Here is a 72,089-nt window from a genome sequence, read left to right as displayed (position 1 = left end):
ACTTTGGGCAGGTTGTGGGACCTCTTTAAAGACTCAGAATCTGCCTTCATAAAATGAAGGGGCTGATGACAGTACCCACCAGAGAGGACTGTCATGAGGTTTAAATGAGATAATACGTGGAAAGCAGAAGAATCCAAGATCATTATTATTTCCTGCCTCTGAGACACATCTTCCCTCTGCATCCAACCTTGCATGCACACCCCCCTCCACACATGTCACAGGCAGGCTTTACTTTCCAATCAACCTTGAGTTTTTTTAATGACAAAGGTAATGCACAAAGATGTATACCTATTAAAAAAAAAATTAAAGCTCAAAAAGTGAGACCGGTCTCCTTTGACCAGCATCCTGTGGGGTAGATAGCTCACTAAAAGTCCATATGGTCCCCACATTTCCCAGCATCCCTTGCCATTAGGTTGGGATCACGTGACTGCTCTGGCTAATGGGCTGTAAGCAGAAGTACTCCACTCTCTTTTCCTTGATCTCAGCAACTGCGGAGACCCCGCATGTCCAACAGCACAACGACAAGATGGGGGAGGGCTGCCCTGCCCGTTCTTTTTACCACCTTAAGGCACCGGATAGTCCAGCCCAGTGGCTCTCAAACTTGACCACGTGCCAGCGTCACCTGGAGGACTTGGTAAAGCACAGGAAGCTGGGCCCCACCCCCAGAGTTCTGATCCGCAGATCTGGGGTAGGACCCAAAAATTCGCCTTTCTCCCAAGTCCCCAGGTGATGCTGAGGCTGCTGGTCCAGGACCACACTGTCAGAGCCACTGGTCTAGTCTATGCTGTTCTAACTGATACATGCCCTCCATCCCAACTGACTCCCACAAACATCAGAGGTGAAAACTTATTAACTCGTGTCTCCTTCCAATCCTTACTTTATGCACTAACATACATATAGGTCTATACAAAAAATGTAGAGTTTCTGTTAATTTCACATACACAGTATCATATTAAACATATCGTTCTATGTCTAATCTTTTCTATTTGACAATCTATCTTAGAGACTTATCCATGTCAACCCACATAGAGCTAGCTCACTCTTTTTAGCAGCTGTATGGCACTGCTTGGTACAGATAGACTACGCTTTCTTTTTCTGTCCCTGTCAGTGGATATTTAGCTTGTTTCCAACTTCTCTTGATTCAGACAACTCTGCAATGAACTTCATACACACGTCCTTGTGTATTTTTATCAAGGGTATGCACATTTAAAATTATAATAGCTACTATCAGCCATTCTTATTTTCTAGGGCAAAACTAGAACTCGTGGAGAGGAAGTAAAGAAATCTTTCTACAGTAACCTTTGGCCTCTTTGGGCTTTGGGGGACCCTCATAGTATAGTGTGACATTTTTCAAAGTGTGTTTAATGGGGGAAAAAAGAGTCTGTGCTCAAGAGCGAGCAGTTTAGAGTTCAAGAAGGCAAAAGCTTTACTTACTGCAGGACTTCTCAGAGCCTTTAATACATGAATGTGTACCATAGACTGCTGAGAGAAGAATGCAGCCTGCAATGCTTCTCAGACTTACTAGCTACGGATACCATTCCCCTCTGGGAAATTCTGAAACTAGGGTTCTCAGCACCCACTTGGAGAAATGATGTTGTGGAAAGAGCTCGAGCTCTGGAAGCAAACTTGGGCTTGAATCTTGACTCTGCCACTTACCAGCTGTACGACCTTGGGCAAGTTACTTAGCCTCCCTGAACCTCAGGTTTTTGATCTGTAAAATAAGAGAAATAAATTCTACAGAACTGTTGTGATTAAATGAGATAATAAATGTGAAAAAGCACAGCACATAATAAATGTCACAAAATCTTTCCTCTGCGACCTAAGGCTGGGCACAGCCTAAGAGGCTGGTGTCAGTTGATTCAGCTGGAAGGATGCAAAATATTTCCCATCAGAACCTGACTTTGCCCCATTGTCTAGAACGTTCTGTTTCTGGTGTGTTGCCCACAGAAGACAGGATATTGTAAAGGTTATTTATTTGGGCTCTGGAATCAAATTAGGTACAAAACCCAGCTTACAGGCTGTGTGACACTGCACAAGTTACCTACCCTCTCTGGGCTCAGTTCCTTCATCTTTAGAAGGGGACACTATTGGCACCTACCTCACAGGATTGTGGAGACTGAAATGAGATAACCCATGCAAAGCTCGATGATAGCACAGTGCCTGGCACATGGTAACAGTAAGTGTGGTTGTTAGGATTACAGTCCTGTCTGATTCAGCTACTTGGCATGTCTGGCTCCTGACTGCTGCTGTTCCATCTCAACCTTTGACTCTGGGTCTTTCCTGCATCTGGACTCTCTACAACTATCTCCCAGCGCCCCTTCAATCCCACCCCACTCCTCTGCTCCTGGCTTCCCCCGCTGCGTCCCCAATCCTCCAGGTCCTGGCTCAGCGGGACACAATTGCCCAGAAGCCCTGCTGAGGGGGAACAGACAGAGCCCGCACAGCAGGGACAGCCCTTCCTGGATGCTTTGCCCATGATGTGACAGCACCCTGACCTGCCGAGCTGGCTAATAGGGACGACATGGCATTAAAAGGATCCCACTCAGCCTGTTCACGACCTGAGCCTGCTGCTGACTCGTGTACCATGGAAGCCCACCTCATGACAACAGTGGTTTAATGAGGGAACTAGGCGCCTGGGCAGGTGGCATTTGGCACACATCAGGTTCAAAGCCTCCACCGCGTGTGTTCAGCTGGGAAGGACAGTCCTCGAGTGGGTGGGTGGAGGCAGGGGAGACTGGGAATCTTCACTGAAATGTAAACATTCCTTCTCAACTGGAGTAAGAAAGGCACGCAGAAAGGGAGCTGGGTGGCAGCCTCTGTCAGCCTCCGTCCTTCCCCTTTCGCAGCCCTGGGAGAGCCAAGGACTTGCTGCCGATGACAGGAAGGGCTGCGGGGCGGTGCCTGTGCAGACTCCGGGCGGGCCAGACGGTGCCGAGATCCACGCAGTCCGCGGCACGGGGCAGGAACTCACTCAATTGTTTAACTGAGTGACAGATTGATCGGAGGCTCACAGAAGACCATCCCTGAGTCAGTTCACTCCATTTAGCATTTACTGTGTGCCCAACATGAGCCAAACTCCACACCAAGCCCAAAGGAGCAAACCGCAGACCTTTCACTCCAGGGCCCGGTGTTTAGGAGGAGAGACAGCATGGAAGATTTGGGCGATGCGGGCACAAGAGCTACAGTGTGAGCCATGCGACAACATGCTGGCTCCCCGCTTTGGGCCATTTGCAGCTTTGATGTATCATGGTCACTTTCCAAACCTTTGCCCAGCATGGGCCCTGGTGTCAGTTGTTGATGTTAGTGCACAGTAGCATCCCATAATATGATTGCTAATTTCCACATGTCCGTACAGTGACTCAGCTGGGAAAAGCAGTAACAACAGGGCTCCCATCCGCCGTATTTGAGCAAGCTGCTGAGGTCCAACCAGAGAAACGGGGGTCAGGATGTGCCGAAGACAGGGTGAAGTCTTTTCCGGGAACTCAAGAAAAATATGTAAAGGCTGTAAATTTGCTCCACAATACTCAAACAAGAAAAAGAAAAAGCCCATATTACTTTCTTTAAAAAAAAATTCAAATTAGTTCTGCTTGTGAGCCCCCACATGCTCAAGTGACTAGAATTTCTGTCAATCATGTTTCAAGAGAGGAGGTTTATGAGAGGCACATGTCCTCCTAGGGCGATATGTGGTGCCCAGAAAAGGTAGGTGAGGCTGTCCTTAGTGTCTGGGGGATGCCCTATTACCGTTGCTCCTTCTGCTAAGTGATGCTCCCATGGGCCAGGTCGTCAGCCCCCGAGGCCCGGGTGGACCCAGAGATGCCCCAACATCTCTCCACTGAGTGACGGCTCACTTGAGACTCTCTCTCCCTCTGTACCCCAGACCTAGGACTTAGTATTCTCTCTGCACAGCAGCCCACAGCCATCCCCACATCTGGCTGCAGCACGCCAGTGGGCCCCAGGACCACAGTATTTGTGGGCTGCACCCCCCACGCTCAAACCCATCCCCTTCCCAGTCCTGGGGGGGGCCAAGCACCTTTCTGGCCTGAGCCACCTCTGCAACCTTACTGGGCTTCCCTAAGGGCCTGGAGCCCCAAGCAAAGTCAGGACGGGTGGGGGAGTCCGCTCCCACGTGCCGGACAGGTGCCAATTTTGACTCTGAAACACCAAAGCAATTAAGGCAGGAGAGCCAGCCTGGGAAGGGCTTGGTGCCTGCTCTGAAGAGAGGAAGGAAAACACTGCTTATTCCTATGAGCCACACGAACAGCATATGAACGAGCCTCTCGGTAACCACCGGCCCCCCAGCACCCACAGAGCTGAGGTGTTTTCCATGTACATTTTACACAAACATACACGGGCGCTTCATTCCTCTGGCTCCAGGCCTGATTTTGTACCGCAATTAATAAATTTCTCAAAGACCTATTTCATCCCCAGTTCCCATGATGGCACAAAGCTGCAGAAAGGACGATGACCTTAGAAAAGTATTATTTCAAACATGAAGGGAACATAGAGAATATCTGGGTTTTCCTCTATTTTATTTGTTAATTTTTTTTTTAAGATTGGCCCTGAGCTAACATCTGTTGCCAATCTTTTCTTTTTTTTCTTCTTCTCCCCAAAGCCCCCCAGTACATGGTTGTATATTTTAGTTGTGGGTCCTTCTGGTTGTGCTGTGTGGGACGCCGCCTCAGCATGGCTTGATGAGCTGTGCTAGGGCCGCGCCCAGGATCCCAACTGGCGAAACAAAGCAGACGACTGGAACTTAACCACTCGACCACGGGGCCAGACCCTTATTTGTTAATTTTTATTTATCTTTTTCTCCTGCTTACAAAAGAAATATTTGCATATTATAAAATGTTCAAAATATTACAGAAATATTTGCTTTAAGAAGTGAACGTCCTCCGTAATCTCACTTCTCAACATTAAGTCTCAATAATGGTTTGGTGCATTTTCCTCCAGATATTTCTTGTCCACGTGCATATTTTAATCATCTTTTTAAAACTAGGATCATACTATATGTGATATGTTTTTTCAAACAGCAGATCTTGGACCTGACGAAACAAAGAGATCTGCCCGTCTCGATCTTTCTAAGAGCTGTGCAGTATTTAACCGTATGCACCACGATGTCTTCTTCGACTGACACTGTATCTACCCACCTTTATAAGTTCAATTTCATATTTATTCCAGTTCGCAAGGGCAGGAGGATGGTCTGTGCTGGAGGACTCTTGGGCCGCTCTTGTCCCAGCGATTCTAGAGACAAACTGAGGACAACTGGCTGTCACAACTAACAGAATGCCAGCCGGGTCCTTTCATTAAAGAATGAGTTAGACACGTGCCATCCTACTGAATTAGTAAGAACATAGAGACAAAGAACATAAAAGGATCTGGGGAAAAAAAAAAAAAAACCAACTGGTGTCTGGTCCTTAAATCAATTTTTGATAATGAGTGTCATATATTTAAATGTTCACATGTAATCATCACATTAGCATTAACTATACCATCAAAGACAATCTGATTGCATAATATGCTTCTTCCTGTCTCACCGCCATGAACTTGTTAATACATGTAATTATAAATGGAGAAGTAGATTGGGGGTAGATCCAGTAGAAGCCTCTGGAAGTCTCAGTGTGATTTCCTGCTGTTTCCCATCAGCTTGAATGAAACAAAGCTAAATGATTGTCCTGGCACCATGACGTCGGGCCATACTGCCCGGCCTGTCCTCCTAGGCCTGGCACCGGACCTGCTTTTGCTGCTTTTCAGGGTGCTTGTGGTCTCTGCGTGTCATCCAGGCCTCCTCTGGCTGCAAGAAGCTCCTGCCCAGCTCCACTGGGCTTCAGTGGGAGAGGGTGCGGGGAGGGGGAAGAGGAAGTCGCTGCAGTGGTGTCCAGATCCTAGGGGACTCAACAAGCCAGAATGGGGAAAGCAGAAGGAAGGTTGGTCCTGGGAACCTCCGGAGCTGGAAGCAGCTCAAATGCTGCCCCACGTGTGCACACCTCCTCCTGCCACTGGGGCTCCGACGTTCGCTGGCCTACCTCCTGCACGGACGCCCCCCTCACCCTGCTGGGGCTCCAGCATCCTACGGTGGACTGCCCTCCTCATCCTCCTCACCTTAGATCCCCAGGCTCACCAACCTTTGGGGGAGGACACACCCCTCCATACCACGTGGGCTCTCCTAGGCCAGGACAGTCTCATTAGGCCACGCCCACACAGACACCAGCACCCTCCTCTCTGCGCTGGAGCCCCACACCGGCTCCGGGCACTGCGGGTCCCCAATTACAGTGTGTGGCCGCCTCCCTGCCTGGCCCCACCTAGGGCTTCTCCACCAAATTGTTTGGGAAGGAAAGGGAGGAGAGAGGAAAAGTTAAAGGAGGGGCAGGGAGGGGAGGGGAGAGAAGGGAGGGGCGGGGAGGGGAGGGGAGAGAAGGGAGGGGCGGGGAGGGGAGGAGGGAAGGGAAGAGGGGAGGGGTGAGGAGAGGGAAGGAATGAGGAAGGGAGAGAGGAGGGGACGGGAGAGGAGGAGAAAAGACTGAAAATTTTTGAACTGAGAAAATATAATTCTATCTAAGATGAAGAAAAATGGGATCAAAACAGTGCACAGACTAGAGCAGCTCTCGGACCAGGAAAGGAGTGTTGGGGCTATTTAAAGAGTCTTGAGGTGGCCAGCCTCTGGCATAGTGGTTAAGTTAGCCTGCTCTGCTTGGGCCCCCCAGATCCCGGGCACCCCAGATGCTGGGAGTGGACCTACACACTGCTGTGGTGGTGTCCCAAATGCGAAATAGAGGAAGACTGGCACAGATGTTAGGTCAGGGACAATCTTCTTTAAGCAAAAAGAGTATGGTTAGCGATGGATGTTAGCTCAGGGCCAATCTTCCTCACAAAAACAACCAAAAAAGAGTCGGCAGTACAGCAATGGGGTGGAGTGAGAGAAAATGGATCATGTTGCTTAGTCGAGTTTTGATTCTCACCTGAAAAGGGGGAATATTATATTTAATTGTGCATCTTTTAACTCTAAAATTCTGTGTATTACTACAGAATAAATGGCGCTCCACTTTATACCCAAACAATAGTGGCACAGTCCCTCTTCAGCTTAAAATTGGACATTTATTCCCCCCAGCGCGTCCACGGGTCCTTCACGGGTCCCTAGAGGGATGGGTCCTGTGAGCCTGGGCCAGCAGTCACCATGTGGTGTTCCCCTGCACCACCCCTCCCCATCCACGCTCCACTGTCCACATCTGGGTCCTTGAAGCCTTGTGGAGAAGCCTCTCTTCATAAGCCTTGCTAGGATTTTATCAATTTTATTAGTGCATTCAAAGTTTCAACACTGGGCTTTCTTATTTTCTCTCTTGTGTATTTGCTATCTATCTCATTCATTTATGCTCTTCCCCTTATTGTTTCCTCTCTTCTCGTTTCTTTGCGTTTGATTTGCTGGTGGTTTTTTCTAGCCTCTTGAGATGAAAGCTTAGATCATTGATTTTCCGTTTTTCTCCTTTTCTAATATATGCATTTAAAGCTATAAATTTCCCTCTAGGAACTATTTTAGCTGCCATTTCATAGGTTTTGATGTGACATATTTTCATTATCATTCCAGCCAAAAATATTTTCTAATTTCCCTTGTTATTTCTTCTTTGATCCATGGGTTACTTGGGAGTATGTTGCTTAACTTCCAAGCACTCGGAGATTTTCTTTCTTTTATTGATTTCTCATTTAATCCTACTGTGGTCAGGAAAGATACTCTGTGATTTTAATCATTTTAAATGTGTTGAAATTTGCTTTATAGCCCAGCATATGGTCTATCTTGGTGAACGTTGAAAGGAACGTGTATTCTGCAGTTGTGTTTTGGTTCTATACCTGTCAATTAGTTCAAAGTGGTTAATTACATTAATCAAATCTCTGTCTTTACCTAATTTCTTTTAGTTTTTTCATTCTATAAATTACTGAGAGAGATGTTAAAATCTCCAACTATAATTGTGAATTAGTGTATTTCTTCTTTTAGTTCTATTAATTAACTTTGATATATTTTAAAGCTGTATTGTTAGTACACATATATTTTGGGGTTGTTATATTTTCCTGTTGAATTGATCCTTTTATCATTTTGAAGTTTCCTCTTTATCTCTCCTAATAATTTTTGCCTTAAATTCTATTTTATCCGCTATCAATATAGCCACACCAACTTTCTTTTCGATACTGCTTATGTGGTCTATCTTTTCCATCCCTATAATATACTTGTGTCCGTATTCTATAAGCATTTCTCTTCTAAACAGTTGGGTCTTTATTTTTATCTAGTCTGATAACTTTTGTTTTTCATTGGAGCATTCATTCTAGCATTATCCAATAGAATTTTCTGTAGTGATGGAAATATTCTATCTTTGCTATCCAATTCAGTAGCCACAAACCACCTGTGACTATTGAGTTCTTGAAATGTGACGAGTGTGAGTGAAGAACTAAATTTTTATTTTATTTAATATTAATGTATTTAAATAGCCACATATACCTACTGGCTACCACATTGGACAGTTTGGCTTACTGTAGGTTTAATCCGTTTATATTTAATGATTGACTACGTTCTTGGGCTTAGTCTACTATCTCACTCCTTGTTTTCTGTGTCTCATTTATTCTTTCTTCCTTTATTTCTTCCTTCTTACCTTCTTTTGGATTAATCAAGTATTTTACATTTTTTTTCCACTCTTAGCTTTATAGTTAGACATTTCAACTTAAAAATGCAAGTTTGACTTAATCGAATCTACCTCAAACTAGTACTCTCACCATTTCAAAAAGTCAGAACTTTACAACAATTCATCTCCATTTAGCATTCTCCTACCTTTCATGCTATTGATTTCATCCACTTTACTTCTGCACATATTTCAGATTGCACCAGATGTCGTTATTGTTGTTGTTTAAATAGTCAATAGTCCTTTACATTTACCCATCCTGGTGTTCTTCATTCTTCCCTGCACATCCATGCTTCCCTCTGGCTTCATTGTTCTGTAGATCTCCCTTTAATATTTCGTGTAGTACAAATATGCTAGCTTCAAATTCTGGAAGCTTCTATTTGTCTGCAAACATCTTTATTTTGTCTGCATTTTTAAGGAGTTTTTGCTGGGAATATAATTCTAGGTTGACATTTCCTTTCTTTCAACTCTTTGAAGATGTCTTTCCATTTTCTCCTGACTTCCATAACTTTTGTTGAAAAGTTACATAATTCTGATTGTTGTTCCCCCGAAGGTAATTTGCCTTTTTTCTCTGGCTGCTTTTAAGATTTTCTCTTTGCCTTTGGTTTTCAGAAATTTAACTATGCCGAAAGGTAATTTTTCTTTTCATTTATTCTGTTTGAGGCTCATATTCTTGAATTTAGGGTTTGATGTCTCTCATTGCTTTTTGGACATTCTCAAGCAACAGGTCTTCAAATCATGCTTCTGTTCCATCCTCTGCCTCCTCTCTTTCTTGGACTCTAAGAAACACATGTCAGACCTTTCCCACCATTTCCCTCATGTCTCTTACTCTCTTTTACAGCCCATATTCTGTGTGTGTGTGTGTGTGTGTGTGTGTGTGTGTGTGTAACAGAGGGAATCTGGATACTTTCTACTGACTTATATTCCAATTCACTGTGTTCTGCCATGTCTAATCTGCTAACGGATTCCTTATTTCAGGAATTGTATTTTTCAAATCTAGAATTTCCATTGAACTTTTCCCTATGCATTACAGATTTCTGCCTAAATTCTCTATTTTTATCTTTATTTTTTAAATATATTAATCATTTAAAATCCTTTTCTGATAACTCTATTATCTGAATCACTTGTTGGTCTGTTTCTATGGATATCATTTCTCTTCATTTTAGTTAGTCCTATCTTTAGGATTTCTCATAATTTTTTATTGAATGATGGACATTGTGAATGAAAAAAAATGGAGCTCTGGATTATACCTCCCTCCCAAAAAGGTTAAGATTTCCGGTTTTTGGCAAGCCAGCAGATCACGTTGTTTCTATCGAGGGTTAGTTTCAATACTTACTTATGGCTGGTCTGTTTCAGTTTTACTTCACCTCTCAGAGAATGACCCTTTGAAAGTTTAACAGAAAATCCAATTTACCAAGCCTCTCCCAATTTAAGAGAACTTGAGTGCCAATTTCTATCTCCTCAGCAGTAGTGGGCTTCTGGATCTCTGCACAACACTTTGGCCTCCCAAATGCTGTTCTCGGCCGGGCTCCTTGGAATCTCACTGTGTGTGTGGGAATCTCAGGAGCCAGCCAGTGACCTGAGAGGAAGTTCAGGGTTCCCCTTATTGTAGGCAACTCTTTCCCAGAATTTTGCCCCTCAATTCTCACCTGCTCTGGCAGACTCAAACTCTATCTACCATCTCCTTGGCCCCGTAAGATTACTGCTTTCTGCTTGGCTAATGCCCAGGGCTTTCCTGAACTGGAAAGTGCCCTGAAGGGGAAAGCTGAAGTAAGTACTTCAGATGGAACTCATTTCAAGTGTTTCCTCTCTTTCAAGGATTGTGTTCCCTCCAGTTCCTGCCTGCTTTGGTTGCTCTCCAGTGCCTTCAAAAAGATGTATCCATATGTTTCATATAAAACATATGTATGTATCTTGTATATAACATATTATATATAATGTATATAATTTTCCTCCAGCTTTTAAAATTGCTCTCAGTGGAAGGGCTAACCCAATACATGCTACTTTGACTGGAACTGGAACTGTACTTAGAATGATTTTTACTAGTGGAAGGCAACACATCCACAAGACTGCATCTTCAAATGAAATCTGATGTGAAAGCCTAACATATAAAGTGGGTGAAAAAAAGCTAGTCCAGTATTGGCCGAGTCAGAAGAAATCATCCAGATTGACACACACAGCAAATGGTATAGAATGCTGGTCATCTTCTCTGGGACCCCTGAAGTTTGAAAACCACCAAGAAGAGGATGGGATATGGGTTTTGGATTCTGAAAGACCTCAGTTTGAATACCAAACCTACTATCTGCTAGATATGTGTCCATAGGTAAGTGACGTAACTTCTCTCAAGCAAGGCTCCTCGTCTGCAAAATGGAGACAGGAAACCTATCTTGCTTTTCCGTGAGACATTGTTATAAGGACTATCACAAAGGACATGAGAAGCATTTAGCACTTTGCCTAGTGTACGGTGGAAGAAAAGTGAGCTTCTCAAATATAAGGATATTTTCTCCACTTTTCTAACTCACTTAGCTCCTATCAGAAGGTTGAACATTTGGTTGCTAAATAAATGCTTGTTGTTTTACTTGCCTTTTCTTTATTAAAACTATTTCTATGTAAAACTAGGCCTCCACACCCCTAAAGCCTGAGCTATCGTAATTCTGAAATAGCAGTGCGGGGTACAAGATCCTACTGAGAAGCATCAGGCTCAACAGGGCTTTAATTGCAAATGGAAGTTAAATGAAGACGGGTTCCTATATATGTGTGCGCATGAAAGTTGACAGTTCAGATGGTAAGAGGAGATTGAAACTGCTACCTGCAATGCTTGACATGAATTATAAACTCATTTTCTGTAATAGCCCAAATATCTCTAAAGATGTTTAATGTAACCATTCAGTAGCACACCCTTTTAAAAAAATAAATTTGCTTTGCTGAATGTGCAAATGGATTAATTGATAGAGGATCATGGAACCCTTGCCACTGTGTGTTGATAATCTTGTTAATAAAACATCATGAAAGTTTTCTAGGGAAAAAAAGATCGGTTTTCTGATTTCAGCCTTAAAAGAATGGGAAAATGTTTCTTGCAGCACAGCAAACCTAAGGAAAGCAGAAGAACAGCATTAATAAATATAAAATAATATGTATATTAATAAATATAAAATATATTATATATCTTATATATAATATAATATATTATAATATAATATAACATATATAATATATAATATGTAATATAATATATCATATATTTATATATAATATATAAATATATTAATAAATATAAAAATAAATATAAATATAATAAATATTAATTAATCAGAAAACAAGAAAGGAGAGGAGAACACAGTAACATAAACAAACCTCTAGATAGTGCCATTAAGAAAAAAAGAGAAAACAGATACTGAGAATTAGAAATAAGTAAAGGGATATAAACAAAGGTATGGAAGATATTTTAAGTCATGAGAAATAATACGTGTACTTCTGTGATACTAAATTTGAAAAGCTTGATAAAATGGATGGTTTTCTAAGAAAATGTAAATTGTCAAAATTACCTTCAGAAATAAATAGGGAATCTGAGCAGACTAGTAACCCTGTGAAACATTAAAAGAGTAGGTTAAGAATTGAAAAAAGTTTAGAAGGACCCTGGGCCCAAATGGTTTGACAGGATACTTCTTTTCTTTCAACTTTCAAGAGATTAGCATTTCCAATCTATGTAAATTTCCATTTTATGTAAATGTAGCCGCCCCAGCCTGGCACCAGGCAGTTGAGTGAAGAAGTCGTCTTGGCTGTGGAACAGAAAAGAGTGCCCCTCAGTGCCTTCCAAATTCCCAACCCACAAAAGCCATGAGTATTATAAAGTCATTGCTCTTTTATGCCACTTGGTTTTGGGCTGGTTTGTTACACAGCAGTAAGTAACCAGAACAAAGAGCTCACATTATACAGCACTGACGACAGGCCAGGAGGCATACTGAGGGCATCACCTGGGTTGTCTCAGGCACTCCTTTCCACAACCCTCTGTGGTAGACACTATCGTTCTTCCCATCCTACAGATGAAGAAATGGAGGCTCAAAAAGTTTTAATAACTTGCCCAAGGTCAAAGAGGATGGAAAACTAGATTTTTTCATGGAAGCACATGTTGACACCAGAGCATCCTGCTATATTTTGTCTCCACAAATGCATTCATTTCTTCAGTTCTCATTTATCCAACAAATAAACCATGTTAGGGTCTGGAGACACCATGGTGAGCAACGCAAATATGGTTCCTGCCTTCATAGTGCTTATAATCTGATGGGACGGAGAGAAATCAGACAAGTCTCTGCGTGGGCTGGCTCTGACCCCCTGGGTGCAGAGCAGATGAACACCAGAGGCTGTTTCCCCAAGAGTCTCCCCAAAGAGGGAAAAGGGACTGTAATGCAACATGGCCGTTTCCCCCTATAACTTAATCAACAGAAACAGACAGTCCTCGAGTACTATATCCCACTGCCGCCACCACCATAAAGGGTAGGGCTGAGAGGGCCCAGGGAGCTGCATTTCTCCCTGCTGCCCATGAGTTCTGAGCTCTCACGGCCAGGAGAGGTGGTCCCATCCCACCCCACCTAAGCCCGCAGCTGCAAGAATTCAGCCCCAGCCTGGGTGCCAGGACCCCACCATGTCCCCTGCCTACCTCGGTGCCCCCCCAGCTCTCCACACCAGGGGCCTGTGGGAGGTGCGCACTCCAAGCTGGGGGTGTTGTCAGCTCGCAGAGCCCAGGAGTCACTTTCGTTCCACAGCTTTGGTCTGACATCTGGTGGAGAAAGGTGAGGTGGCACATTTAGTCATTTAGGAGGGTGGCTCACGCCCTGGGCAGCCATTGCAGATTTTCCTTAGACTGAAAGGAAGGTTCCAGAGAGGCAGCCTGGAAGCACCTGCGAGTCAGGGCTTTCCCTTGGACCATAAAGGCCACCGTGTCTTGGGGTAAGAGCTTCACGGATATTAGCCCACAGGATCCTTATCATGCAGCCGCCAGGCAGGTGAGAGCTTCCCCAGATGAGGAACAGACCTGTAAGAAGGTTCTGTAATTCCTGCCGACCAGGCAGCTAGGAAATGGACAGGAGGATGGGCCCCAGGGTCGTCTGATTTCAAAACTGCGTTCTCAACGACTCCTCCACCCTGTCTCTCAGTGAGAGGGGAGTGAGGTGTGAGGGGAGGGAGTCTTCACAGCGGCCCACTAGGTCCACAGCGCTTCCGTCCATTCAGCTGACAGATACTCACCGAGCGTGGAACGTGGGTTCTGCACTGAAGGATGGGCAGCCGCTCCTAACAGGTATTACTAAACCTGCCTGGTGATGGACACCAGGGACCACGTGAAACATACATTTTCTGGGCCCTGTCTCGGGCCCCCTGAGCCCTCCTCTAGGGAAGAAGCCTGGGAATCTGCTCTCTCCCCAGCGTCCCAGGTGATTGCCACCTTCAGGTTAACTTAGGAGACGGGGGCTCTGCTGTTTCCCATGCAGGTCGGGATGATCTAGCCCCACTAGCAGAGTGGTTTGCTAACCCCTAGTCCTCAAGGGCTGTGCCCCTCACACCAAAAAGCAAAATGCAGGAAGGGGGCCTAGGATGCTCCCCCAGAGCCTCGGGGCTGAGACAGGGCTTGATGCTACTTCTCATCCTGGTCATTCTCAAAGTGCCGCCTGGTCCCCTTGAAACCTTGTGCCGGTGGTTTCTCCAGCTTAACATGGCCAAACCAGAACTCACATTGGACCTGCCATTCTCCCATCCTCCCATCTTAGTCCATGGTGCCATCATTGATCAACCGTCCAGACCAAAACCATGGGAGTCATCCTCATCCTCTCCCCCCCGATCCCCAAAATCTATCTCATCAGCAAGTCTGGCAGCTCTCCCCACGAAACATATCTCGAGATCGTCCCCCGTCAGCTCTGCCCCCACCCTCTCAAAGCCTTCCTCACAGCCCCCTGCGCCTGCGCGGAGCCCCTGACTCGCCCCTCGCCTCCTTCTCCCCCTCTTGGCCCTTACACGTCATGGTGACCCCTTGCAACTAAAATAAAATCCTAATCCCTTACTCGAATACTCTCCCCCTGAGGGAAGGAGCATTTTCATCTAGTTCACTGCGCTACCCCCCGGACCTGGAGCAGTGTCCGGCTCTGGCTCATAAACAGTCGTTTCCATAATTAATTCTCCTTTTCAATGACCCAGGCTGTTCCTGCTGTCCTTTACACAAGTGAAACAGCTGGCAAGTGTGACGCTAAGAAGATACATCACCCCAAAGTGGGAATGGCCGGGGCCACAGCAGGAGTGAGAAGGACAGGCTGTCTCTACACAAGCCGGGGAGAAGGCTGGGGGCCAGGGCTGCCCAACTTGATCGGGTCTCTCCAAGCTGAGGGAAAATGAGGCGCTGGCAGAGCTGATAAGATTGCTGGTGAGCGGGGGCCCCAGAGTGCCTGACTCCTGTCCCTTCGGTGGGCGGCTTGTCAAGAAGCTGCAGGGTCTCAGCTTTGGTGGGAAAGCAAAGACGCCCCCAGCTCTCTGGGTCTATTTGGGAGCTCTCCAGGGCTCTAGAGAACTAGCTCTGCCTGGCCCTTGGCTCCCCCTGCCTGTGTGTACAGAGGATGAGGCACCAGAAATTACTTCAGTTCCAAGAACACGGATGGGGACAGGGGGCGCCCTATTTTCAGCTGTGCGTCCTCAGACTTCGGGCTCTGCAGAGACATGGATATATAAGGATCCTTTCATTGACTGAGGGGCAGATGGCAAAGGAAGTATTGATCCTAAAATCCTGGATAGGAAGACGAACTGTATGCCAGCGGTGAGAGAAGAAATGTCTCTACTGAGAAAATTGAGAATATGCCAGAGACTAATGTTAGCCCTGGGAACACAGCCGTAAGAAAAAAGAGAGCAGATAATGAGGAATCTGGAGGAAGCGTTACCTGCTCATTCCTCAGGCGTTTATGGCGTGCCTGCGCTGGGCTGGCTTTTGGGGTGCCTGGGAAGAGATGTGTCTTCCTCTCGAGGGTCCCCCTTAGGAGACTTCTCATACTCTGAAAGAGTGCTCACCAAGTTGTGTTGTATTATCTGGGCTGGGGCGCCTCATGGTGGGGGACTGTCATTTCTGTGTCCTTAGCGTACAGCCCAGCATCGCGCAGCGCTATTGCTGGGCGGGGTGGTGCCTGACGCTGTTCCCGGGAGAGTTCACCCTAGGAAAATACCACTCTTTGTCACGAGGTGGTGCTCAAGGCTCACACAGTTTTGGACACAAACCTTGAGAGCTGAAAGTGCTTTTAAAGATCACCTAAATCCCACCACTGTCTTTTTTTTTTTTTTTTTAATATAAGGAAGGGAAGCCAGTGTTCCCAAACAGCTTTTCCCCCATCAAAATCTAATTTTCTCCAAGCCCAGACTCTCGTCTGTGTAAACAAGCCATAAGATGGAGTTCTGAGTTGCCCGGGCACAGCCGAGTTAGCATCTTAGATGGCTGTGAAATGTGGGGTTGGTTTGATGGTCGGAAAGCACGCTTCTGCATTCTGAACCAGCTTGGGCCAGGCTAGCCACTGCTGCCTTATCAGTGTTGAACAAGTGGGTCCCATCAAGCCCATTCCATGATCTTTTATTAGAATGATCGGGGTCAAGAAATTCCTTTACGGTAGGACTTGCTAGTTATAAGGCTGTAGGCCTGAGCTTCTAGAAAGCTGCCTGTGCATGAACATAACACAGAGAAAAGGAATGCTGAGCACGGCAGAGAGAGAGAGAAGCCCGGGACCCCACTTGAGCCCCTGGATCCATCATGCCTAGAGCCAGCCCTGGACTTCTCAGTGGCATCAACCAACATCATCCAATAAGTTCTTTTTCAGTTTAAAGCCAGTTTGAGCTGGGTTTCTCTCTTTCTACATTGAGAGAGTTCTTACCAATATCTTTGGAGAAAGGTCCTTGTCACCTGTTGTGGTTTGATGGACCAAAGGCAGAGGTCAGCGTTCAGTCCCTGGGGCCAGCTGCTTGTGTTTGAACCGGGGAGTCCAGGCAGCAGCTCCAGGAAGCCCAGACACAGCCTCAGAGCAACCGGCACCTGGAATCCAGACACATGCTGGGCACTGGCTGTCTCTGGGCCTGAGGAGACTGGGGGAGTGAGGCAGCCCCGGAGTGTTAGCTCTATGGTAATAACGATGATGGTGACTAACCCTTCAGATGAAAACGGATCTCGAAGAGATGTCTGCATCTTCATGTTCATTGCAGCATTGTTCACAATAGCCAAGACACAGAAACAACCTCACGGAGACAACCTAAGTGTCCATCAACGGATGAATGGACAAAGAAGATGGGTATATATGTATATAATGGAATGTTATTCAGCCATGGGAAAGAAGGAAACCCTGCCATTTGCGACAACATAGATGAACCTTGAAGGCATTATGCTAAGTGAAATAAGTCAGACAGAGAAAGGCAAATACTGCATGATCTCACTTATATGCAGAATCTAAAAAAGTTGAACTCATAGAAACAGAGACTAGAATGGTGGTTACCAGGGCCTGGGGACGGGGAAAATGGAGGGATTCTGGTCAAAGAGTACATACTTCCAACTGTAAGGTGAATAAGTTCTGCAGATCTAATGTACAACATGGTGATTATAGTTAGTAATTCTGTATTATATACTTGAAAGTTGCTAAGAGAGAGATCTTAAATGTTCTTGCTACAAAAAAGAAATGATAATTATGTGAGGTGGTGAAGGTGTCAGCTAACCTGTTGTGGTAGTCACTTTGCAGTCCATCAGTGTATCCAATCAACACAGGGTGCACCTTAAACTTACACACCATGATAGTTAATTATATCGCAATAAAGTTGGGAGGGAAATAGACTGACTCTTCATGAGTAATATGTGCCAGACTCTATTCTAAGTGCTCTGTGTGCATTGTTTCATTTAATCCTCTCAGCAATTTTGTGTAGAGGGTTGTCATCCCGACCAACAGGTGAGCAAATTGAATCTTAAGGAAACTAAGGCACCTGGCCGAGGTCACTCGCCGGTAGGAAGGAGGGCTGGATTCAATCTGGGCATTGAGGTGGGGAGCCCACGTGAACGTCTTCTCAGAGCTGGGACCCAGGGTCCAAGCTGATGAAATGTGACTGACTAGCTGCTGAGTCATCGGAACCTCCATCTCAGGCTCTCCCAACCCCACCGGCCCCAGACCAGGACTCAAGCTGGTCCTAGGCATGAGTGGAAGTGACCCTGCAGGTGTAGACACATGAGTGGAAGCTGAGCCTGCAGGTGTGGACCAGCAAGTTCTCCTGTGGGGGAGAAGTCACTGGCACAAGTAACTGAGCTTGGAAGGAAGACCTGTGTTCAAATCCTGGATGTGTCACTTACCAGCTGGACACTGAAACTCTCTGAGCATCAGTTTCCATGTCTGTAAAATTGGGCCAACAGAAATATCCACTTTACGAGATTATTTCAAGGATTCTGAGAGATCATGTGGGCAGAACACACAGCGCTGTGCCTGGTGCCCAGGGAGCTCTCATTAAATGCTCCTTATCCTGGTTACTGTGTATGAGACAGGGAGAAAGTGATTAGGAGACCACCAAAAAAAAAAAAAAATTTGAAAACTCAAGAAGCACTGGAACTTTGAAAATGAGACATAGCAGTGGAAAGGTGGCAATTCCAGAAATCAGTGGTTCTTAGCCTGGGCAGCCCTTTAGAATCACTTAGGGGAGCTTGATAAAACATCCCATGCCTGCTCTCTGCCCTGAGACCAATTACATTGGAATCCTTGGGGATGGGGCCCAGACATTGGTCTATTTCAAAAGCACCCTGGGTGACTGACGTTCAGCCAGAGGACAGAGCCGCAGCTGCGGGGGCAGGAGAGTTTGGTCTGGCAGAAACTGAGTGGTGAGGCCCTCGCCAGCTTTCTTTTTGAAGCAGAAGAGGATGGTCTCTCCAACAGTAAAATCAAAGCTCACGGCCCCACTCTGACAGCTGGAATTTACACAAGGTTTGGACAGGTCTGTTCCCCACCTTGGTGTTGCAATTAGCAGCTCCTCCCGCTTCGGGGACATGGTGACAGATGGATGAAATGAATACGCTAGGAGATTAAATAACAACGAGATGTTATGCCAACAAAATTAACTTGTCCAGCCCCGTTCCTAAGCAACTGCGCTCTTATTTCAGGTTTTCTCCCGAAGCCTCTGGTTGTTCACACCACTCCCCTTCATTAAAATGCGAGGCACAGTTATTTATAACTTTAATGAAAAGGAGAGAAAAGCAAAGAATGAGGCAAAAGAAACTTCTAAGCGCCCTTCAAATTGCATCAGGCCTGCCCCAGACAAATAGGATCAAATTGGCAACTTGTAAATTGGGGTGCATATTTCATTTTCCTGCCGACACAGCATTTCATGCCCCTCTAAGGCCTCACAAAGAAATCCTGCCTTTGATGAAAACGCGATGCATTTGCCAACCTAATCTGGGGCTGCCTGGATAGCCAACTGTGTGGGAGTGAGGCCCTGAAGGCCAGAGCTCAGAATACAATGTCCTTGGAGGAAAATCACTTTTGTGCAGCAGGAACAGGCACAGAGCGAGTAATTGGCTGGTTCTCAGAAGGGGTGGGGGACCCCTCATCTATACTCTGCCCGGTTGAATTGCCAACGACCCGCCCTCTTCTCAGATGGAGTCTCTCTCCGGCTTCGCTGAGCTTCCCCACTTGACTGATGCGATGTCCATGGCTCCAGGCAGCAGGAATCCCTGAGATCCAGTGTCTGGCCTGGAAACTTGGCTTCTTGTCATCCCCTAATCAGATCCGACTGTGCTCTTGGCTGCCCCGGCCCGATCATCTTATTTATTGACCACTGTGGGCTGCTGGTCTCAAATAATTTTTCTTTTTAGTCTCTGCCAGAAATCTCTGCCTACAGGGTTTGCTGTTGTTGTTCTGGGCTTGAGGTTACGAATATATCCAATTTTATCCTTGAAAGCAGGATTGTTCACCAGAGTTAAGAATTCACAGGTCTATGAACGGGGATCAGGAAACAACTGACCTTTATTTTTGACTCATAACTAAAATTTGGCATTTCCTTCAATTATGAATGTAGGCAAAAAAAGTATTAGAGGCGTCAGTGACTCTGTTGCCAGTAGAAACCACAGATCATTTGACATAACAACTGCATTTGACATCGCAACTGTGGCAGATTCTCAAAATACCATTTGTGCAAATATTACTTCAATATTATAGTAACCATCAGATCTACCACTAGATATTTTATTTAAATGTTTTATTTTGTTTAGATATTTTTGCTTATTTTATTTAGATATTTTATTTAAATAAAGATAGGGATATGTTAATATATCCCAAATGTGGAGTTTTTAATATTCTGATAACGTGTTTTTTTTAATTCTATTGAGGTCATAATAGTTTATAACATTGTGAAATTTTAGTTGTATATTATTATTTGTCAGTCACCAGATGAATGTGCCCCTGCACCCCTTTATCCCTTATATCACCCCTCGGGTAACCACTAATTTGTTCTCTTTTTTCTGTGTGTTTGTTTATCTGCCAAGTATGAGTGAAATCATATGGTGTTTGTCTTTCTCTGTCTGGCTTATTTTGCTTAAATTAATACCTTTGAGGTTCATCCACGCTGTTGCAAATGGGACAATTTTGTCTTTTTTATGGCTGAGTAGTATTCCGTTGTATATATATACCACATCTTCTTTATCCAATCATCAGTTGATGGGCACTTAGGTTGCTTCCACATCTTGGCTATTGTGAATAATTCTGCCGTGAACATAGGGGTGCGTAAGTCTCCTTGAATTGTTGATTTCAAGTTTTTTGGATAGATACCCAGCAACGGGATAGCTGGATCATATGGTATTTCTATTTTTAATTTTTTGAGGAATCTCCATACTGTTTCCCATAGTGGCTGCACCACTTTTCATTCCAACCAGCAGTGGATGAGGGTTCCCTTTTCTCCACATCCTCTCCAACATTTGCTATTTTTTGTCTTGGTGATTACAGCCATTCTAACAGGTGTAAAGTAATATCTTAGTGTAGTTTTGATTTGCATTTCCCTGATGATTAGTGATGTTGAACATCTTTTCATGTGCCTGTTTGCCATCTGTGTATCTTCTTTGTAAAAATGTCTGTTTAAATCCTCTGCCCATTTTTTGATCGGGTTGTTCAATTTTTTGTTGTTAAGTTGTGTGAGTTCTTTATATATTTTGGGGATTAACCCCTTGTCAGATATATGATTTGCAAATATTTTCTCCCAGTTGGTGGGTTGTCCTTTCGTTTGGTTCATGGTTCTCTTTGCCTTGCAGAAGCTTTTTAGTCTGATGAAGTACACTTGTGTATTTTTTCTTTTGTTTCCCTTGCCCAAGTAGACGTGGTATTCAAAAAGATCTTCTAAAACTGATGTCAGAGAGTGTACTCCTGCCTGTATTTCCTTCTATGAGTTTTATGATTTCATGTCTTACCTTCAAGTCTTTGATCCATTTTGAGTTAATTTTTGTGTATGGTGAAAGGTAATGGTCTACTTTCATTCTTTTGCATGTGGCTGTCTGGTTTTCCCAACACCTTTTTTTCTTTCTTTCTTTCTTTCTTTTTTTTGGTGAGGAAGATTGGCCCTGAGCTAACATCTGTTGCCAATCTTCTTCTCTTTGCCTGAGAAAGACTGTCACTGAGCTAACATCTGCACCAGTCTTCCTCCATTTTTTGTATGTGGGATGCTGCCACAGAATGGCTCAATGAGTGGTGTGTAGGTCCATGCCAAGGATCCAAACCTGCAAATCCTGGGCTTGCAAAACAGAGTGCACAAACCCAACCACTACACCACTGGGCCGGGTCCCCCCAACACCATATGTTGAAGAGAATTTCCTTTCTCCATTGTATGTTCTTGGCTCCTTTGTCAAAGATTAGCTCTCCATAGGTGTGCAGTTTTATTTCTGGGCTTTCAATCCTATTCCGTTGATCTGTGTGTCTGTTTATGTAACAGTACCATGCTCTTTTGATCACTATGGCATTGTAGTATGTTTTGAAGTCAAGGATTGTGATGCCTCCAGCTTTGTTCTTTTTTCTCAGGATTGTTTTAGCTATTTGGGGTCTTTTGTTGCCCCATATGAATTTTAAGATTCTTTGTTCTCTTTCTGTGAAGAATGTCGGTAGGATTCTGATTGGTATTGCATTGAATCTGTAGATTGCTTTAGGTAGTATGGATATTTTAATTATGTTTATTTTTCCAATCCATGTGCATGGAATATCTTTCCAATTCTTTAGGTCATCATTAATTTCTTTCAATTATGTCTTAGTTTTCATTGTATAGGCCTTTCACCTCCTTGGTTAAATTTATTCCTAGATATTTTATTCTTTTTGTTGGGGTTGTAAATGGGATTGTATTCTTGAGTTCTCTTTCTGTTAGTTAGTTATTAGACTATAGAAATTCAACTGATTTTTGTAAGCTCATTTTGTACCCTGCAACTTTGCAGTAGAGGCTGATTATTTCTAATAGTTTTCTGATGGATTCTTTAGGGTTTTCTATATATAAAATCATGTCTGCAAACAGCGAGAGTTTCACTTCTTCACTCCCTATTTGGATTCCTTTTATTCCTTTCTTTTGCCTAATTGCTCTGGCCAAAACCTCCATTACTATGTTGAATAAGAGTGATGAGAGTGGGCACCCTTGTCTTCTTCCTGTTCTCAGAGGGATAGCTTTCAGTTTTTCCCCATTGAGTATGATGTTGGCTGTGGATTTGTCATATATGGCCTTTCTTATGTTGAGGTACTTTCCTTCTATACCCATTTTATTGATAGCTTATATCATAAATGAATGTTGGATCTTGTCAAATGCTTTCTCTGTGTTCTATTGAGATGATCACTTGGGGTTTTTCCTCAGTTTGTTAATGTGGTGTATCACATTGATTGATTTGTGGATGTTGAACCATCCCTGTGTCCCTGGAATAAATCCCACTCGATGATGGTGTATGATCTTTTTAATGTATTGCTGTATTCAGTTTGCCAATATTTTGTTGAGGATTTTTGCATCTATGTTCATCAGGGATATTGGCCTGTAATTTTCCTTCTTTGTGTTGTCCTTATCTTGCTTCAGGATCAAGATGATTTTGACCTTGTAAATCGTGTTAGGAAGTGTTCCATCTTCTTCAACTTTTTGGAATAGTTTGAGAGGATAGGTATCAAATCTTCTTTGAATCTTTGGTAGAATTCTCCAGAGAAGCCATCTGGTCCAGGACATTTATTTTTTGGGAGGTTTTTGATTACTGTTTCAGTCTCTTTACTTGTGATTGGTCTATTTGGATTCTCTATTTCTTCTCGATTCAGTTTTGGGAGGTTGTACGAGTCTAGGAATTTATCCATTTCTTCTAGATTGTCTAGTTTGTTGGCACATAGTTTTTCATAGTGTTCTCTTATAATCCTTTGTATTTCTGTGGTATCCATGGTGATTTCTCCTCTCTCATTTTTTTTTTATTTATTTGTGCCTTTTCTCTTTTTTCTTAGTGAGTCTGGCTAAGGGTTTGTCAATTTTGTTTATCTTCTCAAAGAATCAGCTCTTAGTTTCATTGATCCTTTGTACTGTTATTTTGGTTTCAATTTCATTTATTTCTGCTCTAATTTTTATTATTTCCCTCCTTCTGCTGACTTTGGGCTTTGTGGTGTTTTTGTGTACAAGGTGGGCCTGTATTGCTATGAGTTTCACTCTTAGGACTGTTTTTGCTGCATCGCATATGAGTTGGTATGGTGTATTTTCATTTTCATTTTGATTTGTCTCCAGATTTTTTAAATTTCTCCTTTAATTTCTTCAATGATCCATTGGTTGCTCAGTAGCATGTTGTTTAATCTCCGCATATTTGTCACGTTCCAACTTTTTTTCTTGTAGTTGATTTCAAGTTTCGTAACATTATGGTTGGAAAAGACGATTGCTATGATTTCAGTCTCCTTCAATTTATTGAGGCTTGCCTTATTTCCCAACATATGGTCTATCCTTGAGAATGTTCCATGTGCACTTGAGAAGAATGTGTATTCTGCTGTTTTGGGATGGAGTGTTCTATATATATCTATTAAGTTCATCTGGTCTAGTTTTTCATTTAATTCCACTATTTTCTTGTTGACTCTCTGTCTTAATGATCTATCCATTGATGTAAGTGGGGTGTTAAGGTCCCCTACTATTATTGTGTTGTTGTTAATATCTCCTTTGAGGTTTGTTAATAGTTGCTTTATGTACTTTGGTGCTCCTGTGTTGGGTGCACATATAAGTGTTATATCTTCTTTGTGGAGTGTCCCTTTTATCATTATATACTGCCCCTCTTTGTCTCTCATTGCCTTTTTGATCTCAAAGTCTACTCTCTCTGACATAAGTATGGTGACACCTGCTTTCTTTTGTTTGTCATTTGCTTGGAGTATCATCTTCCATCTCTTCACTCTAAGCCTGTGTTTGTCTTTAGAGCTGAGATGTGTTTCCTGGAGGCTGCATATTGTTCGGTCTTGTTTTTTAATCCATCCCACCACTCTGTGTCTTTTGATTGGAGAATTCAATCCATTTACATTTAGAGTGATTATTGATATATGAAGGCTTAATGATGCCACTTTATCACTCGTCTTCTGGTTGTTCTTTATTCCCCTTGTTTTCGTCCTATGTATTTCCAACTGCCAATTCAGTTTGGTAGTTCTCTATGATGGTTTTCTCAGTTTTATCTTTATTTATCATTTGTGCCTCTCTTCTGATTATTTGTTTAGTGGTTACTATTAGGTTTGCATAAAAAATCTTGTAGATGAGACAGTCCATTTTCCAATAGCCTCTTATTTCCTTAGTCTAAGCAGTTTCCATCCTTTTTCTCTTCCTCATCTAATTTATTGTTGTCATGACTTACTCTGTTTTGCGTTGTGAGTTTGTGGTTAAAATGATGAGATTATAGTTATTTTTGATGTTTTCCTCCCTTTTATATTTAATGTTATAATTAAGTGTTTGCTAACCTGTTCTGATAGAGAGCTGCAGTTTTGTGATTTGGTCTGCCTATTTATCTCTTTGCTCAAGGCTTTGAAAACTTTTTTTTTTTTTTCAGGTATGAGGGCCTTCTTGATCATTTTTTGTGGAGGGGTGGTCTTGTGGCAATGAACTCCCTTAGCTTTTGTTTATCTGGGAAAGTTTTTATTTCTCCATCATATCTGAAGGATATTTTCACTGGATAGAGTATTCTTGGTTGAACATTTTTGTCTTTCAGAATTTTGAATATATCATTCCACTGTCTCCTAGCCTGTAAGTTTTCTGCTGAGAAATCTGCTGAAAGCCAGACAGGGGTTCCTTTGTAAGCTATTTTTTTCTGCCTTGCTGCCCTTAATATTTTTTCTTTGTCATTGACTTTTGCCAGTTTTACTACTATATACCTTAGAGAAGGTCTTTTTACATTGATGTAATTAGGAGTTCAATTAGCTTCTTCAACTTGTAATTCCAGCTCCTTCCAGTTTGGGAAGTTTTCAGCTATTATGTCTTTGAACAGGCTTTCTGCTCATTTCTCTCTTTCTTCTCCCTCTAGAACACCTACAATCCTTATGTTGCATTTCCTAATTGAGTCAGATATTTCTTGGAGAATTTCTTCATTTCTTTTTAGTTTTAGTTCTCTCTCCTCCTCCATCTGAAGCATTTCTATATTTCTGTCCTCCAGATTGCTAATTCTGTCCTCCATAATATCAACTCTTTTATTCAAGGACTCCAGATTTCTCTTGATCTCATTCATTGTTTTTCATCTCCAACATTTGTGACTGATTTTTCTTCATAGTTTCAATCTCTTTTGTGAAGAATTCCCTCTGTTCATTAATTTTATTCCTGATTTCATTGAACTGTCTATCTGAATTTTCTTGTAACTTGTTGAGTTTTTTTGTGACAGCTATTTTGAATTCTCTGTCATTTAGATTGTAAATTTCTGTGCCTTTTACCCCAGCCAGACCTTAATGCGCCTCTACCACACCCCCAGCCAAGACATCTACCTCCACCCATGAAAATAAGGCATCCTTCTGCCTCCTTACTGGGGTGTATCAGAGGAGGCTAATAGAGTCAGGACTTCCAGCAGTAATGAGACCCGCCCCACCCCCTCAGTGTTAACAGAGGCTAAATGGAAAATCTGAACGTCTACCTCCACATGGCCGTGACAAGGCTGTGCCTCCCCTTCCCCTACCAGAGCAGGGTCAGAGAAAGCCAGCTAAAAGAGAAGGCTTAAACAGGATTCAGAGTCTCAGATATAATACAAAAATGTCGAGTTCCCATCAAAAATCACTCCTTACACCAAGAAGAATGAAGATCTCAAATTGAATTTTTAAAAAGAGGTCAATTTTTAAATAGAGGTCAATGCCAAGATGAAAGTGATGTTAGAAATACCTGACAAAGATTTTAAAGCTTCCATGATAAAAATGCTTTAATGACCAATTATTAACACTCTTGAAACAAATTAAAGAAACAGAAAGCCTCAGGAAAGAATTAGAAGTCTCCTCGAACAAGTAGACTATGTAAAGAACCAAATGAAAATTTTAGAACTGAAACATACAATAACCAAAATTAAAAGATTTCATTTTAAAGCTCAGTGGGTGGGCTCAACAGCAGAATGGGGAGACAGCGGAAAGAATCTGTGAACTGTAAGAACAATACAAATTATCCAATCTGAAAATAAGCCAAAAGGAAAATAAAATAAAAAATAAAAAGTGAACAGTGCCTCAGGGACCTGTGAGGCTTTAACAAAAGATCTAACATTTGTCCTGTAAGGAGATGAGAAAGAGAGTGAGGCTGAAAAAGTACTCAAAGAAATAATGGATGAAAACCTCAAAAATTGAGAGAGACAAAAACCTACAGATTCATGTTACTGAGCAAACCCCAAACAGGATAAACCTAAAGAAATCCATGCCAAGACACATCATAATTAAACTTCTGAAAACAAAAAACAAAATCCTGAAAGCAGCCAGAGAAAAAAATAACACCTACCTAATGGACAAAAACAATTAGAATGACAGTGGATTTCTCATCAGAAACCATGGAGGCTAGATTGAAGTAGCATGATATTTTTCACATAGTGGAAAAAAATAACTTTCAATTCACAATTCTATACCTAGCAAAAATACCCTTCAGGAATGAAGGAGAAATCAAGACATTCTCACATAAAAGAAACCTAAGAGAACTTTTTGCCAACACACCTACCCTAAAAGAAAGGCTAAAGGAAGTTCTCTAAACAGAAAGGAAACAATAAAAGAAGTCATTTTGGAACCTTAGAAGGAAGATCAAACATGGCAAACAAAAATAGGAAACCCTAGAGTTTTCTGAATTATGTTTGACAGTTGAAGCAAAAATTATAACAGTGGCTATTGTGGTTCTAAATATATGAAGAAAAAATATTTAAGACAATTATATTATAAATGGGAGAGGATAAAAGGACATAAAGGAATGTACATTTTCTATACTTCACTCAAACTGGTAAATTAATGACACCAATAGACTGTGAAAAGTTATGTACATATAATGTAATACCTAGAGCAATCATTAAAGAAACTATACCAAGAGACACACCCAAAAACACTATGAATAAATCAAGTGGAATTCTAAAAATATTCAAGTAACTCACAGGAAAGCAGGAAAAGAAAATATAAAAACAAAAACAGAACAAACAGAAAACAAAAAATAAAATGACATCTAAGCTCTAACATATCACTAATTACATTAAATATAAATGGTCTAGTATGCAAATTGAAAGACTGAGATTGGGAGAGTGGAATAAAAAACATGACCCAACTATATGCTGTCTACACAAAGCTTGCTTCAAATATAGTGATATAGGCAGGTTGAAAGGAAAAGGACAGAAAAGATATATCGTACAAGCATCAGTCAAAGGAGAGTAGGAATGGCTAATGTATTAATATCAGGTAAAGTAAACTTCAGAGGGAAAAAAACTACAAGAGACAGAAAGGGACATTATATAATGATAAAGGGTCCATTCGCTAAGAAGACATAGCAATCTTAAATGTTTATGCACCAAACAACAGAGCTGCAAAATATGTGAAGCAAAATCTGACAGAACTAAATGGAGAAATAGACAAATCCACAGTTATAGTTACAGACTTCAATACTCCTCTCTCAACAATTGAGAGAAGAGAGAACTAGACAGAAAGTCAGCAAAGACGTAAAAGAACTCAATAACACCATCAACCAACAAGATGAAATTGACATTTATAGAACATTCTACTCAACAACAGCAGAATACACATTTTTTTCAAGTGCCCATAGACCATATACTAAAATAAGCCACATCCTGAGCCATAAAACAAACCTCAACAAATTTAAAAGAATTGACATCTTCTCTGACCACAATGGGATCAAACTAGAAATAGACAACAGAAAGATAACATGAAAATCTCTGAACACTTGGAGTTTAAACAACACGTTCTAAATAATCCATGGATCAAAAAAGAATTCTCCGTGAAAATTTAAAAAGACATGGAACTGAATGAAAATGAAACATTTGGGATACAGCTAAAGCAATGTTGAAAGGAAAATTTATAACACTAAATACATACTTTAGAAAAGAGGGGAAAGTCTTAAATCAATCATCTAAGTTCACACCTCAAAAGCCAAGAAAAAGAAGAGAAAAGCAAATTCAACAGGAGCAAAAGAAAGGAAATCATAAAGATGAGAGCAGAAATCAATGAAATTGAAAGTAGAAAAACAAAAAAGAAATCAATAAAACAAGGAGCTGGCTCTTTGAAAAGATCAATAAAATTTACAAACATCTGGAAAGACAAAGAAAAAAGATAGAAGAAACAAATCACACATTTCAGGAATAAAACTGGCTATTCAATATAGAGCCTGAAGACATCAAAAGAACAATAAGGGAATACTATAAGCAACTCTACACATATAAATCTAACAACTTAGATGAAATGGACTACTTCCTCATAACACAAAAACTACCACAATTCACCCATTATAAAAGAAATGATTTGAATAACCCTACAACTATTAAGGAAATTAAATTTGTAATTTTTTTTAAAGATTGGCACCTGAGCTAACATCTGTTGCCAATCTTCTTTTTTGTTTTTCTTTTTCCCCAAAGCCCCCCGGTACATAGTTGTATATTCTAGTTGTAGGTCTCTCTAGTTGTGCTATGTGGGACATTGCCTCAGCATGACTTGATGAGCAGTGCTAGGTCCACACCCAGAATCCCAACCAGCGAAACCCTGAGCCGCCGAAGGGGAGCATGCGAAGTTAACCACTTGGCCACGGGGCCAGCCTCTGTAATTTTTAAAAACTCTCAAAAAACAAATCTCCAGGCCCAAATGGTTTCACAGGAGAATTCTACCAAACATTTAAAGGAGAATTAACACTAACTCTACACAATCTCTTCCAGAAAACAGAATAGGAAGGAACACTTCCCCATTAATTTTATGAAGCTGGTACTACTCTCATACAAAACCAGATAAAGACAGTACAAAAATATTTTTTAAATACAGACCAACATCCTTCATGAATTATAGATGCAAAAATTCTTAACGTACTATCAGCAAAAGAATTCAGTAATATATAAAAAGAATTATGCACAGACCAAGTGGGGTTTATTCCAGGGATGCAAGACTGGTTCAATATTTGTCAGTCAATGTAATCCACTACGTTAGAAGGCAGAGGAATAAAAATCTCATGATCATATCAATTGGCACAGAGAAAGCACTGACAAAATTCAACACCGTTTATGATAATAACTCTCAGAAAAATAGGAATAGAGGAAAACTTCCTTAACTTGATAAAGAGGATCTACAAGAAAGCTATAGCTCACATTAGGGAATAAGACAAGGGTGTCCACTCTCACCACTCCTATTCAACATAGTGGTGGAAATTCTAACCAGTGCAATAAGGAAATACAAAGTAATAAAAGTCACACAGATCACAAAAGAAAAATTAAAACTGTCCCCATTTTCAGATGACGTGTTTGTCTGTCTAATCCCAAGGAATCTATACCAAACCAAAAACTCCTAGAACTAATAAGTGAGTTCAGCAAGGCTACAGCTAAAAGATAAACCAAAAAATTGTATTTCTGTATACTAGCAATGAAAACATGGATATTTAACTTAAAAATGAAATAGCATTTACAATTCCTCAAAAAATGAAATACTTAGATGTAAATCTAACAAAACATGTACTGGACTTGTATGCTGAAAACTACCCAATGCCAATGAAAGAAATCAAAGAAGATCTAAATAAATAGGTATACCATGTTCATGGTGTGAAAGACTCAACACCATAAAGATGTCAGTTCTCTGCTTCTTCTTATGCATGTTAACTGTGTAGAGGGATGGGGGAAATATGTTATTTAGAGCAAATTTTAATATACTTGCTTTCATCTTCTAAGGAGGTAGGGAGATAGAAGTGAGAGAATAAATCTCCATCTGCTTGTTTCCTTTCACTCACGTGAAGAAGGGTGGAGGGAGAAGGAAACTAAAATTTCAGTGCTTCTCCTGATTCTCCTGTGATGCCAGAGGAGTAGAGTCCCTTCACTTAGTAGAGCACAAAAAGTGTGCTGGGTGCTGTGATGTGGCTCCCACATGTGCCTTCATAGAAAGAGATGTATTCCCCAACCCAAAGGGAGTGCAGCAGAAGACAGCCCTTAGCTGGCAGCCCCGTCAAGGATCCTTTGGCTGAAAAGAAAACTGCCTTCCCTGAGGTCCTGCCCCCTCTGGGGACATCCTGTCTCCAATGACTAATTGGTGCCAGGGTATAAAGGTTTGGCCGCTTGCCCTAACTCAAGACAACTCAAGCATCATCCCAGTTTCAGAGGATCAGCTGTGGCCTCTCTTGACAGTGATGGCAAATCAACTCCTTTCTGTGCCAGTCATGCTCCCTCCCTTCCCTTCCACAGGCGTTGATCCCAAGAGTACTTTATAATAAATACCCTGTGTGCTAATCTCCAATATGCTTCCTGGTAACTCAGCATGCAACCATTGGTACCAAGAATGGTCCAAGAAAGCAGATACTGGCATGGAATCACCAAGCTGTCATGAAGACACCGTCACTGGTGGCAGGTGAAGCTCAGATGGCTCCAGGCACGAGGTAGCAGAGCGACTGTTAAAACTTTCACTGGTGTAAACTAGAATGGTAAACCAATGGAAGGGAATGCACTAGATGGTGCAATGTATAAGGTATTCAAGAAACATGGAGGAATAGTAACTATTAACACGTTGGAAGGCTTTTGGCTGTTGCTAAGCTTGTTGTTTTTAAAAATTATAACAAAGGCTGAGAGTGATTTATTGGGAATTTAAAGCTATCATATGCAAAAGCCAGACAGTCTTCTTGGTAGCATGAGAAAGCTCTTGTCTGCTACCAATGAGCAGATAAAGCTGAGGATGAAGCCCAGGATTTAATTATAAGAGTAACCAAGCTCTTAACCTAAGCATATCTAGTAGGCCAAGGTCAAGGCCCTGTTGGGAAAGAATGGAATCCTAGAACATGGTACAGGGGCATCTGATCTAATGCATCCAAAATCTTGATTTCAAAGTTGAGAACAGTCACCTCAATAAAAAGTCATGATTTGTGTCCAGTTTCTAGACCCAGAACCCACTGATTAAAGCATAGCCTGGGTCCCAGGAAGAAGGACTCAGCAGCACCAGGGCAAGTGTACATGGTAGTGATTCTCCCAGACTTTCTCTAAAGGATCCTACAGCCGTTGACTCAGATAACCGTACACTGAGGAAAAAGAAATACCCCAAAAGTTCAAGGATTGTTGGACACAGGGTCCAAGTCGACGTTGATACCTGGAAACCCAAAGCTTCATCATGCCCCCTCCTACAGTTAGGGGCATATGGGATCCAGGTAATGAATAAAGTCCTGCCCAGGTTTGACTCACAGTAAGCCCACTGGATGGAATACATGGTGGAAACACCATGAATTCACCTGGTGTTCATTTTTGTGGTCCTCAAATAATTAGAATAAACTCTTTTGACAGTTAGTATAACCTCCACATTGGTTTCATAGCCTGTTGGGTAAGAGCTATGAGAATGGGTAAGGCTATTTGCAAAACTCTGAAACAGCCTCCCTTAGGCAAAACAGTAAATCGAAAGCAGTTTCGTATCCCAGAGGGAACAGCACATATTAGTGCCACACTTAAAGACCTAAAGGATGCAGATGCTGTGATACATTATCTCCATTTTATTCACCAGTCTGGGCCCTGTAAAAACCAGATGGATCCTGGAAGGTGACATTGGAATACTGCAAACTCAACCAAGTGGTGGCTTCAATTGCAGCTGCTGTGCTGGACATGGTGCCTTTGCTAGAACAGATTAATCTGGCCTCAGGTACATGGTATACAGCCTTTGATCAGGCAAATGCATTCTTTTTTTTCCTATCAGAACAAAAAATAAGAAGCAGTTTGCATTTGCTATCCATTTTATAGTCTTGTCCCAGCACTATATTAACTCTCCTGCTCTCCAGCATAATAAAGTCTGAAGAGGTTGACCAGCTGAATCCCCTGCAAAACATTATACTGGTTCACTATCAATGACATTATGTTAATTGGACCAAATGAGCAAAATGAAAATGATATATTTGGAACTGAGCACAAGCAAGACCAGAGGACCCAAGCTTTATGAGCATGTATCCCAGACCCCCATGTCACTCACGGCGGTTACATTCAGCTCACACCTATGGTCATATGGGGAATCCCTCAAGACCAGCTAATATGCATCAATGGGTCAGTTCAGTATGTTGGTGCATGTCAAAAATAGATGGTGGTTGTATTATAGCCCGTCTCAGTGGCAGCCTTGAAAGACAATAGTGAAGTAGAAGTGGAGCTTCAGGCAGTGTACCTGATCACCCACTTCGAATGAAAAGTGAAGTTTTCTGTGGTTAGAATATCCATGTACTCATGGGCAGTGTTAAATGGCCTGGTTGGATGTCAGGAGCTATCAGCCCCTTCAGGGATTGCCTCAGTGAAGATAGCCAACCGTTCAAGGTCATGCCTCCTCCCCAGGGCAGCCCATATCCAATGACTGGGGATACCCCAAAAGTTCAAGAGTATGGCGGATTACCCATACCCTTGGAGGATAGTCCCATGCTTCTTGTTCCGGACACAAGGCATCCTAGCTTCAGATATTCCCTTAGGGTTGGCTGAGGTCTCCAATGACACTGCCTCGCCGCTCAACTTCTCCCTCTGACCAATTATCCCCTTCCTTTCCCTTTCTTTCCACAAGTCATTGATGCTCAAAGCACTCCTTAATAAGCATCCTGCATGCTAATCTCTGTCTCAGAGTGTGTTTCTCAGGGAACTCAACCTGTGACACTCATCTTTATGTTCGGATGAGCTCCAAGGTGAGTAGGAGTTGGGGAGCGTTTTGGACTGAATTGTGTCCTCCCTAAATTCAGATGGTGATGCCCGAATCCCCAATGTGGCTGTATTCAGTGATAATGCCTTCAGAGGTAATTAAATTAAGGCATAAGGATAGGACCCTAATCTAATATGACTGGTGTCCTTATAAGAAGAGGAAGAGACACTAAGAATGTGCACACACAGAGGAAAGGCCATGTGAGAATGCAGTAAGAAGACAGCCACCTGCAAGTCAAGGAGAGAGGCCTCAGGAGAAACCAAATCTACTGACACCTTGATCTTGGACTTCCAACATCTAGAAACATGAGAAATCAATTTATGCTGGCTAAGCCACCCAGTCTGTGGTATTTTGTTTTGGAAGCCTGCTTCGGACCGAATTGTATTCCCCCAAGATTCGTATGTTGAAGCCCTAACCCGCAATGTGTCAGTACTCGGAGATGGGGCCTTGGGACGTAATTAGGTTTAGATGAGATCATGAAGATGGGGCCTTCATGAAAGGGATTAGTGTCGTTTTAAAAGAGGCCCCAAGAGAGTTTGCTTCCTCTCTCTCTGCCATGTGAAAGCACAGAGAAAAGACAGCCAACTGCAAGACAGGAAGAGAGCACTCACCAGGGAACTGGATCAGCTGGCACCTTGATCTTGGGCTTCCAGCCTCCAAAACTGTGAGAAACAAATTCCTGTTCTTTAAGCGGCCCAGTCTATGGAATTTTGTTATGAGAGCTTGAGCTGACTGATACCCAGCCCTAGCAAATTGATACAGAGAGCTAAAGGACTAAGTGGAGGAGGTTCCCCAAAAGAGAGAAATCATTAGATGTGAGGGTATCTTGGAGGAAAGAAGCCGACCGATAGTTTGGCGACTGAAGCCCAGGAGGAAAAATGAGGTCAATGGGATGGGAAATTTTCACTTGGGGATTGCTGACGGACTTTTATGATGTTTTAGGTCCTTTACAATACGGGGATGTAAGGCCTCCTTGGGTGAGAGGCTTGGGAGTAAATCAAGGAAAGTGGGCTGAGGTCCACCTTTGGGTTGACCCTAAGCAGAGAGAATAACACATCCACAGGAGATGAGGCTTAAGGGAAACCAGGAGTTCACTTGGGGTAGGAACTCCGAGCCAGATATAACCAAGTGCTCGTTAGAACATATGCCCTAGAAATTCTCAGAAATCTTAGAGGTCCCACTGGTCAGAATATGGAATAGATGCCTATGCCAATTTTATTTAAATCTCAAAGGAGGTTGTCTTCTCTTGGAATCAGGATTACATCTCGAGTTTTAGGGCCTGTACCCCATCATCTATGGTTTTACCGTGGTATTCATGACTGTCTTCTGACCTTAGGGTGATTGTAAGTTCCCAGAGACAGAGACCATGTTTCGTCTCTTAAACCACACAGAGAAGCTAGCTAGTGTCAAAAAACATAACTGACCACGTGACATGTGAATGAATGAGTGGGGGAAGCATCTGAGAGAGGAAGACACTCTTTGTAGTGAGAAGATTATTCTAGGGACATTCGTGTTTGGGGCTGCCCAGCCTCCATTGCCCCTTCCTGATGGCACCCCCACTTCCTTTGGTGGAATTAGATCTTTCTCCATGGTTCCAGACTGATGGAACCACAATCAGCTTCCTTGCTCTCCCCGTCCAAGGGAACAAAACCGAGTCCATCAGACGTCCCCTCCCTGTCATTTTAAGCTTGAATGAAGGAACACAGAGCTTGAAAGAAGGTAGCATTCTCTTACCCCACACCGCTCCCAACCAGACCATTCCTGCTCTTGTTTGTACATTTTGTTTGCATTGTTGTTGTAGTTCTTGGACAAGTTAAATTCCCTTCTTGGCACCTAAGTTTCTTCATATTAAACACTGTCTTAGTCTGTTCATGCTGTTATCACAAAATATCATACGCTAGGCGGCTTCTAAACGATAGAATTTATTTCTCATAGTTCTGGAAGCTGGGAAGTCCAAGATCAGGATGCTGGCAGTATCTGGTCAGAGCCAGTTTCCTGGTTCATAGACGGCTGTCTTCTTGCTATGTCATCACAGGGTGGAAAGGGCAAAGCTCTCTGGGGTCTCTTTTATAAGGATATTAACCCCATTCCTGAGGGCCCCACCCTCATGACCTAATCACCTCCCAAAGGCCCCACCTCCAAATGCCATCCCACTGGGGGCTAGTTTTCAACATAGGAATTTAGCGGGGGACACAAACATTCAGTCTATGGCAAACTCATACAGTAATACCCACCTCTTGAAGGTTATTGTGAAGATAAACACCTAACAGGAACCCTTACATAATGGGAACTCAGTATATGAGAGTCCCACCATGCCTTCCTTTCCCTACGCTTCCCAGAATCCTACAGTCCAGCACAGTGCTCCATCATGGCCCAAATAGTGCCACAGGATATAAATCAACATCTTTGCCCTAAATAAGCTTCACTGCAACTGTATCCCACTGACCAGCTGTCCTTGTAAAAGCTGGGTGGGCAGGCGTGTGTTTTCAATAAATTGTTTTGAAAGAAAATCCATCAATCAGTGGATATTTGCTATTCAATTGCCTGCTAGTTGTTTTTTTTCTTTTTTAAAGATTTTATTTTTTCCTTTTTCTCCCCAAAGCGCCCCCCCGCCCCCCGGTACTTAGTTGTGTATTCTTCGTTGTGGGTTCTTCTAGTTGTGGCATGTGGGACGCTGCCTCAGCGTGGTTTGATGAGCAGTGCCATGTCCGCGCCCAGGATTCGAACTAACGAAACACTGGGCCGCCTGCAGCGGAGCGCGCAAACTTAACCACTCGGCCACGGGGCCAGCCCTCCTGCTAGTTGTTTTATTCCCAAGGGCTACTTTGTTCTTAATGGGTCTGAAATGAGCCCAATCCTGTATAAACTCAGCAACATGTCTGCAGAGCTGAGAAATCGCCCATATTTTTCCATTTCTTCCTCATACTTTTATGTATTATTTGTTTTAACAATAAGATTAATTATTTATTTAAAAAAATAAAACAGGATTGAAACAAAATCACAGAAGTGGGTCCTTGCTGTGCCACTGACACAAGCTGCACGGCTAGGATGAGCCCCACCCCCACTCTGGACCTCACTCACCTAAGCTGTGAAATGCAGGGACTGGCGCCTCAGGGCTCCTTCTGAGGGTCGTGAGCCCTACATGTGTTTTGGAGTCTCTCACCCACTGGAATACTGTGTTTTATTTTGCAATGCGACCAGCCAGTGGGAAGCCCTCAACCTTCTCCAAGTCACAGCTGGCACAGCTGTACTAGAGTTCCATAATGTGGACGTTCGTGGGCATCCCAGAGTGACAGGCTGCAAGCAGATACAGAGACCAGCTTTGTTGCTGTGATGTGCAAGGCTGTGTTTGCCCCTTTGAGGGTCTCTTCCATCGGCCGCGGGGATCAGGGAAGAGGGCCTGTTCACTGAGTCTGGTTTGCAGTTGACAAAGAGCCTCATGAGCTGCTGTTCTCTGAGCAGGTATGCTGACCATGGGGAAGGGGTGATGAGCATTCTTTGACGAGTATTAAATGAACTCAAAACCAAATCACCCTTAATGAATGGAGTCATTAAGATGCACATCTGAACTACCTCGACAGTGAGCAGGAGAAATTGACATACACATCCTTCCCGTGACCTTTCCTCTCTTAAACCAGGCAGGCTGATTTCTATTCAGGCTTTAGCTGTGGTCCTGGAATGTCACTACCTCTTGATTATCATAATGAGCACCCGAGTGGTAATGTCCTGACAAATTACTCATGCACTTGTGTATTCAGTAGAGCATTCATTCAAGCAGCCAAAGATCCTCCATCCTTCCATCCAAGTGGAAAATGACCAGTAGCAAAGGAAGGAAGATGTGGCAATAAATGTTGGCAGGCAGGAAGGAGGGAAGGAGGAAAGGAAGGAGTTGAGGAAGGGAACAAGGAAGGAATGGACTACATCTGATAGAATTGCACACCTCCTTTGGTCAGCATCCACAGAGGGCATGAGTTTGCTTGGGAGACCCACCGTGGCCTTGGGCTTTGTCTCAAAGCCAGCCTTTTTGTGCAACGTGTGCCAGGAGACCAGCTGTCTGAGCATCAAAGGAGACTGGCAAACACAAAGCAACAGGGACAGATAGAGCGTGGTTCAGGACAACCCAACAGCACGCTGGGAAACATGCTTCTGGAGAGGCGGCACACCTTAGTGGGGCAGGAATATGCGCTTCAGAGCAGTCTGCCTGAGTCTGATTCTCAACTTTGCCACTGACTTACAAGCCGTGTGATCTGGGCAAGCTACCTAGTCTCTCTGGGACTTAGTTTCCTGACCTACAAAATGTAACGTAGGTAGATTGCAAATGGCCACAAATACTTGACAGCTCCTTCCATTGGGGGGACAGGGGTAATCATAGTTCCGACCTCACGGAGTTGCTACCTATCTATCCCTAAAGTTCTAGGCTACTTGCATGTAGTGAACTTTCAATAAAATGTAGCAATAATTATTATGATTATTGTTATTTGTCATGATTATTATGTCAACTGTGTGGTGCCAGACCATGTGACAGGAAGGGGATTTGGAACCAGAAAGACCTGGATTCAAATCCCAAGGCCATTTACCAACTTTGGGTAAATGTTACCAACTTTGGTTAATGTCTTCTCTGAGCTTCAGTTTCTTCACCTGTAAAACTGGGCTAAGTAACAGCAACGCAGGTCTGTTGTGGGTGTTAGAGACATGTGCACTTGGCACAGAGCAGGAATCTCATGAAAGAACATGACTGCCATCCCTCACGCTGCCTTTGAATACCAAGGGTGGCAGGACCTGAGCACCCACTGTGTGTACCACCCCAGGCCCACGAGGTGCTCCGTGGGACCTGGAGAGAGCACAGGTGTGCTGAGGCCCCTGTGGGGCCCCTTCCCCCTGGTAGAGCTCTCGTCTCTCACTAGAATTTGGACTGAGAAAATGCTTGCAGGGGACTGAGGATGCTGAGAGGCGTCCTCCCCATCTAAGCCAACCCACTGCCAGAATTCCCCTTCAACAAACAGAGCTGTGACTCCTAGCAAGTTTTTTATTTTTAATACATCCAATATATCACCACTTTTTTTTTAATTGGTTCCCAAACACCGCTTTTCAAATATACAATTCCACATCAAAAGGGTAATATCTAGAAGGTCTCAGGTAGGGACCGGAACCCTGTATTTCTAGAAAGGTATGCAGGTGATTCTGAGAAGTGCTGGGGGTGGCTGAAGGCAGAGCAAAGGAAGGGGTGAATCCCCCACCAGCCTTTTAACCCTTAGGGCGGCGCGGTGTCGTGGATGGGCCTGAGATCTGGATCTGAACGCCAGTCCCCCCACTGCGAGCGTTGTGACTGGGTAAGTCACTTCCTTTGCCCCCTCCAAATATGGGGATAATGCCCCGCCTCCCTACCTCCTGGCATTGTATAGTAGGTTAGATATAATCACTGATTCAACAACCACATTTGTGAGGTACCAGGCCCCACACTAGGCTCTGGGGATACACTGGTAAATAAAGCAGATATGGCCTCTGCCCCCAGGGAGCTCACATTTGTAGAGAAGGAGGAAGAAATGTGTCACTACAAACTGTCATGAGTGCTACAAAGAGAGCAAAGGAGCAGCTAAACTACGGAATAAGCGGCCAGATCTAATTAAATTAGATTAAATGAAGCAGTCAGAGAGGGCTTCTCGGAGGAGGTGACATTTAAGCTGATACCTGAAGAAAGAGACATATCCAGCGGGGAGAAGAGCCAGGGAGAAGCAGTCCAGGCAGAAGGCACTGGAATATAAAAAGGCATGTTATTACAAACGGTATTCCAGAAGCGCCACGCCAAATTGAGGACTATTTGAGCTACCCGTGGTTCCTAAGAGGAAGAAGGCCACGGATGACTTTAAAGTGGTGTTACGGGTTGAATTACGTCCCCCCCTAGATTCATATGTTGAAGTTTTAACCTCCACGTCCTCATCAGTTTGGGCTGCTAGAACAAAACTTCAGAGTGGATAGCCTACAAACAGAAATTCATTTCTCACTGTTCTGGAGGCTGGGAAGTCCGAGATCAGGGTGTCAGCACGGTCATGTTCTGGTGGGGCCCTCTTCCAGGCTGCACACTTCTCGCCGTAGCCTCACATGGTGGAAGGGGGGCTAGGTAGTTCCTGGGGTCTCCTTTATAAGGACATAAATCTCATTCAGGAGGCTCCACCCTCATGACCTAGTCACCTCCCAAAGCCCCACCTCCTAATGCCATCACCTCAGGGGTTAGGGTTGCAATATATCGATTTGGGAGGACACAACCACTCAGATCACAGCATCCCAGGACCTCAGAATGTGACCTTATTTGGAGACAGAGTCTTTCCCCAGGTAATCAAGTTAAAGTGAGGTCATTAGAGTGGGCTCTACTCAAATATGACTGGTGTCCTTATAAAAAGGAAATTTGGACATGCACACACTGGGAGAAGGCCACATGAAGATGAAGAGAGAGATCGAAATGATGCTTCTACAAGCCAAAGAACACCCAAGATTGCCGGCAGACCGTCAGAAGCCAGAAGAGAAGCATAGAACCGTCTCCTTCAAGCTCCTCCGAATGAACCAACTCTCCCGACACCTTGCTCTCAGACTTCCAGCCTCCAGAACTGGGAGACGATACACTGCTGTTGTCTCAGCCACTCAGTTTGTGGCACCATGTCTTGGCAGCCCTAGCAAACCCAAACAGCTGGCATTTTTGGAAACCACAGGCCCCCCTGTGGCCTGCTGCTGTGAGGGCTTGGCCACAGAATCCTGGGTCTGGCGAGGTTTGGTGTGACCCAGCGGGACGAGGCCTCCAGAAGGATGGAGGTTGACTCGAGGGCTCATCCGGCAGGACTCCAGGTTCTGACACTCTAAACCGCAAGGAGTGCACAGCAGACATGCTGACTTCTGGCCCTCAGGGGAGGGTGACCAGATGCGCAGGGGCAAAAGCCAACAGCTGCCCAGGGTCCCCGACTACGGCGCAGATCAGGAAACCCACACTGGTGAAACTACCTTAAAATGGCCAACGTCCCGCATTTGGGAGTTTGGGACAAAGCAGGACACTCTGACTGCCTCCCTCACGTCCATCCGGTAGTTTCAACACAAGAATCTTTGCCAAAAGCATCTTCACCACCTGACTATTTGGCCGTAAAGCAATTTTGCCGTAAAAGATTAAATAATTGGCTGACAATTTGGTGGTTTGTTTTGTGCTTTGGGGTTTTTTTTTGTAGTTTCAGTTCTCCATTGACGAGGTGCTCACAGTTATTCCCCTTTTTATGTGGGATAAATCTATAATCTATAAAGTCATGAGTAGTCATCCGAATTAACATGATAAACAAAAATCTTAGAGCAAGCAGTCCAGACAGTGAAACTTTTCACATCAAGTTCTTTTATATTATTTTCCATGATTATTCACGGTCTTCAAATCTCCAAGCTTTAGGAATATCTTCTGAGCAGTTGTTAAAAAGAAGGTAACTTGAACGTTCTCACAGCGTTCTGCGGAGACGCAGCTGATGACTCGTAAGGCATGAGTCACGACATCAGCAGGGTGGGGCAGCCATCGGTGAGCAGTAGTGACTCAGCCCCAGAGGCCCCACAAGTTTGCTACTTTCTAGAACGCAACAAATGCATACTTTCCGTGTCATTTCTTCCTTGAATATGGAACAAGACCTGAAGAAGATGCTGCCCCTGGACTTGGAGTAGTCACCATGGGCTGGATAACCCTATGGCCATTGTAAACCTCCTTTTATAGAAGATGTAAACGGGTTTCTTTCCCAGCCTCCCTTGCAGAGGGGAGTATGTCACCCAATACTGGCTGAGACATAAAGGGAGATGTGCTGGGGCCTTACAGGAGGGCCACTGCTTCCTTGCATGGGGGGAGAACTGCGGGTACTTCTCCTTCCCTCTCCCTCTTACCTCGGTTGTGGATGAGTAGCTGGAGTTTCAGCAGCCATTTTGAAGACATGAGGCAACAGCATGGGAATAGAGGTGAATCAGTCAAGTATGGATGGGAGGAAAAGACAGAAAGGGCCTGAGTCCTCAATGACATCACTGAGCTACTGGATCAACCCAGACACTACCACTCCAGACTTCTTTTTAAGTCGATAGTAAAGGCCTTTAGGATTTATTGTGGTAGGTTGGGTATTCGGTTACTTCAACAGGAAGCATTCCTGATTGGTGCAGGTTTTTAGAACCTCAGGCAAAGAGCTGACATTTTACCTTTTCTGCCTAATGTAAATATGGTAAATAGGAAAAGTTTAACCAGATAAGACTTTCAGGTATCTGACACTAATTTCTCTCTAGGGCCCCTTCCCACCTGTCTCCTCCTCATTCCCACTGTAACTGCCCTGGTTCTGACCTTATTCTCCCTCTCCCAGATGATGGCAACGGTCCTCTAACTTGTCTCCCTGCTCCCTGCGTCTCTCCCCATCCCACAATTTCCCTGTTGCCAGAGTTAGGTCTGAGGGCACATTCTTGAACAAGTCATTCCTCTATCTCTCACTCATTCTAAACCTCCAATGGCTCCCTACTATGTCCCCCAAAGGTCCAGACCCCTGAGGTTGAAATTCAAGTTAGGATATTACATGGATAGGGTCTCAGGCTTTGGAATCCAGATCCAAGCTCCACCACCTAGTATCTGGGACACCTTGACAAATTACTTGACTCCCCTAAATGTCTGTTTTCTAGCTGCAAAGCAAGAATAGTGAGAATGCCTACTTCCCAATGCGTTGAGAAATAAACGATGTGATGGGAGGTGCCTAGCACTGTGCCTAGCACATGGTGCGAATTCAGGAACTCTAACTGGTGTCATTAGTCTCTCCAGATCTAGCTTCAGCCAGCCATCTTTCAGTATTCCCATCAGCACGGCCAACACTCTCCCCAGCGGGCACCACCCTTTCTTACCTAGGCGCCCTTGCTAACACTCTTCCCTGCCCATGACATGCTCGCCTGCCATTGCTCTCTGCATTGCTTACGGTCCCAGGCACCCTGCAAAGTTTGGCTCATACACCACCTCATTCATGAAAGCTTATTTGATCCCCAAGGCCCTTTGTGAATAGCTCCTCTGCTGAATTCACATGACACATTTATGTATCACTTTTGTGACAGACGTGTCTGGGGAGTGTTCGAGTTCCTCGTGAACTTGCTTTTTCCCTGGCTCCCAATCTATGGAGACCCCTGGGGCTGGCTCTATCCTTCCACTAAGGTGTCTTCTCTAAATGACCCTGCCCTTTGGAGCTTCAGCAATCCCTCCCTTTGCTCTTGTCCCAGGACTCAGGGATGGTGACAGCTCCTCTTGTAACCAAGCAAAAAGGGGCTCGTTCTGCTGGCTGCAATCTGGTGCCAATCAATTGCAAACAAGTCAGTGGTTGAGAAAGGAACATTTATACAATTAGCTAGAATAATCAGAAGAGGGCAGACTACTGTCCTGAAGAACCATCTTAAATCCTACAGCATCTCAAGGAAGTTATACAGGGGAGATGGGGGGAGGGGGGGTTGGGATGTAATTATCCAGAGTGACGAACTTCAAGGCTCCACATTATCTCTTTCTTCTGTCACTCATGACAGGTACCAACAAAGAATTTTTCTTTCTGGAGGTCGTCATGCTCCTGGGGAGCTCAGAGAACAAAGTTACCTAGTCACAGGTGGGAGACATACGTAAGCAAGAGTCATAGAGCTTGCAGATCACGTATTTTGTAAAAGCGAGAGGTGCTGAATCATCTGGGCAACTCGCAGGCTGGAATGTACACACAGAGACCAGCGAGTCAGGGTCCTAGTCACAACGTTGCTTCTTTTCCCTAAGACGGCTTCCCTAGTGCTAACTTCAGATCCAGCCAGCTCCTGGTTGCCGCACGCCCTCCCCCTCGCTCTCACCCTTGTAAACAGGCCCTTCATCAGTAAACCCTCCTTGATGGTGACGGGACCCCGGCTGAAACACTCACCTGTGGTCAAATAAGGTGAAGTATCTTACTCCCCATGGGCTTTTGACCTTTGTGGATTCACGGCCACAAAAGGGACCCCCACCCCACCTCCCAACTCCCGGGAAAATCCCACCCTGGGTCGTCAGCGCGTCATTGTAAACACCAGCCATTGCTTGCTGGAGAACAGCTGGCGTAGAACCAGCCATGACCAGGTGCTGTGCAGGATCTGGAAACAGCCAAGGAGAGGGTGCCCCACCCCACCCAGATGTTTCAGCCAGAAGGCTCCACAGAGGACCTCCCCCTCCCTGGGACCCAGGGGCAGCTCTTAGCGTCTGTGACTGCAACGCACTCAAGCTGCTTGGCATTTCCTGCAGGCTTCTGGGAGCCCTTCTCAGGCCTGGAACTGTCCCTTCAACCAACGCCACTCACTGGCTGAAAAATGACCAAATAGTGGTACATCCAGACCACAGACTCCTCTCCAGTCAGCCAGCCTAGAATAAGATCCATTCCTACGTCCCCACATGGAGGGCTGATCTTGATATAATTTTAAGGAGAGGGGGAGTAGACTACAGAACAGCATGTACAGTTTAATGTCATTTTTGTAAAATATAAACTATGCATATATATCTGTGTATGCTCCTGGTAGAGTCTGGAAAGGAAAGCACAAACTGTTGATAACTCCCCCAGAAGAGAAGGGTGGAATTTTTTCACCTACTACTTCTTAAAGAAAAAGATTTGTTGATTTTGTAATTAAAAAAAAATCTAAATCCCGGAGGTCCTTTCTTCAGCAGAAGGCCTAGCTTGGGATCGACAAGTGCCTGAAGCAGTGGGCCAACAGGTGGTTTTTGCTTTTCTTCTGGGCTACGTTTGTTCCAGGAGCTAACACCACCTCTTCAAAAACGTGTGTGCTGGCCGGGTTGCAGCAACCTCGGCTCACAACGCGAACGGGCCGAGCGGCGGCGTTGTGGAGTCTGCGCACCCAGGAGAAGCGACTCGAGCTCGCTGCTCCAGCAGCTGCTGGAAGAGGCCGCCCGGGGCCGACTCCTCTGGGACCCGCGAATCGGCTTTCTTCCCTCTTTGCCCCTACAGAGCCCACCATTTCCACAGGGAGTCAGAAGGATGCGGATTCCTAAAGTCCCCATCTTAGACACAAAATAAGTGGTTTCGTGTTACTTTCCGTTTAGAGATAAGGCGCAGGAAATAGGCAAATGACCGAGGTGATGCAATAAGGCCACAAGCGAGCAGGAAGCCAAACACTCTCCGAGCAGCCCCCTCCCCATGCCCTGGCCCCCCAACCACCCGCCCTCGAGGCTGCTGGATGCCCGCCTGCTTGTTCGCGGGCAAGGGCTCAACCATCCGGAAAATCCGGATTTCCTCCTTGGAAGTCAGAAAGTGATCAAGGAACTCCTAAGGAACTAAGTGCGCATCGCTTAGAATAAGATGACAGAACCCGCCGCGAAGAGCCCCAGCGGCCGGCCCTGGAGTATGACTCCTCTGCCCCAGGGATGGACTGACAGCGGTCCAGGGCAGGAGAAGCTCCCCGTCGACTGTCTGAGTGCATCCGCTCCAACCCAATGCCAGGGTCTCTGGGAGAACCGCGGGTGCGCCTCGCCCCGCCGGCCGGACCAGGCACAGGGCAGCGCCCCATCCATCACGCCCCCGCTCCTGGCAGCGCGCTGCGCAGTGCCCAGGGCTTGGCGCCGGTGAAAGGGAAAGCGGGGAGGGGGTGCCGAGATACAGTCCTTGGCTTCCCTTGGGACCGGGAGTAGAAGAGTGAGGGAGAAGCCGAGCAAGGAGACCGAAGGGATGACGCGGAGTTTAGCGAGACTAGAGCTCCGTGGGTGGCGCAGATGCGGGTGGCGCCCGGGGCAGAGCAGTTCAGGACGCTGAAAGAGCGTCGGGGATGACACTCTGGCCTAGTCTGTGGAACGCGTGGCAACGCAAGGCGAGGGCGAGGCGGGCAGGAGAGGTCGCAGGCCGCCAGGACTAGCGAAGCGCCCCACCATCTAGGGGCGCATGGTGGCAGGGCCGGGCTGCGCTCAGGGAGGGGCTGGTCGGACCGCGGGAGCCCCCCAGAGGCGACAGGGAGGCCACCGCTGCGCCGACCACACCGTGCCCTTGGTGTAGGTCCGGCGCTCTTGGCCACAACGGGATCAGCGGCAGAGGGGTGCGGCCCCTCGAGCGCCGCCAGCGCGCGGCCCAGCGGCGGGACAGCCGCGGACTCATAGAGGATCCACTGCGAGGACAGTCAGCGCAAACCGACACTGCGCCGTCGCGGGGCTGCGGGAGGACCACAAAGTAGCAGAGGAGGGCGCCGCGCAGCCAGCGCAGCGATTCGAACTCGAAGGCCAAGCTCAGCCGCACGCGCGCGGGCGCAGGAGCCGGCCGTAGAAGGCCAGACGTTGGTCAGGTTGTGCTGCTGCTCATGTGGATGAGAAGGGAGTCGCTGGTGACTCCCTCTGAGACACTGAGAGCACAGCCCACGATGAGCTGCTGCTTGCTGCGCCCCAGCAGCAGCGGCCCTAAAGATAACCCGCCAGCGCGTGCGAGATGCCCTTTGCCCTTCGCGGGGGACAAGGGCCCAGCAGCCTGGGCGTGGACATGCAGCCAGTCCTCGGGAACCAGCTCAACCTCGCGGGCGTGGGAGGCACTAGCGGTGGCGCCAGATGTGCTGGCGCGGCGCGCAGGCCCCACCAGGACCCCCGCGCCCGGCGCCGCTCTCCTCCACGCCCGCGATCCTCCTCCGCTCCGAGCCTGACTGCCTCCTCTGCAGCACACCTGACGTGCAAGACCACGGGTCCCCGGTGCCTCGGATGCAGCTAGGTCGGGCGGAAGGACATGCATTCCCGCCAGGTCATTTGGCTTTAGCTCAGTTGCACCTCAGGATTGCTTGTCATTAGTCTCACTCGAAGCCTTTAGAAGACATCTGTCTCCCAAAAGGTAGTAATTATATCATAGAAAGAAAACAGGGTTTCCTAGAGGAGACAGCGGTGGGAGGGAAATAGGCATAAAAAGAGGTCCATCCTAAAGAAGCCATCATCGCCAGTGAAGGGACTTGCAAGCACTCCAGTTTCCCACCCGCGACCGCCCTTTGTCTCTGTAATAATGAGGGGGTCAGCGTGCCCCCAGCATTTGCTCTGCAATGGGCAGCAGCCTCAGAAGGGCTGACCATACAGGAACCAGCCTTTGGCACACTGGGCATGGCCAGGCCACCTTGTCTGACTGCCCTGGGGCATGTTAGCTGCCACACTGTGCCTCCAACCCAGGTGACGGGCCAGCCTCTTAGGATGCAGACCCATGAGTGAGTGTGGTGTTCTGGGCTAAGGGGAGAAGCCTGTACCTGACTTCTAACCCAGAGCTTGGGCCTGGAGATTTTATCTAATTTGTCCAGCTCAAAGGATTTTTTTTTTTCATTACTTGGCAATAACTGAGTGTGTGGTGGGGGAGAAGGATGTAGCTTTCCATTCATCATTAGATGTCGTTCCAGAAGGAGATGAGTCCTGGGCCAAGGGGATTTAGTCAAGGGCAAGTCAGGAAGAGGATTTTGTGAGGGCTGAGGAAGGGAGGCCGGGAAATGCTGACAAGAAGAGACTGTTTGTCCTGTGCTTTTTCTGGCTCAGCTTTCCTTGCTCCAGTCCCAAACATCAAAATGAAACACATTTGACCTTTCGTTTAGGTCCCTCTTGAGAGCTCTCCGTGAGATTTATCATGTTAAGGGCCCTGCAGAGAATCTGTGCAAACTCCTGTTATCCATCTCTGCCTGGAGCTGGCCTGTGAAACATTAATTGCATGAGCTCCAAGACCCCACAGTGGGCAGGAAGTGAACGAGCAGCAGCCCTCCACTTGTTTGCTGCAGGCTCCCTCTGCAAAGGAAGGAGCCGGGCTTTCTCTCCAACGTGTCACCCTATAAGGACTCCTCAGAGGAGGGATGCTTGAATCCCACCACCTCCCCTTCACTGGAGCAGAGGGAGCTTCAGATTAGATCAGATCAGAGATATTTTATAGATAATATGGAAGAGCAGCAGAAAAAAGGCAGAATAGAGAAAAAGTGGGAAATGAGGAGGAATTGACTTGGAAAGTAGAGAAGAACAATTCAAAACCTTCACAAGTGTTCACACTCAATTTTCAAAATCAGGCTTTCTTCTTCCAAAGACTGATTGGGAAGGCACAGTATTTTAACAAATCAAGATGGCAACCCTCGTCTGTCCAAATGAATACTTTGCATTTCCAACATCTGTAGACCACTTTATCTCACTTTGCAAAATAGATGGATTCTTGGGAAGGTGCACATAATCCATTTTTAAGTCTTATTTTAGTTGTACTGAAACATCCTGTTACTGATTCTGTCATGAACATTTTGGAACCTAGATGTTCAAATTTTGTTTATAGACCGATAAGCTGGATGTTTCTGAGTTTCCCAAGTTGTATGTGGATGTGGGTAGTTAAATGCTAACATTTAAATAATGGTCCAGATTCATGATGATATAGAAATTAAGCATGAATTCTCTACTCTCCCTTTGATGGACCTGTGGATTTAGAGACATATAATCGTTTCCTTTTTTTTTTTTTTTTGGTGAGGAAGATTGGCCCTGAGCTAACATCCATGCCAATCTTCCCCTATTTTGTATGTCGGACGCCACCACATCATGGCTTGATGAGTGGCACATAGGTCCATGCCCAGGATCCAAACCCATGAACACTGGCCACCAAAACAGAGTACACAAACTTAACCACTACAGCACCGGCCTGGCCCCCAGGGACATGCAGTCTTGGAGAGCATAGAGCTTGGTGCCACATGCTAAAATGCTGTCATTACTGAGGTTGGGGTCAGGGGGCCACAGAAGATCCCAACTGAAAAGTTCATTCCTGGACTTAGCTGGAATTGACACATCTAGATTGAGTAGCATTTTCTTGGCATGATTCATCCTTGCTTCCACCCTGGCCATCCTGAGGTTGTGTAGTCACACTGTGTGTGTAGCTGGTGTGGTTTATTAATCCCAGGACCAGAGGCTGTCCTATTGACTTACTATTTATTGAGCACCCACAATGCATTGAACACAGTACAATTCTCAGCATGAAGAGCTTCACACAATGAGTCAGACACACGTGCCTCTTACGCACATAACAAAGACAAAAGTGCACGAAGGGAAATCAATCGAGGACCTACCTTGGGGAACAAAGGTGCTCCTGACCTCTCATCTGTGGGGGATGGACCCTGGGTTCACTCCTAGATCTAGCCGCACTCTTGCCTGGGTCCCCTTGATGTCAGTTCCATGCCTTGCACTTGCAAGACTAGTAGATATTCAGGAATGCAAGCCACAGGACAGAGGTGGCTAACTAGCCTGCCTGAGAAAATAAATCTGGAACTTAGCACCCCAGGTAGAAGAGCAGACTGAGACTGCACAAGAACAAGAATTCAGGAGGGGTACATCAATTGGAATACTGTTCCCTTAGCATCTCTCACAGTTGCTATTTCCAGGTAACTGTTGCTAACACGTGTTGAAACACTCCCCAGCCGATTTAGTGAGATAAAACTATTGATTGGCTGCCAAAAGTGGGACTTGGTGACGTTGCTGCAAAGAGGATTACAGACCCTCTCACCAGCCTCAGAAAGGGCTGCTGCCAATTTCCAGGCTGGCTCAGATCTCAGCTTTACGGTCAGTCCTTGCAGGAAGAGGACTGGAGGCTTGGTATTAACTAAAATGAATTGTATTAAATAAAATTTCCTACCTCAATCCTACGTGGATTTCACTAGGACGCACTTCTGAAAGATTTTTTTTTAAAGACTGGCACCTGAGCTAACATCTGTTGTCAATCTTCCTTCTTTTTTTTCTTTTTCTTCTTCTTCTCACCAAAGCCCCCCAGTACGTAGTTATATATTCTAGTTGGGTCCTTCTGGCTCTGCTCTATGGGACACCGCCTCAGCATGGCTTGATGAGCGGATCTACGTCCACGTCCAGGATCCGAACTGGTGAAATCCTGGGCCGCCAAAGTGGAGTGTGCAAACTTAACCACTTGGCCCTGGGGCCGGTCCCTGAAAGAATTTTTTTAAAGTCAGTTTGTTTTATAGTCAAACTAGTCCCCAATAGATAGGGTCAGAATTAATTAGTTGCTGTTCAGTTGCCAATTTGCATAATTTGGAAAGACATTTATAAACACAGCATAAATCGCTGACCTCTTTAGGCTCTCCATAAAGTCTGTGTAAATGTTAAAAATTTTAACTTAAGTTGTAGGCATGCTAGAAACAGGTGGCAGCTTTTCTAGTGATTAATGGGGACACTTTCTTCCTATAGTTGATATAGGTTTAAATCAAGCAAATCGGGGCACACTTCATTTTTTTTAAACACCCTAGCAACCAGGATTTGGAATAATTCATGGTGTATAATTTTATAATGAAATTGATCTGAAGTTGAGTGATAATACATTTTAAAAAACTGAGTGGACTCACAGAGTGCCTTCCCATAGGACATGTGTGAGGAAGCCATTGAATGGCCAACCACCTATTCTGATTATAAGGATTTGCCTCTGTGTGATTCATCAGGGATTGTCTGAAAGCCAAGCAAGCATTCCCCAAGTGTGGCAAGTAACTCATGTCAGAATTCAACTCCAAATTCTCTGTTGTTTTTTCAACTCCAAATTCCTAATACCTTTGGCAGGTGCAATCAAAGCTTCATTCAGATTTTTCTGAGATTCATGGGAAACAGGATAATTCTTAAGGCACTTAATCTTGGATGTATATTAAAATCACCTGAAGTGCTTTGAAAAATGCTGATGCCCAGGCCCTATCTCAAAACAACTGGAGGGGCCAGCCCTGTGGCCGAGTGGTTAAGTTCTCCTGCTCCGCTTCAGCAGCCCAGAGTTTTGCTGGTTCAGATCCTGGGCGCAGACATGGCACCACTCATCAGGCCACGCTGGGGTGGTGTCCCACATGCCACAACTAGAACGACCCACAACTAAAATATACAACTATATACTGGGGAGATTTGGGGAGAAAAAGCAGGAAAAAAAAAAAAGAAAGAAAAATAAGATTGGTGACAGTTGTTAGCTCAGTTGCCAATCTTTAAAAAAAAAAAAGACCAGCCCAAAGAGTGGACTTTAAAAAAAAAAACAGTTGGACGCTCTGGGGATAGGGCCTGGGCAGTGATGTTTTTTGAAAGCTCCCCAGGTGATTTTGGAGCAGCCAGGACTGAGAACCAGTGACTTAAACCTTCCAAGATAGTATCTACAATTAATCGGATCCCTCCCCAACGATCCCGCCTTTCCCCCTTCCCCTGATCTCCCCATGCATACCGTCAAAAGAATGCTCAGAGGAAACAAGAAATGTCTGGCCTTGCACCTCCCAAGTAATGGAACTCTGGAAGCAGAGGAGCCAGCCCCGGGAGGCCTGGGAAACAGCTCATCTGGGGAAGGGGGAGTGACGTATTGTGGTGGGTGGGCTACATTATCAGAGCACAGGCTCCTTGTTCTCCACATCCATAGATAAAGATGAAAGTTAGTTTTAGTGCCATTGCCAGAGGTAACTTGCATATCTCAAGCTAACCAGGCTTTTCCTTTCTCCAGCATCTTCTTGCCCTTCCTGTGCTGCAAAAAGTGTAGTCACATAACTACTAAAGACTCATCTTGCTAACTAGCCCAACCATGAATACTTACTCTGCCATCGTGGTTGCTGACATTGAAGTAATAGGATTTAATCCTTGCCATCCCCAAATCAGTCCCTCTTTCCCTTCCTTTCAGAGCACAGTTTAATGAGTGAATGAGTTATTTTGGAGAGTAAGAGAGGGGAAGAGGTGGAGAAACATTGATTCTGCTGTTCAGTGAGCTGGGGCAGTATTAGAATCTTACAAATGGTAGCTGAGTGGCTGCAGACACTAGTTCATGCCATATATGCCACCGGGGCTGATCTGACAGCTGAATATTGAGTATCATTTCCCAAGAGTCCTGCCCTCACTGCCCTCGTCACTGTTCCAACGTCAATGTGGAAACCCTTGTCCCAGGGCACTCATCGTCATTTACAGAACTCTCAGGAGGTTAAGGTGAGCATTATCAGCCTGGCACGGTGGCCTAACAGTATTCACCTGTTCCCTTAACCCTGGAAGGAATTAACTCTTTGATCTATGCCTCCAGTGGGTGGCAGTTTATTTTTCTGTTCCAGCCTGAAGTAAACTTCTCCCAGTCCTCGTATTCTGGGTTGAGCATGTTCCAAGTGTGTCACCACAGAGCACGTGTTGAGTCAGTTGACAGCTGTTGATCTGTTGCAACTGAGTAATTAGAAAAAGCAAGAGAATACTATGGCACATGGTTGACATTGACTATTCAGAAAATCAAATATTTGAGTGTCTGCCTTCTGGCAACACTGGGTGTGCACACACAAACAAACACGTAGATAGGACGTCTGTCCTATGCACAGTTATATGTCCCCTTAAGTGGTTTAGGCCTTTTCTTCTTTATCCCTATTTTCTTATCTTTTCTCGACTAATTCATCTTATCATTTCAAATTGGAGTTGGGGAGTAATAAAGGGGGAAAATAATAGGACATTTTGAAAGGTGGCTGGTAAATGTTTTTGTGCTATCAATTCAAGTGAATTTAAAATTAAAACTCTTTTGTTGTATAAGGGTCTTATTCAGGGAATGCTGAAATCCTAGATGTAGACTTGTAATACATATTTTCCTAAAATCCTAGAAAATAATGAGTTCAAACTGACTAAGCAATATCATGTATAACAGCACAGTTGAGTCCTTTTTAAAAGGCAACCTGAAAAGCTGTACCAACCCCAATGCAGTCATTTTAATTCCCATCCCCATTGTTCCTTCATCTCACCATTGAGCAAGCAGAAGGAAAAGCGAGGAAGACAGCTACGGTACGGAAACACTGTCCTGAACCTGGAGAAAGAGCTTTTTTGGCCTTCAAGGGCATAAAGAGGAAATAATAAATCCTCTTCCCTCTGCCTGGCCTCCTCCAAGCAAAGCAGGAGACTCCCACCAAAGCCCACTTAACATTTTACAAAGACACAATGACAAGACAGCAGGGCAAGAGGGCTAGACTACAAATTTTGCCTCTATTGGCTTAGATCTGTTGCTGGGAATAAGCTCTCCAGTCCAGCCTCGGGTGGACACCCTTGGAGACCAGTGGACATGGAGCTTCCCAGCCAAGGCCCGGCACAGTGGCATCAGATGATCACGCTGACTGTCATGCTCTGGTGGTGTGGCACAATCTTTCGGGGCCAGGCCAACAACAGCTTGCGCAGCTCCTCACGGAAGCTGTCGTGCAGCCAGGCGTAGATAAAGGGGTTGTAGCAGGCTGAGCTCATGGCAAGCCAGTGGCAAAGCAGCTGCACTATCCCGAAGGCGTACGGGTCGATGGCCCCAGGGTCGAGGTCCCGCAGCAGGTTGAAGATGTGCAGCGGCAGCCAGCAGACGGCGAACACCACCACGACCACCACCAGCAGGCAGAAGGTGCGTCGGCGTCGTGCGCGGTCCCAGTCGGCCTGGCTCTGGGTCACGCAGCCTGGCACCACGCGATTCCGGAGTTTCACCGACACCCGGACATAAGACAGGAGGATGACCAGCAGGGGGAGCAGGTAGGTGACTAGCAGCAACCCCCAAGCATAGAATTGGCGCTGGCGCTCCTGAGACCCCCAGAACTCCTCGCAGAGGTGCACGCGGTGCGCCTTGAGCTCGACGTGGTAGGTGTGCACGGCGGCGGGCAGCGCCAGCACCGCGGACAGCGCCCAGATGGCCAGCACCGCGTAGGCGCTGAGGCGCAGCGAGATCCGCCGGCGCAGCGGGTGCACCAGCACCATGTAGCGGTCCACGGCGATGGTGGTGAGCGTGAACACAGACACGTAGACGGTGACGGGCTGCAGGAAGAAGACCAGGTGGCACAAGCTGCGGCCAAACACCCAGCCGCGAGGCTCGAAGGCGTACGCCAGCGTGAGCGGCACGCAGGCGGTGCACATGAGCACGTCGGACAAAGCCAAGTTGCCGATGAGGAAATTGGTCACGTTGTGCAGCCGACGCACCCGCGCGATCACCAACACCAGCAGACAGTTTCCCACCAGCCCCACGACCACCACGATGCTGTAGAGCAGTACGATCAGCCCCTTCAGCTGATGCACCAGCTGCAGGCTCTGGAATGGCGTGACGGCCTGAGCATCCGGGCCAGCCGCTGACCCGTTACCCGCCGAGGCCTCTGCGCTCTGGTTGGCCAGAGTTGAGGCCGCCGGCTGCAGCCCAGGAAATAAGTCAGGGGCCTCGGAGCCCAGAGTGGGCACTGAGGCCATGGCCACCTGTCCAAAGAGAATCAAAGTCTGTCACTTGATATTCTCCCACCGCCCTCCTACACCAACTGCGCCCCCCACTTCAATCACCCAAATACACCCTTTGGAATAACTGGCCGCCATAAATAAAAGCAACAATAAAAAGTACTGTCATCCCACCTCTGTAAAAATACACCTATGCGTGGTTAGACATGCACAGGCTATTTAAAGGCCTCCTACTCAATAAAGAGCCCTCGCAGTCCATACAGCCAGAACTTGAGTCCAGTCCTACCTAGTGAATGGGGCTTGGCGAGCAGGAAAGTGCTCCAGGGAGGTAGGGACAGAACCCCTGCTGTCCCCTACTTGTCCTCCGCCCACGACGACGGTGCAGGCTTCTGGCTTCTCTGCGGGAGCTGAACAGATTCAGGAGTTCCCAGTGGGCTCGCAGCTTTTGAGAGGGACTGGGAGCACCTCCCCTCCGCCCCGCCCCCACTCCAGCGCTCCCTTGTATGGAAAATGGGGGCGGAGCGTGCAGCAGCCGACTCGGTGCTCAGACAACTAGAGAGAAGAACAGTGTGAGGAGGATGGAAACAGAAAAGAAAGGAGGGGCCGACAGACCTGGGCCAGAGGGACGAGGGAGCATCTCAGACTGCGGGAGCTTCGCAGCGCCCTGGGAGAGTCCTGCTCCGGAAGAGAGTGCGGCGGACGGGCGGGGGGCGGTGGGGGAGAAGAGGGCTCTAGGTTCTCCGGATGACCCGGTGCAGTTTCAATAAGGAGGGATCAAGGGAGGTAGTGGGGTGGGGGATTGGGATACACCACGGAATGTCGGGGAGAGACGAGGGAGCTGTCCCTCAGCGCTGTATCTTGCATAGAGTCGGGGCTGGGGTTAACAGAGTCGCGTAGGGGCTTCCGGCAGAGATTTAAAATTCAGAGCCCGGAGCTCGTTGCACACCTTCGGGCCCTAACCCTCCCCGGGACACGCTGAGCCCTTCCGCTACGCTGCGTTTCCCGAGCCGTGGGTCCGACCAGTAAGAAAGGGTTCAGCACCATGGACAGCTCCCGCGGATCCTGCTGTGCCGCGCAAGGATGCCTGGGAGGAGACAACGATTAGAGAGTTCTGGCCCCTCTCTGGGTCCGATGCATTCGGTGAAGGGACCCGGCCTGGTTCAAAGAGCTGCCTCACCAACTGCTTCCTGGACTGGGGCTGCCAACGCTAAGTGCAGTAGGGTGGAGTGGAGGCTGATGAGCTGAGGTCTCTGGAGACTGGCAAGCGGTGATGTGATTCTGACGACGACGTTGTCTTTTGCCTCCCAAAGTTACAAAATGAAGCGCTAGTGCCAGCTACCCTACACAGGCACACTTCAACGCCTAGCCCCCACCACTCCCCTACTCATCCTTTCTGCTTGCTCTTTCTCAGCTACCATGCCCTATCCTTTATCTGCCTGACTCTCCCAGTCCAGAACATATGTTCCTGGGCTGGGACCATTTTCCTTCCTTAAATAAACACCCCCAGGCCTCCTCACCTCACTTTAGGATTGAAAAAACATACTAGCAATTGCAGGATTTCCACTAGGATAACAAAACTAACAAACATTTGAAAAGGTTAGAAGCCACATAGAATCTTTAGCAGCATTAAGGCATCCAAAAGGGTGGGGGGAGGCTCTGCAACCTCCCTCCCTCCTTTGAAAACATCTCATCCCCTCGTCTCTTATTTCTTTTTTCCAGAGAGTGGAGCTTCATCGTGCCCTCTCTGGCAAGCCTTTGTACTTTGCCTTCTGGCTGTAGATATCCCCGTTAGGCTGGAAAGAAGTAAAATTAGTCCACCCTCCAAATTCAAGTAATTCACTCATACAGGAGGAAAAGTCAACATTGAAACAAGAGCAATCCATTTTATGCACTGTACCTATTCTAAGCCACACTCCCTGAGTCATAATCAATTTAGCCAAAGACAGTATGACATTTTTAAAAAACTCTCAAAATAAAATGCATTCTGTGCCTGTCTAATCCCTTACCCAGTACTGTTTCTCATCATGTTCACCAACAGGGTTATATGTGCCCAAGAAGAGTGGAATTCTTTTGCTTCAAAATATCTTAAGCAGAGGAAATTGTGATAACATAGGTGAAAAAGGATGTGGGATGTAGATAGGCTCCATAACTAGAGCCATCACTCTAGTCAATATCATTGATATATAATGTTAAAAAAAAATTAACAAGACAACCTTGTCAACAACTAAAGGGCATGCAAAGTCAGTATTTGAAAATTCAACATTGGAGCACCCTCTAGAGAAAAGAGTTGATCATTTGCCAAGTTCCAGATAAAATCTGGTAAGAGTTTCAGTGTTGTCAGCAGGGTGGAAAAGAAGTGAACATCTTAGAGCAGAGTAGCCCACTTTAGATCTTTATTCTCTCTGGTCCTCACTGGAGTTAAGGCTAGTCTCTCTCTCACCCAGGACATCATGATGAGACCATACTAATGTTCAGAATTTTCTGCACTAATAATGCTCCAGAAACCTGAGAGATCATAAATAAACAACAAAAAATTTAGGACAAATGGAAGAAAGATAATACTTCATATGGTAAACAGCAAAATGCAGGATTTTATTACCTCTCCTTCCCCTCAAACCTTCAATGGCCCATCAAACAAGGGCCAGACCCTTTAGAATGGCATTTGCAACCAACATGCGCCCCCTATTCTGATCTTCTCTCTCTCTCTCCTTTTTTTTTTTTTTTTTGGTCTGGCTTCCCATCTCTGTCTTTCTCACTCCCTATATTCAGGTCAAACTAGACTGTTTATTGGACAATGACATGTCCTCACCATTCCTGTCAAATGCCTCTCTTTGGGTTATTCCCTTTCTCCAGAATGCTGGTTGTTCACTCTCACCCAACTCCACATCCTATAAAGCCCGACTCAAAGATAACCCTGTCCTCAAAGTCTTTTACCTTTCACGATCTCTCTGTCCTTTATTACTTTCCACCTGTGAAACGTGAAAGTGTTTTGCTTTCCTGCCTCCACCAACCATGACCATAAACTCTTACAGACGGGGCCAATGTCTTGAAGCCTTTTTTGTACCTACAACATGCCTGAACCCAGCAGATACCCAATACACATTTCTTTTGATTAAGTGGAGAAAAACAACCACCATTTATTGAGGGCTTTTTACATGCCAGGCACTGTGCTAAGTATTTCACATATACTATCTCCTTTGATCCCCTCAAAGCTATTTTACATCAATTTTGCCAATGAGGAAACTGGCTCTTCATGGCTAAGTAACTAACCATAACGGCACAGCTAATAAGCAGTGGGCTAGAATTTTAACTTAGATCTCTCTGATTCTGGAGTCAAAGCACTCAAATCCTGTACTTTACTACCTCTAAATAAAAGACAGATGGACGTGACAAACTGAAAATGCAAGTAGGTTCAAATGGAATTGAATAAATAGAGAGACACCCCCTCCCAGAGTGGTTGATTAAAGGAAGCTCTAGAAAATTCTCTTTTAATTCTAGCCTTATCATGTTTAAGTTAAACGTATCTTTATGCATCACCCAAAATATCCCTTGCTTATAGCCCATGTAGGAGACAAAACCTTGGGCTGTCTGAATTTCAGGGTATGATCTTATGCTTCAAGATGACAACAGGGAACATGATGTGGAAAACAGAAGACAGAGGCAACAGAGGGAAGGACAGCAGGTAGGGGCCTGGGGAGCTTGTTTAAGGGAGCTGAAGATTTTTATGCCAAAGTTCGTGCTGATACACTGCAGTTAGCCCAAACATATGGGAAACAACTAGAGACCAGTTTTAAATTGGTGCTGGAGAGAGAGCAACTTTTTTTCTCCCCAAAGCCCCAGTACATATTTGTATATTTTAGTTGTAAGTCCTTCTAATTCTTCTATGTGAGCCACCACCACAGGATGGCTACTGACTGACAGACGAGCAGTGTGGTTCCATGCCCAGGAACGGAACCTGGGACCGCCAAAGTGGAGCATGCTGAACTTTAACCACTAGGCCATCAAGGCTGGTTCAGCAATTTTTTGGGGGGGAGGGGCTGTGAGGAAGATTGGCCTTGAGCCAACATCTATGCCAATCTTCCTCTATTTTGTATGTGGGACACCGTCAAGGCATGGCTTGATGAGTGGCATGTGGCTCCACACCTGGGATCTGAACCAGCAAACCCCGGGCCGTCAAAGCAAAGTGCAAGGACTTAACCACTACGCCACTGGGCCGGCCCCTGGTTCAGCAATTTTTGAGACATGTCTAAGTCCAGGCAATAACAAGTAGAAGCTCCCCCAGAAGTGAGTTTTGTCTTCTAAGCCTGTCCTGTGTATGTTCCAAATGCCGGGCTCCCCCCAGCTCCACAGGCTGAGCCATGCAGCAGGTCTAGAAGCCGACTCAGCATGGCAGGGCTGGCCACCTAGAGGAGAGGACAGCCTGTGACAGGCAGTGTAAGAACTGACAGGACATCACACACAGAAGTGAAGAAAACCCTGGATGTTTCCCTTAGATGACTTTGAGAAGTGCTTTTCATCACAGATTCCAGACACACTAATTATCGCTTCCAGTTCTGTCATGTACACACTAGTCATTTTTAACCCTCCAGCCCAACTTTGTCCAAACACAGAGTGGAGGCTTAAAAGCTATTATTCTGACCAAAAATAGTCTTTCCTTGGCTAGACTTTCCTTCTCGTCCTGTCAAAAATCAAAGTGAGCCCCAAATGGCCTTGTGTCCTCTAACCCAGAGATATCTCTGAAGTGGCATGCGGAACATACGTCCTGTTTCTGCCTCATTTTGATCTGGGCTGCACAGAGGGTCCCAATCCTTTGGCCTTGACATCTAGGCAACTTCTGGGCTTTCTGCAGCCAATTTTGTGTGAAAGCTCTTGTCTGCCCTTGGCTCTGGAAGGGGAGAAGGCACAGTCACTACTAGAAAGAAAACTTACTACTGCATGATCCCACACACACGTGGAGTTCAGAGGCTGGAATAAGGCAGCCCTTCCTTTTCCTCACTAGTCACCTATCAGGCAGTCCTTATTTCAGGCAGACTTCGGAGAGACTCCAGAGAATCTCTTGGTGACAGAGGTGATCCTTGCTGGCATGGCCTTGGAGTAGAACATCCACAAGATAAACACACCTTTCGTTTATAGTGTGGACTCCCCTAATTGTGCAATTTTGTAACTAGACTAGCAAAGTCTTCTCTGTGCCTTCAGTTATGCTGAAGGTGGGCTACCTCCCCGGGAAAGGAATGGGTAAGCCCCCCAGAGTAACGTGAGGAGTTGGGGTGGGGTGGAAACACTTCCCTGCCACAGGAGAAAAGGGAAGGATGAAACCTCCTAATTCAACATTATTTGTGATGCATCTATTAGGTGACTACGCCCAGACAAGATGCCTCAAGTAAGAGAAAGATGAATAAGTGAGACACACTCCCTGCTCTCACAGAGCTCACAGTCTCAGACTAGAATTTACTAGAAACAGAGTCAGCTAGCTGAAGGAACTATGAAAACAATCCCAGGGGGCTGGTACTCTAGGAAACCCCATCTTAAACTGAAAAGCCTGGTGGCTTTAGTAAACTAGCAAGCGCCAAGACTCTTGATTTCCAACTCTTTTCAGAATTACATATCTCATTATAGCTGTTTCCTTAAGTAATTTCTTATTGTTTTACTATAATGGTTTGTACACGAATTGCCCATTCAACTGAAAATAAGACCTTGAGTTGGCAGTCAGGGTGTTAAGAACAAAGAAGTGCCCACCTGCACACCATATTGACGGGCACATTTGCAGCAGTCCTGGCTGATCTAGCCCTGCACCCATCTCTGGACAAGTTTCTCTACTCTCCAAACGCTTAAAGAAATAAGTACAAAAGCTGTTTCCAGACAAACACAAAGCTTCCCCCCAACACACGTTGAAAAGGTGATCAATGTGCAAAATCAAAATAGAATATGAAAGGCCTCTCTAAGCAAAGCTTGTGTCATAGCAAACAAGAGCTCATCTGCTTGCTCTTGACTGGACGTGGGGGAGGCGCCCTCCATCCCGCCTGTTCTCTTTTGCCTCCTCTAGACCCAGAGTGTGATCCTGTCTGGTTCCCCAAGCCCCTATCCTCAGGGAAGAGCCGCCTCCATCATCTCCAGCTACCTGGCCTTCTACCTGCTACCAACAGTTCTAAAGCCCCACGTCTAGAGACTACAAAGAAAGGAGGACCTTCAGTCTTTTGTTCTCAACTGAAAACTCACAACTTTACTAAAAGAAAAGAGACTTTTTAAAGGACTCTAAGTTTTAAACAACTTTGCCGCTGATAAACCTTGTGCATCAGTTGGAGTTCTTCATTGCAAATAACAGAACCCACTGGCTGGTTTAAGTAGAAAAGAATGCCAGCTCATCCCCATAATTGCTGGGAGGAGGAGGGATCAGCCTCAAGGCTAAGTTCCCAGAATCATCCTTGATGAAGAAACCTCCACCCACACACACATACCTACAACTTTGCTGCCACTGCCACGTTACCTCCACCAATGCCCCCTCTGCAGTAGGAACTCCATCTTGCAGCCATTGCTGTTCCTGAAAGCCAGACATCTCTGCGGCCACTCTGTCCAACAAAATGGGGCCCCTACTTCCTCAGGTTTCCTCAGGTCACTCGTTTCTAAATGAAAGTCTCCCTCAGGTGCATCTGAGCCTGGATCCCACACCTGAGTTCTAATTGCAAAGTATGCTGGGAATTTGGGTTCTGACTTCCACTTTGGGCAGATAATGAGGAATTTCCCCAAATATAAGCAGACAGTGGGTAGCCGTGAGTTCTGACAAATGTTCACCAATCACTCTTTAACAGCAGTGACAATGGTTGCAATGACCGAAAGCTGTGAGGAGACCCACATGCTCTCTTAGTTTTCTACCCTCCTGCCTCTCCATTGTTTTGAATGGAAATGTCAGAGAAAAATAGAGTTAAGGATATAAAAGTTTTATGTATATTTTAGAATATATTAATTTAGTTTATCCTAATATGTGTGATTAAGTATCCTCCACTTTATGAGAGATAAACCCCTCTAAAAAACTAGCTTCCAAAGTTATAAGCAATACAGCAACACCTTGTACCAGAGTTTCTCACCCTCCACACTAGTGACATTTTGGGCAGGATAACTCTGTGTTGTGGGGGGCTGTCCTTTGCATTGTAGAAGGTTTAGCAATATCCCTGGTCTCCACCCTCTAGATGCCAGTAGCACACACACCCAGTTGTGACAACCAAAAATGCCTCTAGACATTGCCAAATATCCCCTGGGGGTGGGGGTTAGGAGATAAAACCACTCCTGGCTGAGAACCAGTGACCTACATCAACACAACCCTTTTAAAGTTCACAAGATACTCTGCTTGAAAGTACTGTCAGACCTCACAGTCAGCTCTCTGCAGACACCTTGACCCCAGAATTGTATTTCAAAAACATTGCCTTTCCCAGATTGTCTTCTCACTGCCTCCCGAAATAGCAACAGGGCTAATGGAGAAAGATAATGTTTAAGAAAAAAAGAAAACCCTAAGATAAGCCCAAGTTGATTGCCAAAGAGAACAGAGAACTGGTCCCAAAGCCTAAAGGCCAAATAAGGAATAGCATACGGCTTTTGGCTTACACAACAGCTCCACCACTACTCAGGGTGAGTTGTTCTGAAAATCCCTTATCCTGAAAGAACCCCAGTTTTGGAAATTAAAAGGAATTCATAGCAATGCCCAGCTCTGGAGGATATTGAGAAGATCTAATATGGTTGAAGGCGCTGGCACATAGTAATGGTGGCTCTTCTTGGCTGATCCTTTGTCCTGCCTTATGTGACTGCCTTTTGTCAAGAGGGTTTCTGGGGTACAATTCCCAACTCTTCCACTTGAACATTACTTCAGAAGATAGTCTTTGGGGTGAGAAGAATTTGCTGTTTTCCAGTCTAAATGCTTTCCTTCATTTCATCGTTGTTTACCAGACACGCAAAGCCCAGGGCAAGATATTGTAGGAAGAATCAGAGACCAAAAAAAAGGACATTATTGTCTAAAACTTTGTGGTCTACTGAATAAGAGAGAAGTTTACAAAAATCGCTGTGATATATGACCATGATAAATGCTACTACTCACCTGCTACAAAAGGGAGACATTAACTATCACTGGGAAATTTACTAATTGCTTTATTGAATTAGAATTGTGTTTACTATTATAAATCATATTTATTTTAACACACAAGAGTCTTTAAAGTGTTCATAACATTTTGTTATTCAACCGTGTCAACATTGAGCATGTTGCTTAAATATGTCCTCCTTCCTATGTTTATGCAAAAGCACACACAACAATTTAGGGCCCGTTATGAATCTCTCTGAGTTAAGAGTTCAGGTGGCAAGAAATGAACAGGAAGTGAGCGCTCATTGTGTGTCTTTCTTTTCTTTTTAAAGCTCCAATGCATAGTTATGTATCCTAGTTGTTAGTTTAGTTCTGTATGTGAGCTGCCACCACAGTACGACAGCGGACAGATGGGTAACTGACAAATGGATGGTGTGGTTTCAACACCCAGAAGTGAACCCATGCCGTTACTGTGGAAGTGCCAAGTCTTAATCTCTAGACCACCGGGGCTGGCTCTCATCGTGTTTTCCCAATCATTGAAGTGTTCCTCGGTCTGAAGCTTTGTGTCAGGAATCCATCCCCCCTCTTTCCCTAGCCACTGTTCAGCATCATTTCTTCCCAGGGGAGGAGCTCCCAGTGACCCTTGCATCCCTCTCAGGCCCTGGCATGGAGTAACTGGGTGAGATTGCTGCATAGTACAACCCCTTTCTCCTCTTTTCTGATAGTTTAATTTAATTTTGAAATGTATGTCTTTATCAACATCCCAAGTGGTCCATGAATGATGCTGACAGTGTGGCCTATTTTTGACACGATTGTCCAGGGCTGAGGAGAGGTCCAGGCTGGCTGCGTTGCTGGGGTAGGGCCCTCCTCAACATTCTAGGGCAGCTTTAGTCCCTGCCCTTGGCTTAGCTAGGGCCTCTCCTCACTGGCAGCCTCACTACAACCATACCTGGACCTCACTGGATTCCTGAAGATCCAGGACCCAACCAGGTCACCTTCTCTGGTGACACTCTGTACAAAGACCCCCTAAAATACACAAAGCTTGGCTAACCTGCCCAATTCAGGATCTCAGCACGTTTTATTTTTTACCTTTTGATTGGACTTTTATCAATACTCAGACATCAGCAGCATGGATAGCATATCTCAGCTTAGTCTACGGGGAGTAGAAAACATATGCCAATACCTAAATAGATAAATAAACATGGAGACCAAAACAAAACACTTGAAAGCCATTTCTATTACATTCTTTTCCAAAGGCAGGGACAAGGCAATTTGCTTTCCCATTTTGATTCCAGTCCTGCTTCATTATCGACTAGAAATGGCTTTTATGGATGGCAAAAATCATCTTGCATCTGCATTGTGGCATTTAGCAGTGAAGGGCTCTTTGTAGCCACATTTAGATGGGGACCTTGACCTTGCAGAAGCCCCTCATTTGAGTTTCCATTAATATAGGTCTCCTGACAAAACACAGTGATGAACCCAAGCCACATCTCATTATGTCCACCTCTGAATTATTATCTAGACGCATCTAAGTGCATTCTGGTGTTACTAGCTAGTGTGAGGGGCCCTTTCCTATTAATTTTAGACAAAGTGCAGAACTGGAATGGTCCTTGCAGTGTTTTTCAAGTGCACTATACATGTGTGTGCGCACACGCACAGGACATTCAGGGATGGCAGTCTGGCAGTTTGAATGTCTAGGATGGGGTGTCCTCCCTGTGTTTTACCTTAGCGAGTGGGCCTTTGTCACCAGGGAAACAGCCCTGCCTTTCATCCTGGACATCATGAGCAGTGTCTCTGCGAAGGGTGAATAACAGGAACGTATTATTCTCCTCCCAAAGACCACCTTCATCAGAATCAACTCTAGTGCTGATTAAAAATGCATATTGCAGGAGCCAGCCCCATGTTGTGGTGGTGAAGTTTGGTGCCTTCCACTTCAGCAGCCCAGGTTCGTGGGTTCAGATCCCAGGCATGGATATACACCACTCATCAGCCACATTGTGGTGGTGACCCACATATAAGGTAGAGGAAGACTGGCACAAATGTTAGCTCAGGGCTAATCTTCCTCAAGCAAAAAATGAGGAAGATTGGCAGCAGACATTAGCTCAGGGTGAATCTTCCTCTGCAAAAATAAAATGCAGACAGACCCTTTAAATCAGAATTGCTGATGATGAGATCTGGGAAAATGAATTATTTTATCACAAGCGCTGTGGGTTATTCTGATGCACACTGAAGTGTAAGAACCGCTGTCTGACAGTCTGCCATTAGGTGGTGACTCCATGTAGTCATGGCTCCCTACTTCCCCGACGTGGTTGGGATGCTAGCCAGGGGAACACAAAGGCCAGCCTGGCCTCCTGCCAGAGGACCCCAGCAGTGGATCACAGCCTTCCTTCTGTCCGTGCATGATAGACATTTTTCCGAGTGTGTTGCACGTGCTCAGTGCTTTCTCTCTATCTTTTTCAAGTTATTTTAAGCGGCATAAGTAGCACGTGAACACATTCTCCAGTTTCATAGAAACGGAACAGATACGCCCTAAAATCCCCTTGACCTCCACCCTCAATTCCAGTCCCTCCCTCAGAGGTTACCTGTGCGTTTGCATACATATATCTGAGCCCACAGACAAGAAGTAGTATTGATGAACATTTAGGTTGATTGCAACTTCTTGCCATTACGAACCTTACTATAATAAAGATGTTCCAGATGTTGGCCAAAGAATACAAACTTCCAGCTATATGGACCGGCCCCGTGGCCGAGTGGTTAAGTTCTCGCACTCCGCTTTGGCGGCCCAAGGTTTCACCAGTTCAGATCCTGGGCACGGACCTAGCACTGCTCATCAAGCCATGCTGAGGCAGCATCCCACTAGCACAACCAGAAGGACCTACAACTATGTACTGGGGGGCTTTGGAGAGAAAGAAAAAAAAAACAGAAGATTGGCAACAGATGTTAGTTCAGGTGCCAATCGTAAAAAAAATTTAAAAACTTCCAGCTATACTATGAATAAATTCTGGGGATCTAATGTACAGCATGGTGATTACAGTTAATAATGCTGTATTATATACCTGAAAGTTGCTAAGAGGGTGGATCTTAAATTTTCTCACCACAAAAAAGAAATGGTAATTATGTGACGGGATAGAGGTGTCAGGTAATCATTTTGCAATATACTATACAAGTGTATCAAATCACTACGTTGTGTACACCTTAAACTCACACATTGTTATATGTCAATTATTTCTCAGTAAAGCTGGAAAGAAAAGATTCCACTTATTATTATTTGGATTGAGAGTATCGCATATTATCAGTAATGATGTTTTCTAGCTGACAGAAATATTCTTATACAGCTCCATATTTGTTATTTATTTTGTAACAACTCAGGATTCAAATTCAGACAAATAAAAATAAAATAAAATAATGTCTCCTTGGGGAGATTTCTCCAGGCACCATCCAGGAAAAGGAAATTTGCAAGTTACAAGATATGACCCAATTCACACTCACGAGCACTCCAGGGGACTCTCTTTTGTTTAATGGATTATAAGAGCTCACTATGTATAGCATGAGTTCTTACAACGGTCAGGTGTGTGTGGAACGAAATGCTGCTACTGAACCAAGCAGCATCCTTCATGGATGTTGGGAACGACCCTCGCATCCCTCCGACTCGGTCTTCCTACTTGCTCCTCTCTCTTCCAGTGAGCCCCCATACTTGTCCACAGCTCCCATGGGCACAGCAAGCTGCCATGGTCCTTACACAGCCCATTGACAGCCAGGGCCTCATGGTGGCTGCTGGGAAGGATGAACTGTCCTGGGAGTGATATTGGCTCACCCAGCAGGACCTGTATAAAGTGGACACATCAGCCATAGGCATTGCTTACCACCTGGTTCTGGGCTCAGCAGAGGGACCTCTATTTTAATATGGTTTAAAATTTAGGTGCCCATGGGAGACTTCACTTAAGCTCATAATTCCACAGCTAATAAGACATCTAAGGCCTAAATCTAAGCCACTAAACCGCTGGATCAGGTGGAGCTCATAGGAGAGGCTGAGACCATGACCAGCTAGGCCCCTGTAGGAGTGAGCCAGGATGAGGAGGACACAGCTTGATGAGGTCTAAGGGGAAACGCTAACGTTCCCAGGCCTACGGATCAGGACGCCTGGCTGCGAATTCCCACACTGACAATAACCCCGAGCCACCCAGAGCAAGCCCTGGCCACCTCAGGGTCTCATGTCCTCATCTGTAAAGTAGGTCGGGGGAAGAGAACTAGACAATCCTGGAGGTCTCCACAGCTCGATAGTCCAGGAGTCCGAGACTCTGGTCCTAAAATAGTCAACTATGTGCACACCTGGATGACATCAGTTGTCTGCACATACCTGGATGACATCCGCTCTCCACACACCTGGGGGACACCACTTATTCCCAGGTCCACCTTGATAAAAGTGCTCCACCTTCTATCTGATGCACCTGGGGATCCTTTACAGCCACACTTTAGTTTTTCTCTCCACAGGTCTGGCCTTCCTGCATGTCTAGGAATAATATTAGGCCCTTGGATTTGCACTTCACTGAGTGAAGAGTCCCTGAGGGAAATAATTTAGTCCAGGTGTACTCCTTACATCTCAGCTCCCAAGCTTCAAGCACTGTGAGGAAAGGCAGCCCTATAGTGGTTGGCAGGCTTCAGAGCTTAGTAAGTTGCATTTTGATTGATTTCTATGATTCACCAGACCCAATCAAAACAATTACTCATTCTCACTTTTCCAGCATTTTCCGGGCCACTCGAAGGTTCTGCTGGTTACGATGATGCTTTTGCAAGATTAAGAAAAAAAGCTGTTAAGTCTGTCTATGGTTCCCTCAGCTACCTTCGTTTCGTATCACAAATTGCAAAAACATAATTAAGGGTTACAGAAGGGTTTCTTTCCTTACATCAAACCCACAAAATTAAACCTAGCTAGAGAGCTCCCTGAGATGTTTTTTATGCAAACATCTTCATTAACAACAAAAAGGAAACACGCAGGAGACAAGGCACTAAGATGTTTCCTAGGAACTGTCCAGTCGTAAATCAAATGTTTGTTGTTGTTGTTGATTTTTTATTTTTTTTATTGCATTAACATTGGTCTATAACATCATATAAATTTCAGGTGCACATCATTATATTTCAGTTTCTGTGCAGATTACATCATGTTCACCACCCAAAGACTAAGTACAAGCCATCAACACACACATGTGCCTAATCGCCCATTTCGCCCTCCTCCCTCCCCCCCTTCCCCTCTGGTCACCAACAATCCAATCTCCGTCTCTATGTGTCTGTTTGTTGTTGTTTTTATCTTCTATTTATGAGTGAGATCACATAGTAATTTACTTTCTCCCTCTGACTTATTTCGCTTAACATAATACCCTCAAGTTCCATCCATTTTGTCACAACTGGCAAGATTTCACCATTTCTTATGGCTGAGTCCATTGCATATATAGACTACATCATCTTTATCCATTCATCCCTTGATGGGCACCTAGGCTGCTTCCAAGTCTTGGGTATTGTGAATAATGCTGTGATGAACATAGGGGTGCATATATCTTTATGCATTCACATTTTCATGTTCTCTGGATAAAAACCCAGCAGAGGAATAGTTGGATCATATGATAGTTCTATTCTTAACTTTTTGAAGAATCTCCATATGGTTTTCCAAAGTGGCTGCACCACTTTGCACTCCCACCAACAGTGAGTTCCCTTTTCTCCACATCCTCTCCAACATTTGTTATTTCCTGTCTTGTTAATTATCCATTCTGACTGGTGTGAGGTGTGGCCTTTATTATGTTGAGACATCTTCCTTCTACACCCATTTTATTCAGAGTTTTCATCATAAATGGATGCTGTATCTTGTCAAATGCTTTCTCTGCCAACTATTGCGATGATCGTATGGTCTTTATTCTTCATTTTGTCATTGTGGTGTATCATGTTGATTGATTTGCCCATGCTGAACTATCCCTATGTCCCTGGTATAAATCCCACTTGGTCGTGGTGTATGATATTTTTAAAGTATTGTTGTATTCGATTTGCTAGTATTTTGTTGAGGATTTTTGCATCAATGTTCATCAGTGATATTGGCCTGTAATTTTCTTTTACGTGTTGTCCTTTTCTGGTCTTGGTATCAGGGTAATGTCAGCTTCATAGAATGAGTTAGGAAACTTCCCCTTCTCTTCAATTTTTTGGAAGAGTTTGAGAAGGATAGATATTAAGTCTTCTTTGAGTGTTTGGTAGAATTCACCAGGGAAGCCATCTGGTTCTGGGCTTTTATTTTTGGGAGATTTTGATTACTTTTCGCTCTCCTTACTGGTGACTGGTCTATTCAAATTCACTGTCTTGATTCAGTTTTGGAAGGTTGTATAATTCTAAGAGTTTATCCATTTCTTCTAGATTGTCCATTTGTTGGCATATAGTTTTTCATAGTATTCTCTTATAGTCTTTTTATTTCTGAGGTTTCCATTGTAATTTCTCCTCTTTCATTTCTGATTTTACTTATTCAAGCCTTCTCTCTTTTTTTCTTGGTGAGTCTAGCTAACGTTTTGTCAATTTTGTTTCTTTTCAAAGAACCAGCTCTTAGTTTCATTGATTTTTTTTCTATTGTTTTTTTCAGTCTTTATTTCATTCATTTCTGCTCTGATTTTTATTATTTCCTTCCTTCTGCTGATTTTGGGTTTTGTTTGTTCTTCTTTTTTCCAGTTCCTTTAGGTGTACTGTTAGATTGCTTATTCGAGATTCTTCTTTGTTGAGGTAGCCTGTATTGCTATAAACTTCCCTCTTAGAACTGCTTTTGCTGTATCCCATACATTTTGGCATGTCGTATTTTTATTTTCATTGTCTCCAGGTATTTTCTGATTTCTCCTTTGATTTCTTCATTGACCCAATCATTGTTCAATGACATTTTGTTTAATCTCCACATATTTGTGGCTTTTCCTGTTTTCTTCCTGTAGTTGATTCTAGTTTCATACCATAGTGGTTAGAAAAGATGTTTGGTACTATTTCAATCTTTTTAAATTTATTGAGTCTCATTTTGTGGCCGAATATGTGATTTATCCTGGAGACTGTTCCATGTACATTTGAAAAAATGTGTACTCTACAAGTTTTGGATGGAATATTCTGTATATCTCTATTAAGTCCATCTTGTCTAATGTGTCATTTAAGGCTAATGTTTCCTTATTGATCTTCTGTTTGGATGATCTGTCCATTGGTGTAAGTGGAGTGTTAAAGTTCCCTCTTATTATTGTGTTGCTTCTATTTCTCCTTTTATGTCTGTTAATAATTGCTTTATATGTTAGGTGCTCCTATGTTGGTTGCATAGATACTCACAAGTGTCATATTCTCTTGTTAGATTTTTCCCTTTATCATTATGTAGTACCCTTCTTTGTCTCTTGTCACAGATTTTGTTTTAAAGCCTATTTTGTCTGTTATAAGTATTGCCACCCCAGCTTTCTTTTCATTGCCATTTGAATAGAGTGCCTTTTTCCACCCCTTCACTTTCAGTTTGTGAGTGTCTTTAGGTCTGAAGTGGGTCTCTTGTATGCAGCATATATTTGCGTCTCAGTTTTTATCCAATCTGCCACTCTATGCCTTTTGATTGGGGCATTTAGTCCACTGACATTTAAAGTAGCTATTGATAAGAGCATACTTATTGCCATTTTGTTACTTTTTTTCTGAGTATTTTAGTAGTTCTTCTCTGTTCCTTTCTTCTTCTGTTGCTCTCTTCCCTTGTGGTTTGATGGCTTTCTTTAGTAATATGTTTGAGTTCCTTTCTCTTAATTTTTTGTGTATCTATTATAAGTTTCTGGTTTTAATTACCTGAGGTTCATATATAATAACCTACATATATAGCAATCTATAGTAAGCTTATGGTCTCCTTAGTTTGACCTCTTGCTAAAAGCTCTATTTTTTACTCCCCTCATCCCACATTTTATGCTTTTTATATCATGTCTAACCTCTTTTTGTGTGTGTATATCTGTTACCCTCTTATCACGTAAATAGATAATTTTAGTACTTTTGTCTTTTGACCTTCATATTATCTTCATAGGTGGTTGATCTGCTACCTTTACTGTATATTTGTCTTTACCAGTGATTTTATTGCTCTTTTTGGATAATTTTCTTATTCCTATTTGTGGTCTTCTCTTTTCCACTTAAATAAGTCCCTTTAGCATTTCTTGTAAGGCTGATTTCTTGGTGATAAACTCCTTTAGTTTTTGCTTGTCTGGGAAACTCTTTATCTCTCCTTCCATTCTGAATGATAACCTTGCCAGATAGAGTATTCTTGGCCATAGGTTTTTTCCTTTTGGCACTTAAAATATGTTGTGACCCTCTCTTCTAGCCTGTAAGGTTTCTGCTGAGAAATCAGCTGATAGCCTTATGGGGTTTTCTTTGTATGTAACATGTTGCCTTTCTCTTGTGGCTTTTAGGATTTCTTCTTATCTTTAATTCTTGACATTTTAATTATAATGTCTCTTGCTGTGGGCCTCTTTGGGTTTATCTTGTTTGGTGCTCTCTATGCTTCCTGTACCTGGATGGATGTCTGTCTCCTTCCTTAGGTTAGGAAAGTTTCCAGCTATTATTTCTTCAGATAGCTTCTCTGCCCCTTTGTCTCTTCTTCTTCTGGGACACCTATAATACAGATGTTAGTGCACTTGACGTTGCTCCAGAGATCTCTTAGACTGTCCTTGTTCTTTCTAATTCTTTTTTCTTTTATCTGTTCAGCTTGGGTGATTTCCTCTAGTCTTTCATCCAGCTCTCTGATCCATTCTTCTGTCTCATCAATCCTGCTATTGAGTCCCTTTAGTGGATTTTTCAATTCCACTATTATATTCTTCATTTCTGATTGGTTCTTTTTTATATTTTCCAATTCTTTGCTGAAGTTCTCACTGAGTTCCTCCCTTCTTATCCCAAGATCAGTGAGCATCTTTATGACTCTTAGTTTGTTCTCTTTGTCAGGTAGACTGTTTATCTCTGTTTCATTTAGGATTTTTTTCCTGGGGTTTTGTCCTGTTCCCTTACTTGGAAAACATTCCTTTGTCTCCTCATTTTGCCTCTTTCTCTGTGCTTATATCTATGTATTAGATAGGTCAGCTATGTCTCCCAATCTTGGAGACGTGGCCTTATGTAAGAGATGCCTTATGAGGCCCAACAGTGTGCTTCCCTCTCATCACCAGTTCCAAATGTTCCAGGAGTGTCCTCTGTGTGGGATATATGTGTCCTTCTGTTATGGCAGGGTTGCTCTTGCAGCAGGTGCTGGGGGACGTCGGCTGGCGGGTTGTAATGCTCAGCTGCATGTGGCTGCTAGGGACCCTTCGGATACTTTATCAGGCATGGAAAGCCCCAGCACAGTTGGCTGTAAGTTCTAATAGCACATTCATGTCGCAATTTTTCTGTTGAGTGAGTAGGCCCCCAGTGTGGCTGCTTGTTGGGCTCAGGAGCTTACAACTACTATAGGCCTCTGGCCTGCAAGGTTGTTGTCAGCTCTCTCAGGGCTGCAGCTGAGTGGAGCTGGCCCCAGGCATGGGAGTACCCCATTGTTTCAGGCTTTGGGTGGTAGGGCCGACCCCCTATGTGGGTGTTTGAGAAGCACAAGTCTGCTGCAGCTTTCAGGCCCCACCACCCACAGGGCCACATAACCCGTCAACACAGTCATGCCCTGTGCATGTGCCCTAACCCACTGAAGAAGATCCAGTCGCCCCACTGCAGAGGCTCCACACACTCCACCAGTGCAGGCCCTCTCCTTGCACATGCCCTGCCCTGCAGAGGCAGACCCACTTGCCTGGCTGCAGAGGTTCTAGGCACCCCACCTATGCTGACCTACAAGTCACCTGAGGGCTTGCTGTTGGGTGAGGCCAGTCCCTAGGGTGTGCTGCTTGCCCTAGGCTGAGCTGGATTAAATCGGTGCACTGGTGGGTGTGGCAGACCCCTGTGCTAACAGGCCAGGGGAAGAACTCCAATGACATCTGCCAGTGTCTGTGGTAGCACCCCTGCACTAGCTCACAACAATGGCTGCTGCCAATGTCTTAGTCACTGTGGAGGTCTCACATCTCACCAAAGTACACCCAGACCCTATCAGGTGAGTCTCTTTTCACCAAAGGACTGTGCACCTGTCTTTCTAGTGATTTTAGGTTGCTTTCTGAAATGCGTGAATTGGGCCTGGGCTCTTTAAGAGCAGGCTTTTTTTCTCTTATGTCTGATAGCTTTTCTGGGAGTATTCTCTGTTGTAGTTAATAGCCAGCAATGCAGGCATTATGACACTTGTCTTGGTTGTGCTGAGTCCAAAAGCTGCTTATTGTGGTAATGCTCCCCGACTCAGACCCCCCACTCCTCCAGGGAAGGCTTTGTACCTTAAGGTTGCTCCAGGCCAGGCTCGAAGCATCATGGCTCACAGGTGGCTTCTTTCTCTCCAGAAAGGAAGTTCTGCTTCTTCCACCTCAGTCAGCACTGTCCCTTGTTGTTGGGGTTCTTTTTATCCAGTTTTCAGTTCTCTCTCAGGGGTAATTGTTCCAAGAGGAGTTGTAAATTTGTTGTGTCTATGGGAGGAGGTGAGTTCTGAGTCCACCTACACCACCATCTTGACACCATCCCTGCATCTAAATCAAATGTTTAAGCAGCTGACAATCCAGGGAAAATACTAGGACTTCAGACTTTCTCGCTTTCATTTCTCCATTTTATTTTTTCAAGTCTATTCACTGGCCTATCAAAAATGAGTTTAAATACTTTAGGGGCTTCCTACTCAAACCATGGTCTGTGGACCGGCAACAACAGCACCACCTAGCATTTGTTGTAAATTACAATCTCAGGCCCCACCGCGCACCTCCTGAATCAGAATCTGCTTTTTAACAAGATCCCAGGTTATTAGTGTGCACTTCCCAGTTTGAGAAGCGTTGCGCTAGAAG

The 72,089-nt window shown here is 44.8% G+C and overlaps 1 protein-coding gene across 2 annotated transcripts; it reads right to left on the bottom strand.

Moving 5' to 3' along the window:
- Positions 1 to 13,316: 13,316 nt before the first annotated feature.
- Positions 13,317 to 53,606, bottom strand: PRLHR (prolactin releasing hormone receptor). Of its 2 annotated transcripts, XR_011493583.1 has the most exons (3): positions 53,419 to 53,606; positions 48,038 to 53,156; positions 13,317 to 13,437 (listed from the first exon to the last, which is right to left on the bottom strand). XR_011493583.1 is itself a non-coding variant. In XM_070482415.1 (2 exons), the coding sequence occupies exon 2, from the start codon at positions 53,148 to 53,150 to the stop codon at positions 52,038 to 52,040; it is 1,113 nt and encodes a 370-aa protein (XP_070338516.1). In that variant the 5' UTR covers positions 53,151 to 53,156; positions 53,419 to 53,606; the 3' UTR covers positions 47,629 to 52,037. The 2 variants fall into 2 exon arrangements, 1 of the variants encoding a protein (XP_070338516.1); XM_070482415.1 differs by lacking the exon at positions 13,317 to 13,437 and having other exon boundaries at positions 47,629 to 53,156.
- Positions 53,607 to 72,089: the final 18,483 nt, after the last annotated feature.

The sequence above is a fragment of the Equus asinus genome, chromosome 2 (assembly GCF_041296235.1).
Source record: "Equus asinus isolate D_3611 breed Donkey chromosome 2, EquAss-T2T_v2, whole genome shotgun sequence".
Lineage (NCBI taxonomy): Eukaryota > Metazoa > Chordata > Mammalia > Perissodactyla > Equidae > Equus > Equus asinus.
The sequence above is the reverse complement of the archived record's forward strand: the minus strand, read 5'-3'. Positions and strand labels throughout refer to the sequence as shown.

What these genes read in the sequence shown, in the direction of transcription:
- PRLHR (XM_070482415.1), bottom strand. Translation starts at nt 53,150, where the DNA reads ATGGCCTCAGTGCCCACTCTGGGCTCCGAGGCCCCTGACTTATTTCCT.